This window comes from Mus caroli, unplaced genomic scaffold (assembly GCF_978045245.1).
Source record: "Mus caroli unplaced genomic scaffold, Mus_caroli_1 scaffold_8, whole genome shotgun sequence".
Classification (NCBI taxonomy): domain Eukaryota; kingdom Metazoa; phylum Chordata; class Mammalia; order Rodentia; family Muridae; genus Mus; species Mus caroli.
The window spans coordinates 118,003,972-118,071,472 of NW_028227263.1; the positions used below are offsets into that span (position 1 = coordinate 118,003,972).

The window sequence follows — 67,501 nt, forward strand, 5'->3', positions numbered from 1 at the left end:
CTCTCCCTTTTCCCCTCCCCCATGACTTGAGCTTTTGAAACTTAAAAGCTCACACCCAGTGACACAACTGGGCCAACCAGGTCATCTCCCAACCTACCTAAACTAGTTCCACCTCCTGGGAACCAAACATTCAAATATACTAGCCTATTGGGACCACCTCACTCAAACTACAATCATGAAGTTACAGTTTCAGCCTCGGTCTGTTGATTGCATCCCTGTGAGGTCACTAAACATGCTCTTTGGGCCTCTGTTCCTTGCACGTCTGTTCATGGACTGCTCCTTCTAAGAGGCAGGTCAGGTCAGGTCAGGTAACAGTGATACTAAGAAGCCCTGAAATAAATCTTTTTCCCCCTTCCTGGTTCAGTTACCATAGACATACATTCTTTAGCTCAATTTCTTTGTGAACTGGGCTTGTCAGGGCTACTCCTGAGGCAATTCAGGCCTTCCCTGATATCTACACATATGATCACATATATGATTTTTACACATGCATTTATATGTATGTGTATAAATACATACATAGATATACACACACACACACACATATATATATATATATATATATATATATATATATATATATATATATATAGTGTGGGTGTACATACACACACATGCATGTGATTTGCTGGTGCATGCCTTACCCAGGTCTGGGAAGGCAGAGGCAGGTTGATCTCTTACGAGTTTGAGGCTACATTATAGGTAGTTCGAGGCCAGCCAGGCCTATGCAGTAGTAGATTGGTGTCTCAAGAAAAAAGAGTGGGCTGGAAAGATGGCTCAGCAGTTAAGAGCAGAGCACCAGTAGGTCTTCCAGATGACCTAGGTTTGATTCCTAGCACCTAGCTCTGTAGCTTCCAGATGACCAAGACCCTCTTCTGGCCTTTAAAAATACCAGGCACACATGCAGTACTCAGACATGCATGCAGCAGTTGTTTGCTTTCATTGCTTTCTTTATAGATGAGGGGGTTGAAGCTCATAAGCTAGAATAGCTTAGCTTCTAGTGAGGAAGTAGCCTGTGAATGTGCACAGTGAGCCAGATGGGACAGTGCCTAGCCTGAGGCCAGACATTGAGTGTTTGCTCAGTACCTGGGAACCCTGGCTGTGGCTGCTAATCAAAGAACTGCCTTGTTCTCAGACCTCAGCACAGGAAATTCCAGGGTGGTTTTCTATACTGGCTTCTCTAGCTTGGTCTCTGGAGGGTCCAGGTACCTAAAATGACTTGAAGGTGGAATCAGTCCAGCCTGCCTATCTGGGTCTCTAGTTATACAGGGGGTGACTGCTACTTGGAATTGCCTGGATTGCTTTGGGCCCAAGTAGGCATTTTCTTTGGCCCATAGCCCTTACCCTCTCTCTAAAATGGTACTGGCTGGAGAACAACCTTGGGGAGTGGGTGGGGGTGAAATTTGGTTTGGGGTGGAGACAGGATCGAGAACACAGGTTTCCTTGATATTCAGCCTGGAGGGAGGGCAGGAGGAGCCCAGAGACCTCGTTCTTCACTTGGTCATTCTCAGTCCATGATGGTGTGGTCCCCAGTGCTCCTTGGCATCATCGTCTTGTCTGTTTTTTCAGGGCCTAGCAGGGCTGATCGAGCTATGCCCAAGCTGGCTGACTGGAAGATGTGTGCGGATGAGGAATGCAGCCGTAAGAGTCAGGGAACAAGGGAAGGGGGCTGAAGGCTTGGACTGCTAGTCTGTTTTGCAGTTGCTGTCATTTCTTTCTCCCTCCCCAGATCCTATCTCCATGGCTGTGGCCCTCCAGGACTACGTGGCCCCTGATTGCCGCTTCTTGACTATATATAAGGGCCAAGTGGTGTATGTCTTCTCCAAGTTGAAGGGCCGTGGGCGCCTTTTCTGGGGAGGCAGTGTGAGTCTTCAGAGAGTGATAATGGGAAGGGTGTGGGGTTGGGTTGGGTTGGGTGTAAAGGCTTGTTTTCCATATGAAGGGAAAATTTTGGGGGAGGAAAATCAAGATTTGGGGGAAGGAAGGACATTTTATCACTTATTGCATTTTTTTTCTTTAGAAATTACAGGGAAGCTTAGCGCCAAAGCTCTTTTTCATACCTGGGCTACAACAGTGAACAATTCTAAGGGGTAGAGGCAGGCAACCAGCAAGCCATCAAAAGTGGCAGCAAACATGGCATTGTGAGGATTAGTTATAGTGGCAACATTCTATCCACGAGCAAATGGCATTTAAGCTGAGATTCAAGTAAGAGGGGCGATTGTACACAAGGCGTTCAGCAAGCATAAGTGCGTTTTCCCCAGATGGACTTTTAACTTCTTCTCCAGGTTCAGGGAGATTACTATGGAGACCTGGCAGCCCGCCTGGGCTATTTCCCCAGTAGCATTGTCCGGGAGGACTTGACTCTGAAACCTGGCAAAATTGATATGAAGACAGATGTGAGTGTTTTGGGGGTGGAGGTGGGAGTAGGGTGATCGTTCCTTTATTTTCTTACCTGTTTATGAGAAGTAATTATTTTTGTTGTTGGTATGAGGCCAAGCTGGCCTCAAAAATCACTAGCCTCCAGTTTCAGCCTCCTGAGGGCTGCTGAGTTTACAGGCCCTGCCCAGTGCTGAGTGATCTCTAATTGGGAAATGGCAGAGGGTGCAGTACTGGAAGCTAATGTGTTCATTTCTGGGCGATCAAACCTAGTGCTTGCAGCTATAACTTTGTTAGAACCACTAGGCGCCTTGCAATGTGATCACTGGTTGGTTTTCTATCTACTCTTTTTCAGCAATGGGATTTCTACTGCCAGTGAGCTCAGCCTACCGTTATCCCTGCAGTTACCCTTCCGGCTCTATGCAAATACAGCAGCCAATGGCAAACTGTTTGTCTCTTTGGTTTTTGGGGTTGGGTGGGTATGTGCAAAGAATGTTTCACAGGTTTCTGAATATAGCCAATTAATACCCTGAATGTTGTAACATCAGTGGTTACTAGGCAGAATTTCACTTTGCAAGCCCTTTGCTCCAAGGTAAGGTTTGGGACCCCCAAGCAAGGGGGTAAACAGTACAATATATATACGAAGTTGAATCACTGGTATGAGCCAATAGATCCCGAGAAGCGCATAGATCGCACAGTTTCTTTGTTTTGTTTTTGTTTTGTCTTTGTTTTGAGGGTTTCTCTATGTAGGCCCTGACTGTTCTGAAACTCACTATGTAGACCAGGTTGGCCTCGAACTCAGCGATGCATCTGAGTACTGGGGTTGAAAGCATGCTCGACCCCAGAGCCCGACCAACAGAGGTTTTTCTTGTAGATAGGGATAAATGTGCGCGTGTCCTCAGCTTTTCTCTTTCCGGTCTATCGGGTTAGAAATTACACTCAGCAGCCTGAGATCCATTCTTCCAACTCTGTCCATCCTGCCCTTGCTCCTTCTTGGCATTCGTGTCCCCGCCCCGTGCCTACGTATAACCAATACGGAGTCTCGTCTCTGCTCCCCGATTTTTGACCAAATCCGTTCCACCGCTAGGGCAGTATCTCTGCCTCCGCCCTCTCCCGCTTGCTCCACCAATCGCTCTTCTATGTCACGCCCCTTTCGACTCGGTCCCTCTCGTACCACCAATCCGCGCTGCTTATCCCGCCCACTGCCTCCTGAATCCACCAATCACTGCGTTGGGCGAGCGTGGCCTGGTATCCGCAGCTCCGGAGGCTCGCGCGGGAGGGGGGGGGGGCGGTGAAGGCGGAAGTGGCGGCGCCGGGTCCAGAAGTGGAAAGGAGCTGAGGCTGCAGCCCGAGTGGAGCGGCTGCCAGCCGAGGAACAGGCGCGGCTGCGGCGCCATATTGCGGCCCTCAGCGGTCGCCACTGAGCCATGGCCGAGACCTACGGTGAGGCTGATGGGCCGAAGCAGGGGGGGCTGGGCCCGTAGTGGATGTGGAAGTGGGGCGGGGCTTTCTGGTCGGGTGGGCGGGGTCTGCCCGGATACGGGGCAGGGCTAAGTGGGTCTGGGGCTGAGCTAATCGATTTGGGTGGAGCTTGAAGAGACCGCTGTACGGGTTAAAAAGATCTAGGGCGGGATTTAGTCTTGGTGGATTAGGGTAGGGGGTAGGCCTTGAAGAGGGAAGCAAGCCTTCCTGGGCGGAGCATGAGTGGATAGGGCGGGGCTGACGGTGACCAGCAAGGGTCAGGTTTTATGGACTACAGAGAGAGCCTCACACAGATGCTGTGCACCCTGCACACTCTGTGGGCTGATCTGGTTTGAGAGGGCTGGAGTGATGTTCTTGAGTTATAGATTTGAAACTTAGCGTCAAGAAATGCGGCTTAAGTTTAAGGATAGAGGCCAAGGGTTCTGGACAGAGGATGGGGAGACGAGGTTCAGAGTTAGGCAATCAGTATGGATGTACAGTGTCAGGTGGGTAGAGGTAGGTTGGAAGGCAGTAGAAATCTCTGACAACAATCAGAGACAGCTCCATTCATTGAACACTCATAGAAAAGCCACAGAATCTGGTGCACAGTTACCAGAGGAGGTAACCAGTTTAGGATATAGGCCCAACGTCAGAGGCCTTGACAGAGTGAATGAGTGAGAGGGGGTAGGAGGTGAAGTGAAGAGGAATGGAGGTCAGATTTAATTCTTGTTGAAATGGCTTTTGAAATGCATCAGGTAAGGTCTTGCACTGTGGAGACCTTTAGTTTGGATTTGTAGCTTAGCTGTGCCTAGCTGTGTGGTCTTGCATCCGTCAGTTAACCTCTCTGGCCTTATTTTCCTAGTCTGGAAAGTAGAAGACCTTAGTATAATTCCTTCTTTCCTTTTAAAAAAATATATATTTAATGTATGTGAGTACATTGTAGCTGTCTTCAGAGCCACCAGAAGAGGGCATTGGATCCTATTATAGATGGTTGTCAGCCACCATGAGGTTCCTGGGAATTGAACTCAGGACCTCTGGAAGAGCAGTCATTGCTCTCAACTGCTGAGCCATCTCTTGAGCTGTATAATTTCTTCTTTAGAGCTTTATTTATGATTAAATGAGTCTTTAGGACTGTGATGGGCATGTATATGGTAAACACTATATAAAAATAATTTTGTGTGCTATAGCTATAACCCTCTCATTTGGGAAACTGAGGCAGGAAGACTGCTTCAAGTTAGAGGTCAGCCTGGACTACAGAGTAATACTCTTTTTCTTTTTTTCTTTCTTTTTTTGGTTTTTCAAGACAGGGTTTCTCTGTGCAGTTCTGGCTGTCTTGGAATTCACTCTGTAGACCAGGCTGGCCTCGAACTCAGAAATCTGCCTGCCTCTGCCTCCCAAGTGCTGGGATTAAAGGCGTGCGCCACCACTGCCTGGCCAAAGTAATACTCTTAAAATAAAATAAAAAGAGAAAGAAAGAAAAGTGCAGTGTGCTGGCACTTCCAGCAGTGGGGAGGCTGGGGCAGCAGGATTGGAGTTCAAGACCAGATAGTGAGTCCCTGAGTAGGAAAAGACAGACAGACAGACAGACAGACAGGCAGGAAGGAAGGAAGGAAGACAGCAGAGGATGGCAGCACAGTCTTTTAGAGGCTGAAGCAGGAGGAATGCTTGGAGTTTGAGGACAGCGAGGTCAGTCTGGAATACATAGTGAAACTTTGTTTTGAATATCAATAATAATAATGAAAAAAAAAAGAGTCCTCTTGAGCCCAGTAGTGGTGCACACCTTTAATCCCAGCGCCCAGGAGGGCAGAAGAGGCAGGGGAATCTTTGAGTTTCAGGCCAGCCTGGTCTACAAAGTGAGTTCCAGGACAGCCAGGGCTACACAGAGAAACCCTGTCTCAAAAAAAAAAAAAAATCATCTTGGGCTAGGTTGGCTAGCATGCAGGATGTCCCTAGTTCTATCAACAGCCCTGCAGACTTCTGGATTTTTTTCTTTTTTTAAGTTTTCCTGTTTTTTTTTTTTTTTTTAAATTCATGCTGTATTTATACTTTTGTGTGCGTCTTTCCTTCTAACTTTCTTTTTCTTCTCTTATTCCCTTTGTCTTTCTCTCCCTCTGGATATCTTCGGCGCCATCTGCTCAGACTTCCTCTTCAAATTCCTGGTGATTGGCAGTGCTGGAACTGGCAAATCATGTCTTCTCCATCAGTTTATTGAGAATAAGTGTGAGTTTCTGGCAGGACCCTGGAACTGCGGATGTGGTCATGGTGTGGGTCAGTGGGCAGCAGGTGGGGTAGGTAGCAGGTACCATTGACTAAAGCTAGTACTATAGGCTTGCCTCTAGCTTTGGTGGCTGGTCTTTGCTAAGTTCTCTGCCAACCCAGCAGTGAGAATTGGGGTACAGAAAAGGAGGAAGAGGTCTGCAGGAAGGGGGGATTCCAGGAGCCCCTGCACTGCCTCCCGTTTCCCTCCTACTCTCAGTCAAACAGGACTCCAACCACACTATCGGCGTGGAGTTTGGATCCAGGGTGGTCAACGTTGGGGGGAAGACTGTGAAACTACAGATTTGGGACACTGCTGGCCAGGAGCGGTTTCGGTAGGTAGCCTGGGTCCCCAAGGAGGGGAGAGGGAGGAAGGGGAAGAAAGGTGTGTAGTAAGAAGATGATGATGAAGTAAGAGCAAAGAGATGCTGAGCAGGGCAGGCAGATGGGGGCGGGGGGGGGGAATATTCCGCTCCCGGAGAATCTAGTCTCAGCATATCAGCAGCTTTTAATTAAGTTATGTGTAGATTGAGACTATGTGAGGTATGGAGAACCCAGAGAGAGGGTGAAGGAGAAGACAGGCATGTGACGAGGCCTACATTCACAGTAACTGTATGCATCCCAGAGGGATCCAGATTGGTGACAAAGGGAGTTGGCCTGCCTCAGACATCAGGGAGGGACAAGTAGAGGTTGTATAGCACTTGGTCGGGACAGGCAGATGGGAGATAATCAGAAAATGCTCCCTGAGTGAAGGAATGAAAGAGGGAAGGCAAAAGTGAGCACTGGAGAGGCACAGTAAGAAAGACCGACCGGAAAGGGAAGTATGGGAAATTAAGCTGGTGTGGTAGATGCCTGTAATCTCAGTTCCTCGAAAGGCTAAGGCAGGAGGATTGGAAGTTTATGACAAAGTCTTGTAAGATGGCTCAGTGGGTAAGAGTGCTCACTGCCGTCCTGAGGATCTAAGTTTGAGCTCCTGAACCCATGTGGTGAAAGGAGAGAAGCAATTGCTGTAAGAGTCCCCTGACCTTCACAATGCGCGGTGGAACACGGACACCCACCTACATAAAAGAAACAAAGTGCCAGCTTGCCAAGGATATGTTGGATTGGAGTCCGCCTGGGTGAGATAGCATGACCTTGAATTAAACTAAAATGAAGGGTCAGGGTGTAGCTCAGTGTAGAGCAGTTACCTAACATCTGCCAGGCCCTTGGCTCCAATCTCAAGCACCTATGGGTATGGTGGCTGAGGCAGGGAACCCGAGGCCAGCTTGGACTATAGAGTGAGACTCTCAAAAAGCCAACCTGAATAATAATAATTGAGAAAGACTCTGAGGTCGAGTGTATCTCAAGAACGGAGGTCAGGCTCTAGGGAATGGGCCAACAGTAAAGGGGGCCTCCGAACCACTAGCCTCTCTCCACAGAGGGGGGCAGTCCTGGGGCAGATCCCAGCCTTGGGGATGACTGGGTCCCCCTGGCCTCACAGGTCGGTGACGCGGAGTTATTACCGAGGGGCAGCTGGAGCCCTGCTGGTGTATGACATCACCAGGTGGGTGCAGGGCCTGGGTGGCATGGGAGAGGCTGGGCCTGGGTGGCGTGGGAGAGGCGGGCCTGGGTGGCCCCACTCCTGTGCTGCCTCCCTCTTCTGTCCGCTCTTCACAGCCGGGAGACATACAACTCACTAGCTGCTTGGCTAACTGATGCCCGGACGCTGGCCAGCCCCAACATCGTGGTCATCCTCTGTGGCAACAAGAAGGACCTGGATCCCGAGCGTGAGGTCACTTTCCTAGAGGCTTCCCGTTTTGCTCAGGAGAATGGTGAGGGCTGTGCTGTGGCTCAGATGATGGATGGAGGGAGGGATGGCCAGTTCACTGTGGCCCATGTGCCTCTTAGCTTTGGCTGGAAGGTTGTACTGCAAACATGGAGGCTTCAGCAGGCCTGGTTTGACTCTAAGTGCTGAGTCATGTGACTGCCGTGTCTTGAGGTTCAGCTGGAAGGGGGATGAACAGTCTACTAGCCCGTCACACCCTTAGCTCTTCCTGGTAGCCACTGATAAACTTCCCCCACAATGGGGGAGGCAGCATAAAGCAGTGGTTTAAGGTAGATACCACAAACTCAGGTGGCCATAGGGATGGGTACCTTTGTAAATAAAGGAGATGAACCAGGATGACCCAAGGGCACAGGCACTGATGCTTAGGAGAGGACAGAAACTGACCTACTCTGTCAGAAGTTTTGCAAGCCTGGCTGGGGATGTGCTGTGTGGTAGATCACTTGCTTAGAGTTCGCCAGTGAAGGGCTGGGAGGTGTGGCTCAGCCTAGTGCCAGGGTGCTAGGGTGGAGGTGGAGGCAGGAGCATGAAGAAAAGGATTTTATAAACCCATTTGAAAACCTGGGTTGTCTAGACTGCTCACATCTGCTGACTTGGGATCATTCTATGTCCCATTTTTCTTTCTTTCTCTCCCATTTTTAAGTTTAGCTACCTGTTATTTTTGAGACAGAGCTTTGCGTAGCATAGGCTTGCCTCAAGCTCTTTCTACCTGAGAATGACCTTGAATTCCTAATTCTCCTGCCTCCCTAGTGCTGGGATTGCAGGCATGAGCTACCATGTCCAGGTTACATGGTGTTATGGGTCAGCTAACTATATTTGCAGCTCTTTCTAAAAGTTTGTTATTCATCCATCTGTTTATTTTTTTTGAGGCTAGCTTTATACTTGCTATGTTGCCCAGGCTGACCCAGTGTTGTGTCTCTGCCTCCTTAGGATTACCGAGCGTGCCCAAGCATATCCTACTCATGCCCTCCTCGTTTTCAGACCCCAAGTTTAGAAGAGGTTTTGCTGCTAGGCAGATGTGGATTTGAATTCCTTGTACAACTTGAGCCTCCAGTGTGAGACCTGCCATGTGACCTCTGGCAGGCTTGGAGTTGTGCTCAGTGAGTCTGGGGACCTTGACAAACTCCTGAGGTCCACCAGAGGCAGGGAGGCGAATCCATTTGCTGACAGTGACATCAGAGAGAAGTCTCAGCTAAGACAGGGGAGGCACAGGAGGCTGGTGGAGCCCAGAAGGGCCTCCTGACTCAGGCTGGGCCCTCAGTGGGGGCTTCTGGGGAAGGGCCATAGGAATAGTCTCAGAGGAAGAGCTGGGTGAGTGTGAGGTAGGAAGACAGTGTTCCCTGCAGGGGTATCTTGTGTCATGGCCTAAGGTGAAGGGCCCAGAGTTGGCGTGGAGGGTGGGAACTGATGGAGGCACTGCCCCTCCAGAGCTGATGTTCCTGGAGACCAGCGCTCTCACGGGTGAGAATGTAGAAGAAGCTTTCCTCAAGTGCGCGCGCACCATCCTCAACAAGATCGACTCAGGTGAGGCCCACCTGCTCTCTGAGAGATGGGGGAGTGGGGCGAAAGGCAGGGTCCCGTGGGCTCCGAGGAACATGTCTGGCCTTTCCCCTCCCACAGGTGAACTAGACCCAGAGAGGATGGGTTCAGGCATTCAGTATGGCGACATATCCCTCCGCCAGCTGCGGCAGCCTCGAAGCGCCCAAGCCGTGGCCCCTCAGCCCTGTGGCTGCTGAGATGTGCAGAACCAGGTGGGATGCTAGGGGCTCAGGAGACAAGCGGGCTTCCAGTATCGTGTGGGGTGGGACACAGAACAGCCATCAAGACTTGGAAAATGTGACAAGAGAAACTGACAAAAGACACAAAAGCCCATGAACCAAAGGAGCCATCTTCCCAGCCCCGGGGCACCCCAGACCTCTTCCAGCCTCAGCCTGCACCTGACCCTTTATTCATGGTTATCACTGCTGCAATGAACCTCTGTTGTGTGCTAAGCCCTGGTGAGGCCTCTGGGGAGACAGCAGTAGGTAAAACAGACCAAAACCAACCAAACAAAAATTTCTGTTTGTGTAGTACTACATTGTCTTGGGAGAAGACAGACCACAGATTAAATACTCATGTAAATGACATAGTAGTTGGGGGCGGACTGTGGAGAAAAACAGTCTGATAAGGAGGATAGGATGAGCAATGCCCTTTTAAACAGGGCACCGAAGAAGGTGACATTTGAGCAAAAATGTAGAGCAGGGGAGTCAGAGAAAGCAGATGAAAACAGTGCAGAGACCCTGGCATAGGTCCTGCACGGTGTGGCCAGAGTAGGGTTTGTGTGTGCACTAGGGTACAGCATGAGGTGGGGGACGGAGCAGTCAGTATTGACAGCCCTGGGGCAGTCTCTCATTATACCCTGTATCTATAGTAGTCATAGGGAACTACCAAGCAGGGCAGAAGATGGAGAGGCTCAGACTCTGTGCATCACAGGCTTCCTCTGTCTGGATAGGAGGAGACTGTGGAGCAGGAGGCATTGCTGGGTGCCAGTGAAGGAGCTGCTGGGGACTGCCGGGAGGAGGGGGACTGCTGGGGACTGCCGAGAGGAGGGGGTGGGATACTAGGTATGGCGTTCAGGTGATAGAGTGCTTGCCTAGCATGTGTGCCAGAAGCACAGGCTCCCATACTGAGCACTGGGTAGGCTGGTGGTAATGGTGGTAGTGTGCCTTCAGGAAGTGGCCTTAACTATGGAGTGAGTTGGAGGCCACCCTTTTGGGGATAGGAGAGATAGGCCTACAGCCAGGGCGGAGGTAGAGGTAGGTGCTGCAAAGTGGCTGGTTTCTCTCGTCCCCGTTCTCTTTCTCCAGGCTTGCTCCCTTTAGTGGCAGTCAGTGGCACTGTCTAAAGCTCAGATGTGACCATGGCTCCTGGGGTCCGTGGGGCTGTGCTGAAGCTGCTGAGCCTGGTGTCCTGCTTGGCCCTCTGCAGGGCCTGGGCCCTATCACTGGCTCCACAGGGGCCCTTACACCTTTCCCTACTCCCTTCACTGTTCCAGTCACAGAAAGTTCTGTTTGTTTTCTTCCCCTTTGCCCTGGTAACCTCCTCCCGGAAGCTTTGTCCCCTCCCCACCTCTGTGACTGTAGGTATCCTTGCCAGTTCTCCCCTCCCAGCCACTGGCATGTCCTGGGTGGCTGTGAGGTAAAGTCCTTAGGCTTGGGTCCATCCTGCAGGTAGAGCCAGCATGGTTCTTCTTGGTGGAATGCCTGTGGGATCTAGAAGTGAGAAAAGTCCAGGATGAGCCCGTTAGCCAGTGGCCTCTGCAATTGCTGGTCTGAACCTGTTTCCTCCTCTGTAGAATGGGGTCAGTCATGGTCCCTGATGAGTGTGGAGGTGCGTGAATGAATGAAGTGTAGAGTTTGTAGAGGAGGGCCTAACATTTGATGGAAGTTCCAGCCAAAGTGCTGTCCATTGCTTTCCTTCTTGCCCATCTTAAAGACCCTGGGAGATTACGTGTGCTGGCTCTGTAGCTCTGTGTAGTAGGCCGTTTGCCCCACATGCTGGTAGCCTTCTAAGGTACAGTCCCAGCACCACAAAATACCAAACCAAAGCTAAGGGAACATTTGTCTGTGTGGAAAGAGAAAGGTGTGCACCTTGGAACTTAGCATAGAGTTTTTTTCCAGAGTTTTCCCTCAGTGGGTCACATGCAGCGCTTGTACAGGCTCTATTAACCACTAAGTCATGTTATCTGACATAGTCATATCTATAGAGAAAACTTTTTTTTTTTTTACTTTTTAAAAAAACTCCCTTTGTTTTTGTTTTGTTTTGTTTTGTTTTTTTACTTTTTAAAAAACTCCCTTTGTTTTGTTTTGTTTTGTTTTTTGTTTTGTTTTGTTTTGGGGGGGTTGGTCTTGCTGTGTACCTCAGGCTAATACTGAACTTGCTGTTATAGCCCAGGATAGCTTCAGACTTGCATCCTCTTGCCTTAGCCTTTTAAGTGCTGAGATTATAAGTTTCTACTACCATACCTGGTTACCAACAGGTCTTTTATTATTTTTGAGACAGGTTCTCTCTACATAGCCCTGGCTGTCTGGAACTTGCTCTATTAACGAGGCTGGCATTGAACTCACAGAGATCCACCTGCTTATGCCTTCCTAGTGAAGGGATGAAAGGTGTGTGATCAAGTCCAGCCTGATAATTTCTTTTATTCTAAAAATTTTATAAGAATATCTACCCCTCTGCCCTTCTCTTTTTACTTTTTTCCCAGAGACATGTAGCCCAGACTGGCCTCAGACTTACTATGTAATCACAGGTGACCTTGGATTTCAGATTCTTTTTTTTTTTTCTTTCTTTTTTCGAGACAGGGTTTCTCTGTGTAGCCCTGGCTGTCCTGGAACTCACTCTATAGACCAGGCTGGCCTCGAACTCAGAAATCCGCCAGCCTCTGCCTCCCGAGTGCTGGGATTAAAGGCGTGCGCCACCACGCCTGGCAGTAGTGCATTTATGAGGTGCTGAAGATGGAACCAGGGCCTACACAGGCCAAACAAGCACAATCAACTGAGCCACGATTTCCTTTCCTTTTCATTATCTTCCTTCCTTCCTTCCTTCCTTCCTTCCTTCCTTCCTTCCTTCCTCCCTTCCTCCCTTCCTCCCTTCCTCCCTCCCTCCCCTCCCTCCCTCTCTCCTTCCCTTCCTTCCTTCCTTCCTTCCTTCCTTCCTTCCTTCCTTCCTTCCTTCCTTCCTTCCTTCCTTACTTTCCCTCCCGCTAGACTATGTAGGGCTTGTAACTTGAGGCCCTCCTAAATGCTGGGATTATAGGTGTAAACCACCACGCTTTCTGATTTGCCTTCACTGGGACAGAAAGTTAGTCAGGGCCTACCAACACTTCCCTCTCTGGAAATAGTGCCCATTAGAATAAGTTGGGGAGCTTTACAACATACTGATGCCCAGAATTTACCTTAGGTAATTTCTAGAAACATCTAGGTAATGCTGTGAGCAGTCAAAGCAGTGACCACTCTTCTGTTCTCTCTCTCCTGTTTGAAAAGCATTGGAATGAGGCCTAGTCTGGACCATTAGGGGTGAAAAGGGACACAAATTTACAAACGTGGAGGCATATATTTAGTTACCTCCCCCTCCCCCCATGTTTTGTGCTTTTGAGACAGGATCTCATTTTGGGGGCGGGGGGTTGAGACAGGGTTTCTCTGTGTAGCCCTGGCTGTCCTGGAACTCACTCTGTAGACCAGGCTGGCCTTGAACTCAGAAATCCACCTGCCTCTGCCTCCCGAGTGCTGGGATTAAAGACGTGCGCCACCACTGCCCTGCAGGATCTCACTTTGTAGCTCAGGTTGGTCTTAAATTCACCATCCTGCTGCCTGTACCTCTCCAGTCCTGGAATATCATGTGTGAGTCACCGCCTGGCAAGGGCCATGGTAGTTAGGTACGGAAATGCTCCTTTACAGATGCAAACCAATAGGGCTGTGTTTGGAGAATGAGTCCCCCACATAACCTGCAGAGGGACAACAGAGTCAGACAGTGCACAGTCTGGGAAAAAAAAAAAAAAAAGAGTCCAGGCAGACAAAGGCCAGGAAGACATCTAGAGGCCAGCTTCTGAGTTCAGGACCGGACCCTCCAGGTCACAATGCCCTTCTCTTTCAGCTCACCTGTTCTTCTGGACCAGCCCTGCCCGAAGGCTGGGGCTCAGAACCAGGCCCCAAGAGGCCAGGCCCCAATCTGCCCCAGTCACAGAAAAGTTACTCCATCACCCATCCCCCTTCCCTGGCCTGGTGGGGCCTGGCTTTGGGGCAAGATTGAGCCACAGGGGAAAGGGGACCCCGTACCTGCTGCTGCTTCCTCTGTCTTGGCTAACTCTAGTCCCCCTGAGCCCCTAACCATACCTGAAGAACTCCCAAAGCTTGAGACCAGGGCCGTTTGGCCCCAACTTCCTGCCTGCAAGTCTGTTATTTATTACCTGGAGGCCTGTTCCATCCTGTCCTGGTCCTCCATAAAGCATTGTTTACACCTGTGTTTCGGCCTCTGTCATTCTGAGATGAGGAAACTGAAGTGGTCTCTTACGGAAGTTATGAATGGGCCTTTGCCTGAGGGGGAGCCGTGTTTGTGGGTGGGACTTGGTTTGTGGGACAAGTTGGGGTAGGTACATCCTGGCTCACATACTCATTGAGGACAGAGTTTGTCATTGTACACATGTCCTTGGTTTTTCCTACACACAGCCCCCGTTTTAGACACAGGGCCTTGTTATAGCCCAGACTAACCTGGAATTTGAGGTCTCCCTGCCTCAGCCTCCGGTGAGCTGGGATTACAATGTACCCATGCCCAGTTTGTGTATATGCTTCATGGTAGTGGCAGTACACGATCCATCAAAGGTGGTGTGTGCAGCAGTGACATCCCTGTGTGTAACATGTATGGGGCAGTGTCAGTAGGAACATGTGACACTGGCATGTGAGTAGTCTCTGGCCTGGTGACTGTGTTGGTGAGGCTGCTGTTGTGTGCAATATCAAGACCAAGGACTTGGGAATTTAAGGGGGTCTTGAGTCTGTGCCTGGTTTGACTTAGTGTACACCACTTCATGTCTGCAAACTAGGACGGTGGCTCACTGTGTTCCTAAAAACATGTGCTCCCGAGGTTGGTGTGTGCACTGATGGAGATTTGTTTGTGTGTGTGTGTCTGTGTGCCTGCGAACACGAACATTCTTCTCCATGTGCCACTGTGGTTCTTGTGCGACCTGGACTCCTGGTCATAGTTAATGTACCCTGATGTCTTTCTATGGCCTTCTGGAGACAGGTGCAGCCCCCCCTCAGGACAGCTTCAGCTGCTCTCACAAAATGTCAGCAAGTATCCAAGCCCACTGATTGCCCACTTGGTAGGCCCTGGAGTTGGTGGAAAGGGTGGGGCATTCAAATAACCCTATTCTCACAGCCCTCCTTGGAATAGTGGTATAAATTTTAAGAGTAGCTTAGTGGTAGAGCGCTTGCATGGCGCGTGCAAAGCTCTGGATTCAGTCTCCAGCACTACAGAAACAAAAAATCCTCCTGGGCTACAGAGGAGCTGGGTTTTGCAAATGTCTTTGTGAGTCTGTCCCAGGTTGCTTTAATCTGACTCCCACAGTTGCCCTGAGGGAGCAGCGAGGAGCGGGTCATGCAAATAGTACACATTTGCCCATTTGTTCTACCGGGTTTCGCTTCTCTAAGGACATCCCGTACTCACCGTTATTTTTTTTTTAAGTGCTTATGTAAATTACTGACGTAGGAATTTACATATACTTTCCAACTAACTGCGCAGTCATTTCTCAATATCCTCTTGGGTTGTGTGCAGGAGCGGCCCATGTAAATGAGACATTTGCATAGCAAATGCCAAGTACCCCGCTGATAGCTGTTCACTGACACTTTTGGCTCCGAGGGTGCTCTTTTGTACCCCTCTCCAAGGGGCCGTCTTGAGAAGTCACAGAACGCCTTTTACTGAACCTGCGTGTCTGCTTTCGCGTGGAAGGGGAGGAGCACATAATGCAAATGAGCCTCGCGTCCCAGACCAACTCACTTGTTGGGCAGTGCGTTCTAAGCCTCCTGTCAACGTGCGGTTCGCGCACGCGCAGTCTCCTCGGCCGGGCCGCTGTCACGTGCCCAGCGGGCGAGGCGGGGGCGGGGCGTCGCGGGCGGTGGGGGGCGGGGTATGGCGCGCTGCGAAGCGCAGGGCGGCTGGCACAAACGGCGGCGCCGAGGCCGGAGGAAAAAACTCGGTGAGGAGGTCGCGCGAAGGGAAAGACCCGGGGAGGAGAAGGAGTCGGTGGCCGGGCGCGGGCGACGGGGCCGGAGGCGGGAGGCGGGAGCGCGCGCGGGCGGCAGCGACCCCACGCTAGGGCGTTGGGGGTGGGGAAGGAAGCGCGCGCCCGGCGCGGCGGGGCGGACCATTGGGGGCCACGGGAGCGCGCAATAACCACCAAGGGGAGGGGCCGGGCCGAGGCGGCCCCGCCTCAGTCGCCCGCGGCGTCCCGCGGCCCCTGGGTCCCGGCGGAGGGGGTTGGGAGGAAGGCAGTCGGGTCGGACTCTGCTCTCGGGCTCCCTTCCGTCAGTCCGTCCGTCTGGCAGGACCTCCCTTCCGGCTGGGTGTGTGTCGGGCCCCAGTAGGCTTCCTCCCGTAGGGCACAGGTCGACCCCACCGGCCCTCCCGCTCCCCTGCCGTCTTGTTTTTCTCCCTGTTCTCTTTGTCCCTGGACTCCCGGTTTTCCCCGCCTGCCCTGGCTCGTAACCTTCCACCCAGGCGATTAGGTTCCCGCGAATGTTGCGCGGTGGCATTGCCCGCTGGTTCCCCACAACCCTGACTTTACCCTAGATTCCACATTCCCGTTTTCTGTGTCATCCTCCCTCATCTCTCTGAGTCTCTATAGAAACCTCAGGCAGGTACCTTGTATTTTCCACTTGCATCGTTGCTTTTCGTCCTCAGATATCTCTGTCTCCCTATCGCCTTCCTCTCTGGGCCGTCATGCAACGTTCTCTGCACTTTCTCTCTATTACTCTTTATGCCAGACATTCCCTCTCAAATTCCCAAGTTATATGCCCCATGTTGTCTCCCTGTGTGCGTGTGTGTTTGTTGTGGCCCAGTCTGTCATCTACTTCCTGCTGGTACCATCCCCACCCCTCTCACCTGCTCGTCTCTTGACTCCTTTTAAGTTCTTCCTTTTCTCTTTTCCAGCCACCCCCATCAGTCCCTTCTCAAGCTCCTAGAGACAACTGTGGACTTGGGGACCAGCGAGCACCCCCAGAGCACTAGAGGAGCCCCTGCTGCCTGCCCTGCCTCACCCTGCCCCACACGAGGCCCAGCGGCCCCGGGCTGCATCAAGTGGAGGAGGAGGAGGCGGAGGAGGGTGGCACCATGGGCCCGGGCCGTGCCCTCCATGCCCGGGGGATGAAGACACTGCTGCCATGGACAGCCCGTGCCAGCCGCAGGCCCTGAATCAAGCTCTCCCTAAGTTGCCAGGGTCTGTGTCAGAGTCCTTGGAGTCTAGCCGAGCCAGAATGGGGGTGGAGAGTTACCTGCCCTGCCCTCTGCTCCCGGCCTATCACCGTCCAGGAGCATCTGGGGAGGCCTCGGCTGGCAATGGGACCCCCAGAAGCACAGCCACTGCTACTACGACCACTGCCAGTCCCCTGCGGGAGGGCTTTGGTGGGCAGGATGGTGGTGAGCTTTGGCCACTGCAGAGTGAAGGTGCTGCTGCGTTGGTCACCAAGGAGTGCCAGCGACTGGCGGCCCAGGGTGCCCGGCCTGAGGCCCCCAAACGGAAGTGGGCCAAGGATGGTGGGGATGCCCCTTCACCCAGCAAGAGACCGTGGGCCAGACAAGAGAACCAGGAGGCCAAGGGGGAAAGTGGTATGGGCTGTGACAGCGGTGCCAGCAACAGCAGCAGCAACAGCAACACTACCAATAGCAGTGGCGAGGCAAGTGCTAGGTTGAGGGAGGAAGTCCAGCCATCTGCACCTGAGCGCCTGGCCCTGGACTATATTGTGCCTTGCATGCGGTACTATGGTATCTGTGTCAAGGACAACTTCTTGGGGGCAGTACTGGGTGGCCGTGTGCTGGCTGAGGTGGAAGCCCTGAAGTGGGGCGGGCGTCTCCGTGATGGGCAACTAGTGAGCCAGCGGGCGATCCCACCGCGCAGCATTCGTGGGGACCAGATTGCCTGGGTAGAAGGTCACGAGCCAGGCTGCCGAAGCATTGGTGCCCTCATGGCTCACGTGGACGCAGTAATCCGCCACTGTGCAGGGCGGCTGGGCAACTACGTCATCAATGGGCGCACCAAGGTAAGGCACTTTTCTGGTGCGTGCCTGATGCTGTGGCATGGGGGTCTGGAGACAAGCCTCTGTGGGTTATATAGCAGGGTGTAGGCACCTCCGTCAGAGGGGCTACAGTTACCTCCCTCTAGACTTTGAGTTTTGTACCTGAAATAGTTCAGCCTGGGGTTCTTGACCTTGGAAGACCCAGAGCCCCTGACTGTCCAGACTCTCCTTCGACCACGGGTAGTTAAGCTGGCAAGCAGATGGCAGAACCAGAGGGCGGAGGGAAGGCTGGCAGTGTCGAGTTAGCCTAGGCCGAGGATGGGGTGCTGCCTGTCTAGTTGAGCACGGAGCCTGGCCTCCTTTCTGCCCTGTGAGCCAACTCTTGGAGCCAGGAGACTAGGAGCAGCTTCCCAATGGTGACACTGGGTGACAGTGTGCTGGCCCAGGTAGAGCACTTGTCAGCATCTTTCCCACTCTTCCCCGCCCCAGTCCCTGTTCTCCGTTCTCTGACCGTTTGTCACTTCCTACCTGCATGTCTCTGATCTCTTTCCTTGACCCTCTCTGCCTTTATATTTTTCTCCTCTATGCCTCCTTGTTGCAGAACAGTAGTTCTTAATGGTTTTGAAGTCAAGGCTTTTCGGATAAATCTGCTGAAAGCCATAGACCTTCTTGGGAAAGGTGTACATTTGGTTGGAGTTAGTGGCCAGTTGTCAGGAGCCGACTGGACAGACAGTGACCTCCACGGCCTTTCTAGTCTGTTGACATACTTGTTTTCTTCAATGGAAGGGTGTGTGAGTCTGAGGCTTGGTGTGATCTGAATACAGTCCATTGAGAGAGTGCCTGCTGCAGGCTGGTGGTCTTACGGACTGTGCTCTGCCCTAATGGTGCCCTTCCTTATCTCCACTGTCCTATCTTGGGTTCTGCCTCAGAACAGCTTTCTTTTCCAACTGGAACTGGCTTGGGGACCATGGCCCCTGCCTCCCATCCCCCAGGCTTTCCTCCCTACCCCAGCTGGAACCTGTCCTACTTCCATCTCCCTCCTGTTACTTGATAGCTGAAGAGCCAGAGCTGGCTCCTCCCTGGGTTTGGCTTCTGTGCAGGCAAGATCGGTGTTGCTTCCCCAGCTCAGCAGCTTTGCAGGAGGGAAGTCAGTGGGGACACCAGGAGATCTGAGCACCCAGGGACTGGGACATAGCTTTGTAGCCTCAGAGGATGAGAAAGCTGGTTCAAGTGCCTGGCTACTCAAGCCATTTGGGAAAGCAATTTGAAGGAATAGGTGGGGCCTCCCCCCACCTGTGTTAGTGACAGGACCTGCGCTAGGACTGCAGAGGGCTGAGTCAGGTTCTTTTAAGTGGCTCTTATCCCTCGGGAGGAAATAACAGCTCAGATTGGTGGAAGGACAGAGGGAGCTAGCCCAAGCATTCTACATGGCAACTCCATGCTCTCCCACTTACAAAGGAAGGGCCACATGTAGCCTCCCTTTCTGTGCTCGAGAGTGCGACTGTGGCGTATTGAAGTGATCTGAGGCAGTGGCAGTGAGGACACCGGCCAGAAGTGTGGCCTTGACCAGTAGTAACCTAACCTAGGTCATTGCTGAGCAGAGCTCTTCCTCTGCCTTTCCCTTCCCTTCTTTCCCTGTCTCTTCTCTGTGGACTTGACTGGCATCAGGTTGAGCAGAGGGATTCCCCAGGGAGGGTCCAGCTAGTGTAGTTTGCCCCTTTAATTGTAGCTTGGAGCAGGTCTGCTGTCTGACTGAGTCACTGGCTTCTGATAATGGTGCGTATGGCATGGTAGGGTCCGTGGTACATTATTCCAATAGCGGTGATTCCAGCATCCTGGAGAGTAAATTCCTTTGTCACTCTACTGCTGTCCCTGTGGTTGGAACTTTTCCCGGGGGTGGGGTGGGGGGGTGTTGCTGTTGAGAGCAGCACTTTGATACTGCAGGTAGAACCCAGCGTACTCTGGCTTGGCCCAGAGCTTCTTGACCTAGATGCTGAGTCCTGAGCAGTAGTGTGGTGAGACAAGTCCACCAGAGAACACCACATGGACACTCTTAAAGCCCAAAAGGTTTCATTGCTGCCTGTCAGCTGCGTGCAGAACTTGCCTAGATCATGCAGCCCTGAGCCTTACAGCTGTGTGTCTTTTATGCACAAACAGCATGTTCTGGTTGGCACATTTCAGTTTAGAAAGAAGCAGAACTACAGAAGCCAAGACAGAAGAGCAAGGTTGGTGCATTTAGGATTTTCTTGGAACCATGGGCTACATCTTTGTTCTGTTCTGACAGGTATTGGGGCTCTTATATGCTAGGTTTTGAGGTCAGGACAGTTCCCCTAACATGATGCTAGTTGTGCTAAGGTCTAGGGACCTGTTAAAATAACACAGACAGGATTGCAGGCTTTGAGGTGGGGAGAAGGTAGGTGTGTTGAGGCTTGGAGCAGAGGGAGAGTCAACTTGCAGGACGGTGGTCTTGGCCCTATGGTGGGAAATTGTACTTTTCCAGGTGTGTAGTGCTGTGTGGTGATTGATTAAAGGTAGTAAGTACAGCACTGTCTGCTGTCCCCATCTTCTTCGAAGAACCTGCTTGAGCCCTGATTGGATTTCCAGCTCAAGAGGCCTTGCCCATCTCTAATCAGTGACTCATTGATTCCAAGCCACCAGGCCATAGCCACATGCTTTCCTCCCAGTGAGTGGTTGCCTAGAGGGCCATCCCATCTGCAGAAGTCATGCAGAGAAGACTTGCCCTCCTGAGCTCAGAGGCCAGGTTTTCTCCCTGGGGGCCTTGTCACTTACTGTACCCTGGTAATGGAGCTCATTCCTGCTGTGTAGCCTTACTAAGGCTCTTTCCCAAAGTAGGGTGTGTGCTGGGTCAGGTGTACAGATGGGATGCAGAGAGGACTTGAGTGTGCACAGCGCGGTGAACCCTAGGATTAGTGCGTGGAGGAGTCTTGAGAGGAGGGTGTAGGGCTGAGTGCTGGGGAAGCCTCCTGTTTCAGCAGCACACATTGATGGATCTGATTATGAGTGTGTTTCTATGGTTGTCTTGTTGGGCTAGGTTGGACCCAAAAGTGTAGCTGAGCATTGTCAGGGAACCCCAGCTTGCAGAGTAGTACCTGAGTGGCAGGATCAAGAGAAATGGTTGCTGACTGGGCAAAAGCCAAAGGGTTCTCATGCTAACTACGTCACTTTGCTTACTGTGAACTCTCCCAGTGGAGTTGCACTGGGGTGACTCTGACTTTGTAACGTTTCAGCTTGTGCTTCAGTTCTCTGTCCTGTGGCAGCAGGCGCTGTATCTTTGCAGATGCACACAAGTTAGTTCAGTTCTTAGCATCCTGTCAAGTGGCGTTACCTCAAGTGGGGAACTTAATTTCCTTCCCCAGTGCCACAGCTCATTCGGCTACAGAGACTTGACCCTGCTTATTGGGTCTGCAGAGGTGGCTGGGCCTTGTCTGTTAGCTTCCTGGTAACAAATGTCCTCAGGCCCTGGCTGTCTGGTTGAGAGACAGGGAAATCTGGAGCCCTAAGGCAGACCTGTGCCCACAGAGATGAGACCTGGTGGAGGCCTGCCTCTGAGATGTTGTCAGAGGAGTTAATGGGAGGGAGGTGCTTATCAGCCCCATTTTACAGAGGGGTAGGTGAGGCCTATTGGAGCACTGGGGATGGCAGCAGTGTGCAGCATGCTTGGAGCTGGAGTTCTAGGTCAGGTTCCTGTCCTATATTCATGGGACAGATCCTGTAGCTGGAGAATAGTCAAGTGTAGTCAAGTCAGCATGACTTCACAGTAGAATCACCTGAGAGAACCTTGAAAAAAAAATCTAGGCTGTACCTTCTTCGAACTCTAACAGAACTAACTGGAAGAGGCTCCAGACTCAAGGAGCCTCCATATCTCAAAACTTAGGAGATTCTGTGCTCTCCCTGAGTACTTGAAGCCAGCCTTAAAGCTGCCGTGCTTAGTGCTGGATCACAGGTGTGCACCACACACCACTACACATGGCTAAGGTCAGGATCTCTCTAACAAGCACAAACCATCATTTACATGTTGAGTCCCTCCGGTTCTAGGGTGGGGATGGTCGTGGGAGTGTGGCTTGTTGAGGCGAAAGAGCTTAGATTTCTGTGAACTTGAGGATGGAATCCGGCTGAAAGAGGACAAAGGTCTCTTGGGTTGGAACTCCATAACCTAAGATGATAAAGGAAAGACCTAGGGCAGGAATGGTTAGCCTGCTTCCTCACGGTGTCTCTGCCTGGTCTCAGTAAACCACCTTCCTCCATTTCTACCAGGCCATGGTGGCGTGTTATCCAGGCAATGGGCTCGGGTACGTGAGGCATGTTGACAATCCCCACGGCGATGGGCGCTGCATCACCTGTATCTATTACCTGAATCAGAACTGGGATGTTAAGGTAGGGTTTGGGGTTGGGATGGTATGCTTATGTTCCAGCTGGGATCCTGCCCTCCACTCCTCAGCTCACAGGGCAGTGACATCTGCAGGCTCCTCTTCAGCTGACTGTGGGCCCTCCCTCTTTTCCGGGAATGGTGCCTCTGCTTAGCCCCACCCAGACTTGTACATTCTCCCCCTTTTCCTGTCTTTAGTAGCTTCCTGCCCATCTCCATGGCAATGTAGACTCTGGGCTGTCATTCATTTTAAGGGCCTGAGTGTTGGGAGGGAGTGATGTGTGCTGGCGCTGCGCCCCCTGGTGGGCACATGGGTGCGGTGTAAGACAGGGTACAGGCTTCACCAGTAGACTCATCTGGCCTGCCCCCAGGTGCATGGCGGCCTGCTGCAGATCTTCCCCGAGGGTCGGCCAGTGGTAGCCAACATCGAGCCACTCTTTGACCGGTTGCTCATTTTCTGGTCTGACCGACGGAACCCACATGAGGTGAAGCCAGCCTATGCCACCAGGTATGACCTGTACTTTAGGGATTGTCCAGCTGCTTCCCCTGTGCCAAACATTTCTTAGCTTGTCCCCAGTCCCCAGAGTTGACAGGGGAGTGATGAGATGCTGAGAAGGCCTAAGTGGGACCTGCAAGGGTGGAGGTGGCTCTAGAACGGCAGAAAAGTCATTCTGACTGCCCAATTTTTCAGGTACGCCATCACTGTCTGGTATTTTGATGCCAAGGAACGGGCAGCAGCCAGAGACAAGTATCAGCTAGGTACGTGCTTTCTTCCTTTGTCCTTCCTAGTCCCTGTGTGCTGCCAGGTCCTTAGCCTTTTTTACCCCTTGGGTGCTGAGAGTGGTTCCCAGGGCCTTTGCCACACTAGACCAGCACTGCCGCCAGCCCACTCCTACAGGTCTTTCTCGCCAGTCCCTTTGCCCGGTTCTTGCCTACTTTCCTGGTATCTCCAACCTGAGACCCATTTTTTTTTTTTTTCTGTTAATGCTCTCCCTATCTTCCCAGGTTTCTTTTGGTTTCTTTGTCCCTTCCTAGTGATTCACAATTTCTTGTCTTCCTCTCATCCTCAGCATCGGGACAGAAAGGTGTCCAAGTACCAGTATCACAGCCAACTACACCTACCTAATGGCCAGCCCCAGAGCTGCGTGGACCAGCAGCAGCTCCTGCCTCAGTGCCCGCTCCTTTCCTGCCACTGCTGCTGCTTCTGGCTTGCCTCTGTACTGTGTGGTGTGGAGGGCACTAAGTGTCACTGAGGAGCAACAAGAAGAAACCTCTGCTGCCCTGTGAGCGAGCGGTGCTGGGTTTTGACCTTGGCAGTGGCCAGTGTGGCTGGCGGTCATGTCTGGTGGCCGTGTTTGGTCTGTTGAGTGTAGAGCTGAGAAGAGGCAGGATTTGGGGTTGAGGTGAGTCATGGCCTCTTGCTGGAAAGGTGTGTTGGGGTGGGGGTGTCATCTCACCCTCGTCCCCACTCCTCCGGCCTGGAATGTGAAGTGACTCCCCAGCCCCTTTGGCTGTGGCACTGTATGGACTGGGTGCCACTGTCTGGGCAGAGTAGGGTGCCATGACGAGCATGGGTATGGAGGTTCTGCCAGCCAAGAAATAAAAGTTTACCTCAGAACCGCACACACTTGTATTCCTCTCTGTAAAGAGATTTACACGTATAGTTAGGGCAGGTAAGGATATTAGGGCCACTGAGGTCACTAGTGAAGCCCAAGCTCAGCGGGCCACCAAGCGGAGCTGGAAGGCTGGGGGCACATTGCCCAGACCAGTACACTGTGGGGTAAGGTTGATGTTGGCAGGACTTCCCACGGGGAGCAGGGAGAACTTCTGCAGGATAGCCGTCAGGAAGAGGAAGATCTCGGAGCGGGCTAGGCCAGCACCCAGGCACATCCGCTTTCCTGTGGGTGTGGATGCAGGTGTGGGATGAGCAAGCCCCTGCCAGTCCCCCAAGGCTAGCCACTCAGGTCCCTCCCTCCTACCCCAGACCTAAGGCAAAGGGCATGAAGGCATCACTGTTCTGGAACTCGCCGTTGTCATCCAGGAAATTGGTGGGATTGAAATGGTCAGGGTCCTTGAATTGGGTGGGATCCCGGTGTGCAGACACAAGCAGGGGAATCACAAATGTGCCCTGTGGGTAACACAGTGTTGTTGCTGGCACCTAACACAGGGCCCTGCCGTGCTGGGCAAGTGATCTCACATAGCTACACCCCAGCCCCTAAGGTGGTTGGAAGAGCCTAGGAGGGAGGCCCCGGGGTACTGGTTGTGTTAGCCCTCACTGAACCTAGTCTCTGAATTGTCCCCTTCTCCCCGGCTCCCTGTGCACCTTGTGCAGGAAATGGCTCTTGAGGTTCACGTCTCGGGTGAGGGCCCGGGGCAGCCCCAGTGGTAGCACACTGATGAAACGCTGGATCTCATGCAGCACCGCATTGGTGTAAGGCAGGCGGGCACGGTCCTCTATTCTAGGGGCCCGGGTCCGACCTACAGTGGCGTCCAGCTCCTCTTGCACCTTGGCTGAGGTCATTGGAGGCTTTGAGTTGTGCTTTACTGAGACCCCACCCCAGCCACCCTCTCTTCACTTAGGGGGAGGGGAGGGGTGGACCCAGTTCTCAAACCTGCCACCTCGGGGTACTTGAGCATAATGAGGAGCCCATAACGTAGAGTAGTGCTTGTGGTTTCAGTGCCACCAAAGAAAAGATCGTGAGTAGTCATCACCAGTGTCTCGTCCTGGAAATGGCTTTCCAGGTCCTGCTGCTCCTGGGAATGGACAGAGGTGCTCTAATGCCTGCTGCTTGGCAAGGTGGGTATGGTTAAGGGTAGCAGGGACTGGTACCTTATCCATTTGGTCGAGGAAACAATCTATGAAGTCACGGGGTTCCCCAGTCTGTCGTGACTGCCGGTGCCACTGAATTTGCTCAGAGATGAAGAGTCGGAGCTCTTGGAAGTTTTTAAATATTCGGTGGTGGGGCCCAGGGATCCAGTCCATGAAGGATGGGAACATATTGTATATCTGGAGAGACAGAGTTCTCTCCTTTCCTCTGCTCCTCCCCTCCCCTCCCCTCCCCTCCCCTCCCCTCCCCTCCCCTCCCCTCCCCTCCCTTCCCCTCCTCTCCCCTCCCCTCTTTCTCTCTCTCTCTCTCTCTCTCCCTCCCTCCCTCCCTCCCTCCCTCCCTCCCTCCCTCCCTCCCTCTCTCTCTCTCTCTCTCTCTCTCTCTCTCCCTCCCTCCCTCCCTCTCTCTCTCTCTCTCTCTCTTTCTCTCTCTTTCTTTCTTTCTTTCTTTCTTTCTTTCTTTCTTTCTTTCTTTCTTTCTTTCTTCCTTTCTCACTGTCCTTGGCTAACCTGGAACTTTATATGTAGACCAGGTTGGCCTCAAATTAGAGATCCTCCTGCCTCTGCCTTCCCAGTACTGGGATCAAAGGCATGTGCCATCATACCCTGCTGAAATAGTCTTAATAGGGCCCTGGACAAGGCCATGGTTTCTTAGTGGAAAAATCAAATCAGGACTTCCTGTGTTATAGAACTTTGTCATTAAATCTGTAGCCACTGTAGATAGGGCTATGCCCCTGGAATTTGGCACAGGGCTGCATGTAAAATGAGAAATTGGAGTCCATCCTCTCACCTCACCCCATCGGGAACTCATGATACAGAAATTGTCACTGAAGAGGTTCAGTAGCCTCAGGAACTCTGGGTCCCCATAGTTATAGCGCTTTCCGAAGACCACAGTACAAATGACATTGGATACAGCGTTATCCAGTATCTGCTGGGGGTCAAATGGAGCTCCTGGGGGGTGAGAGCAGCTCTGAGTAATCAAGCTGTGGTCCCCTAAAAGTGACATTTAGTAAGATCTGCAGAGGGGACCCTCATCCTCAAGCCTCTAGCACCCTCACACAGAAGCTGTGTCCCTCCTCCACATAGCTCCCTTGGATTTGCACAGTCCATCAGTCACCCACCCCCCACACCCCCACTTCCCACTCCCCACACCCCCCCCCCCCCCGACCCCAAACCAGGTGGTTATGCTTTCCCTGCCGGACCACACCCATGGTAGCTTGAAATTCATCCAGCACACATGCTGCCTCCTCCAGGATGCGATCCTCAATGGTACTCCTACCCACGCCAAACTCCCTCAACACTCCAAGTGCAAAGTTTCGAAGCGTGTGCCAACGCGGCCCGTTAGAAAACGCAATGCCTACAGTGGGAACCAAAACTCAAGAGTTGGCCACGCTGGGCCTAGTCGCTCGCTTCCTTACCGCTCTAAGGATGACTTCTTACTGCATGGTGCTTCCCAGACCATATGCCAAGCACCTCAGCTGAAACCACGCAGCCTGACCTCATCTTTGCGGGTAGGATCCCTGACCAGCTCTTAGGGCTTAGGAACTTCGGCTGCTATTGGTTACATTGTGAACCTCTACTGGACCCCAGGCCTAATAGTTCATCCTCATTAGCACCATTCTTTATTAGGCATCTCCCATTTTGCTCGGCTTCACTGGTCCTTAGACCAAGTTGAGAGGTCTAGTACTCACTTCCACCCACCCTGGGCCTCACCGTTTCCGCGGGTGAAGCGGTCGAAGACAGCCATGGCCCCGCGGCCAGAGAACGCATCTGCTTGCAGTACTAATGCATCCCGGAGCGCCTCATAGCCGCACAGCACCACTGCAGGGAGCGGGCCCAGCCATACGGTGAACACTGGGCCCCAGTGGCTGGAGAGCTATGGGAAGCACCATGGAGACCTCAGAGCTCTCATCTTCCTTAGACCCCAAAGTTTCCGTCTCATGCCCTCATTCTACAGGTCTAGTTCTAATCCGCCCCACTTTTCAGACCCTTGAGTCTAGGCACCAGCTCTTAGACACAGGGGCCCAGGCCTCACTGTCCTCAGACACAGGGGATCAGACTCCAGCCTTCCTCCCTCAGACACAGGAGGCTCCCAATCCTGTCTCTTCAGTGAACTGGGATTTCTACCCCTCTTCTGGCTGGGGCACAACAGCACCTTCACAAATCCACCTCTCCCAACCCACAGTAGGAGCTACCTCCATGAGCACACGGTCCAAGTTTCCAGACTGTAGCTGTAGCAAGTTCCCCAGCAACGGGAGAGGTGCAGGCCCAGGGGGTAAGTCTTTCTGCATCTGAGCTCGGTGGACCAACCTGCCCCACCAAAGCAACAGCATTAGAATCAGCAGCAGCAGCAGTGCCAAGCAGGTGACCATCCTGTCTAAGATCCTCAATGTGCGGTAGCAGTTGAATTGACAGGGGATTTAAGGGGCAGAGAAGCAGGGCGGAGACTAATGTGGGAGGTGCAAGAGTTTGAGACTTCTCTGTTCCTTGAATGCCTAACCCTACATCCCCACTCAGCTTCTAGCTCTCATATCTATTTTCCCTGAGACTGTGTGTGTGTGTATGTGTGTGTGTGCGTGCGCACATCCCCCCAAGTCCCCTGTACCTGTAAGACCTGTTCTCAGTTCCCCACTGTTTCTGGAGGACTGTTCTGGACAGTACCTTCAAATGCCAGACAGGTCTACCTCCTGCTTCCTGAGTACGCTCCTGACTGACTCTTAAAGACACCACTGACATTGTAACATCACTGGCCTGGCACTCCTGGGCTCTGTGCCTTTGGTTCCTAGGAATTCACACCTGGGACTTTATCACTTCTGTTACTTTTCTTTTTTCTTTTTATAAATAACCTTTATTTTATTGTATAAGTGCTTTGCTTACTTGACTTGTAAATCTCAGCACCACACGTGTTCCTGGTGCCCAGAGAGGCCAGAGGAAGGCATCAGATCCCGTGGAACTGAAGTAACAAATGATGCCAAGCTGCAATGTGGGTATTGGGAGTTGAACCCTGGTCCTCTGGAAGAACAGTCAGTGGTCTGAATCCTGAAGCCACTCTCCAACCCCCCCCCCCCCCCCCACACACACACACCTTTAAAAAGACTGGGTCTTATCAGGTAGTACTGACCCACACCTTCAATCCCAACACTCAGGAGGCAAAGGCAGGAGGGTGGGTCTCTGAGTTCAAGGTCAGCCTGGTCTACAGAGTGAGTTCTAGAACAGCAAGGGCTACTCAGAGAAACCCTGTCTTGGGGAGAAAACAAAGTGTACCCCACCCACCGTGCCTGGCTCTTTCCATTGCTCCCGGAAGCCTGTCTGTTCATGGACCTGGCTTCCCTAGTGTCCCTGCTGCTCCTCCTCAGCTTCCTGGTGCCTGCCGGCCTATGGCTTCTGGATGCTGTCTCACATACATCTCTGCTTACACCTTGCCCCAGACTCAGGTCAACTCTATCCCCCTGGTTTTCATGCCCTGCCAAGGTCCCAGGTCTGTTACTACACCACCTGGTCTCCACAGCCCTCAGGAGGGACAACTATCTGAGACTAGGGCACAGGCTGGAGGGCCCACTCCTGCAACAGCCCCTGGGTGTGGCTGTCAGTTCTTAAGGACAGGCTGTTCGGGAATGTGGGCCACCTTCCTGCCCCCGCCTTGCCTGTTAGATCTAGTTTTCCTGCTTGGCAGGGAGCCCAGACCTGGGGGGCAAGGTAGGGGACCCTGGAAGAGGCTGGGGTTGATTCATTTCTGGAAGTGTCTCAGCATCCCGTCCCTGTCTTTGTTCCTTAGTCTCCCTCTAATCTCTGTGTTCCACTGTTCTCTGTACCTGCTTATTTCTATTACCCTCTACCTCAGTCTTAATTCTCTCTCTTTCTCTCCTTCATCCCCCTTCCCCAACATGACTCTTTCCCTCTCTGTATGTCTCTAGGTCTGTAGTTTTATTTTTTGATTTTGATTTTATTTTATGTGTGTGAGCATTTTGCTTGCATGTGTATCTCTGTGAACCACAGGTGTGCCTGGTGCCCAGGAAGGTCAGAAGAGGTCATCATATCCCATGGAGCTATAGATATGGGTGGTTGTAAGCTACGGTGTGGAAGCCAGGGCCTTGAACCCGAGGTCTATAAGAACAAGTACTCTTAGCTCCTGAATCATGTCTCCAGCACCCACCCGCCCTCCCACCCTCTTTTAAAGACGAGGGCTCAAGTATTCCAGGCTGGTCTGCAACAGCTAATGTAGCCAAGGATCCCTTGGGACTCCTGATCTGCTTCTGCCTCCTAAGTCCTGGGCTTCCAGGCACGTGTCACCAATGCTTTTCAGTCAGTGCAGGCACCTGTGTGCTAGGCAAGGACTGAGTAGCATCCTCAGCCCTCTGCTCTCTGCCGTGCTGTCCTCTCTCAGGTCTCTGCAGCAGCATCCTCTGGGCAGGAACTAGGTGACAGACAGGGCTGAGGGCCAACACCCTTACTCAGGGGCCAACTGCACTGGAGAATGAGATGTTCTTGCCCAGCCCTTCCCGTATGAGTCAGACTGACAGGATCTGGCTCTCTTTCCAACTCCTGGTCCCTCTTTTCATTGTATTGGTCTATACCCTGAAATGTCAGCTTTCCAAACCCAGGACTTTTTAAAAATTTAATTTCATCTTTTTACTTATTTACTTTACATCCTGCTCACTGCCTCCCTCCAGGTCACCCCTTCCCACAATCTCTCCCTCCCTCCCTCCCTCCTTCCCTCCCTCTTCTCCTCTGAGCCGGTAGGGCCCCCTGGGATCCTCCCACCCTGGCACTTTAAGTCTCTTTAAGGCTAGGATCTTTCTCCTTCATTGAGCCCAGACAAAGTAGCCCACCTAGAAGGACATATCTCACATACAGGCAGCAGCTTGTGGGACAGCCCCTGCTCCAGTTGTCTAAGATCCACATGAATGTCAGTCTGCACAGCTGCTACATATGAGCGGGGAAGCCTAGGTCCAGCTCGTGTATGCTCTTTGGCTGATGCTTCAGTCTCTGAGAGCCCAAGGGTCCAGGTTAGTTGACTCTGTTGGACTTCCTGTAGAGTCCCTATCCCCTTCAGGGCCTGCAATCCTTCCTCCTGTTCTTCGGATTTATTTTTTTTAAGCCCTGTTTTGTACTTGAAATCATTCTAATTTCTTTTTTTAATCAAGTTTTTATTAGCACATGTTGTACATAATAACAGGTTTTTGTTGTTGTTGTTGTTTTGTTTTTTTTTTTTGTTTTTTCGAGACAGGGTTTCTCTGTGTAACCCTGGCTGTCCTGGAACTCACTCTGTAGACCAGGCTGGCCTAGAACTCAGAAATCTGCCTGCCTCTGCCTCCTGAGTGCTGGGATTAAAGGCGTGCGCCACCATGCCCGGCCAACAGGTTTCATTATGACATTTTCGTGTACACACACACACACACACACACACACACACACAGAGTACATTTTGGTCACATCCTTTCATTTCTTTACCATCTCTTGTCCAATTCTGGCCCCTCACTCATTCCTATCCTCCCATCCTCTTCCTAGCTAGTCCTCCTACTTTCCTGCCCCACTCCCTTTTTTGGGTCAACAAGGGAGTCTAATTAGAATCTCTTACAGAAGCATGAACAACTTAGCAGAGGCTACACCACTGAAGACTGTGTCTTGTCCTCTCCCAGCAACCATTAGTTTCCTGTAGATCTTCAGGGAGGGGCAAGGCCCTGTGAGCTCCTACTCCTTCAAAAGCAGGGATTTTTTTTTTTCCCCAGCCAATTAAAAAAACGTTGGATGTGTTCATGTGTGTGCTTGTGTGTGAGCATGTGCATGAGTGGAAACTGTGCTTTCCACCTAATTTCTTTTTTGTGTGAGTCTCTCACCTTCCAGACTCAGCTAGATGGGTTGGCTGGTATACTGGCTAGTTTTGTGTCAACTTGACACAGCTGGAGTTATCACAGAGAAAGGAGCTTCAGTTGAGGAAATGCCTCCATGAGATCCAACTGTAAGGCATTTTCTAAATTAGTGATCAAGGGGGAAAGGCCCCTTGGGGGTGGGACCATCTCTGGGCTGGTAGTCTTGGGTTCTATAAGAGAGCAGGCTGAGCAAGCCAGGGGAAGCAAGCCAGTAAGGAACATCCCTCCATGGCCTCTGCATCAGCTCCTGCTTCCTGACCTGCTTGAGTTCCAGTCCTGACTTCCTTGGTGATGAACAGCAGAATGGAAGTGTAAGCCGAATAAACCCTTTCCTCCCCAACTTGCTTCTTGGTCATGATGTTTGTGCAGGAATAGAAACCCTGACTAAGACAGCTGGCAATAGGGATGCCCTGTCTCTGCCTTATTGACACTGGGATTTATAGGCATGTGCCACAGTGCCTAGCTTTCCTTTTTCTTTTTTCAAAAAAAGATTTATTTATTTTATGTATATGAGTACACTGTAGCTGTCTTTAGACACAGAAGAGGGCGTCGGATCCTATTACAGATGGTTGTGAGCCACCATGTGGGTGCTGGGAATTGAACTCAGGACCTCTGGAAGAACAGTCAGTGCTCTTAACCTCTGAGCCATCTCTCCAGCCCATGTGCCTAGCTTTTACATGGGTACTGGAGATGGAATTCATATCCTCATGCTTGGACAGTTAATTTACAGACTGAACCACCTTCCTAGACCTAGTCTTAACCATTTTGGGGCAGGAAGTGAGTTCAAGACAGACTTTTTCTGTGCAACTCTGGCTGTCCTGGAACTTGCTCTGTAGACCAGGCTGGCCTAGAACTCAGAGATCCACTTGCCTCTGCTTCCCAAGTGCTGGGACTAAAGGTGTGTACCACCACTGCCTAGTTTATAGTCTTGACCACTTTTAAAAACATTTTTTTTTTTTTTGAGGTGGGAATCTCACTGTGTAATGTAGCCTGGCCTTCAGTTCTCCATTCTCCTGTTGTAGCCTTTCTAGTGCTGGGATCACAAGTAGGTGCCATTGTGCCAGGTTTGTGTTGTCCATTCCTGTACGTCAACCATCTAAAAGAGTGCCCCATGCAAAGTAAGCCTCTTGTATCATGTGAGCCAGTTCACAGTTGTTTCTCAGCTTCCTTCTGCTCTCCTGCTCTTCTGCTCTCTGTTCCTTCTCCTCTCCCTCCAAGTCTCCATCTGTGTCAGTTACTTTTCTGTTTCTGTGATATACCATGACAGAAGGGTTTACTGGGGCTTAGAGTTCTAAAAGGGCAAGAACCCATCTCTGCAGGGAAGCGTGGCAGCAGGCGGCCACATGGCATCTGGAGCAGTGCTGAGAGGGCATGGCTTGAACTGCAAGCAACTACAAGCAGGAATTAGAGAGCTCACTGGGACTGGTGCCAGTCTTTGAATACTTGAAGTTCACCCCCAGTGGCATACTTACTCCAGCAAGGCCCACACCCCCTAAACTTTGTCCACTACCACCACCAGTGGAGGATGCCACCAAACACACAGATGCCCAAGACCATGGGGAACATCTCATTCAAACCACCACACCATCCCCTGGTCCTCAGAAACTGCTCTCTGCTTACAATGACTATGACTCCCCTCTCCATGGCGACCCCCGTCTTCTTTTTTTCTCAGCACCTTTCTTTCTTTCTTTCTTTTTTTTTTTTTTTTTTAAGATTTATTTATTTATTATATGTAAGTACACTGTAGCTGTCTTCAGACACTCCAGAAGAGGGCATCAGATTTCGTTAGGGATGGTTGTGAGCCACCATGTGGTTGCTGGGATTTGAACTTCAGACCTTTGGAAGAGCAGTTGGGTGCTCTTACCCACTGAGCCATCTCACCAGCCCACCTTTCTTTTTTAGAATGTTTTTAAAAAAGATTTATGTATTTATTTTATGCATGTGAGTACATTGTAGCTGTTGTACAGATGGTTGTGAGCCTTTGTACTGGCTAGTTTTGTGTCAACCTGACACAGCTGGAGTTATCACAGAGAAAGGAGCTTCAGTTGGGGAAATGCCTCCATGAGATCCAACTGTAAGGATCTCTGTAAGGATCCAGTTGTAAGCATTTTCTCAAGTGGTGATCAAGGAGAAAGGCCCCTTGTGGGTGGTGCCAACTCTGGGCTGGTAGTCTTGGGTTCTATAAGAGAGCAGGCTGAGCAAGCCAGGGGAAGCAAGCCAGTAAGGAACATCCCTCCATGGCCTCTGCATCAGCTCCTGCTTCCTGACCTGCTTGAGTTCCAGTCCTGACTTCTTTCAGTGATGAACAGCAATGTGGAAATGTAAGCTGAATAAACCCTTTCCTCCCCAACTTGCTTCTTGGTCATGATGTTTGTGCAGGAATAGAAACCCTGACTAAGACAGCCTTCATGTGGTTGTTGGGAATTGAATTTTTAGGACCTCTGCTCGCTCCGGTGAACCCCGCTCGCTCAGTCCCTGCTTGCTCTGACCCAAAGATTTATTTATTATAAAATAAAACATTTATTATGCACCAGAAGAGAGTGTCAGATCTCATTATGGATGGCTGTAAGCCACCACATGGTTGCTGAGATTGCTGGGTTACTCAGGACCTTCGGAAGAGCAGTCACTGCTCTTACCCGCTGAGCCATCTCTCCAGACCCTCTCAGCACTTTCTTTGTCCTCTGGCTGCCCTTTCTCCTCAGCTCCCACCCAGTGTAACAGGGCAGCTGTGTTGGGGTGTGTTTTTGGCAGAGTCCTGCAAGGTTGTTGCTCCTCACTAAGCCCTTTGCTGAAGGGGAAGCCAACCTAGATGTTTAAGATATTAACTGCTAAATCTTCAGATCTTTAGATTTACTAAACCCAGAATGTCTTGTACCCTTCATAACCCTTTGTAATAATCCTTAGTGTTTTCTTCCCGTACTGAGGACACAGCCTTGGGCTCTGTACCCTCCCCCACCTCCAAGCTTCATGGGGCTGGAGATGTGGCTCATTGGTTATAAGAGCCCTCCTACTCTTGCAAAAGCACCCACGTTTGGTTCCCCGTATCCACCTGGAGGCTCACAACTGCCTGTAACTCTGGTTTCAGGGGATCTGACTCCCTCTTCTCCCCTCGGTAGGCACCAGATATGCACATGGTACACATAACTACATGCAGACAAAATAGTCATAACGCATTAAAATAAGTCTTTTTTTTTTAAATGTTGAACCAGAAATTTAATCATCTGGAGTCATATGCTATCTCTGAGTTATTTACTCTATCCAACAATTGCGTGTGTCTTCCAGACATGTTTAGCTGGATTTTATAAAATAAGTTTTAAGAGCATTTATTTATTTATTTATTTATTTCCGAGACAGGGTTTCTCTGTATAGATAGCCCTGGCTGTCCTCGAACTCACTTTGTAGACCAGGCTGGCCTTGAACTCAGAAATCCTCCTGCCTCTGCCTCCCGAGTGCTGGGATCAAAGGTGTGCGCCACCACACCTGGCTAAGAGTATTTATTTTTATTATTTTAAAATTATGTGTGTGTGTTCATGTGTGTGCAGGTGACGAGAGAGCTCAAAAGAGGGCGCCAGACCCCCAGAACTGGAGTTACAGGCAGTTTTGAGCCACCCAACATGATGCTGGGAAAGAAACTGAGGTCTTTTGAAAAAGCAGCACGCACTTTTAATCTTCAAGCCTCCTCTCCCGCCTGCACCTCATGCTTTCTAAGCAATGCTCTCTCTCATGGTTGTATTTTAGGCGAGTGCTATCCCACCAAACTGCACCTGCAGATCTTGGTGGTGTATTCTGCACATTTTTTTTTTTTTAAAAACACTGATCCATAACCCCCACCCTTCTAATTAGTTTTCTTTCATTGCTGTGACCAGATACCTCACATGAAGTAATGTAAGAAAGAAAGGCCAGAAATGGGTGTAGGAGCAGATCCTTGGAGCTGGAATTACAGGAGGTCGTGAGCCATCTGATGTGGGTGCTGGGAACCAAACTTAGTCCTCTGTAAGCAAGGCAAGCACTCTTAACTGTTGACCCATCTCTCCAGCCCCCAGGCACATCTTTGTTTTTGTTTTTGTTTTTTGTTTTTCGAGACAGGGTTTCTCTGTAGCCCTGGTTGTCCTGGAACTCACTCTGTAGACCAGGCTGGCCTTGAACTCAGAAATCCACCTGCCTCTGCCTCCTGAGTGCTGGGATTAAAGGTGTGCGTGACCACGCCCGGCCCAGACACATCTTTAAGTCAGAATGTTCTACATCTGGTCCCTGACATCTCCTCTTTACCTCACATGTAAAATACATTTAGTTCACCCCCTAAAGTCCCTATAACCTCAGCAGCTTTAAAACTGTTCCAAAGTTCATTTCCTTCTCCTTTGTTTTGGGATGGATTCTCTCCTTTGCTGACCTGGAATTTACAGAAATCCGCCTGTCTCTGCCTCAGGAGAGCTGGGATTAAAGGTGTGCACTGCAGTGGCTGAGATTCAGTCTTTAACGTAAGCACCTATAAAATAAAAATTTAAAAAGCTGGAGCTGGGGTGTGTGTGTGTGGTGTTTAGAATCTGGACCCTCCAGGACCCACATAGATGCTTGGTGGATGTGGGGGCCCATGTGTAACTCAGTGCTCAGAAGGTGGAGATGAGGACCACAGAGCAAGCTGGCTAGCCAGACTGACCCACTAGCTCTAGGGTAAACTGAGAGAGCCTGCGGCAATGAACAAAGTGGTCCGTGGTTGAAGAGAACTCCCATTTTCCACACTCATGCATACACATAGGTGAAAACATGCATGCACATACATGCACAGCACACACAGAGATGCATGCCAAAATTTTTTTTTTTTAAAACTCAAGTTATATACGTTTAATATACAAGGCATATATTAGACATTCACCATTTAGGGTAGGGAAATGAGGGCATTAGTGAGAGGAGACTGAACCAAAGCAACACCAGAACCGATCGGGAAACGCACTAAACCCTGAAGGCTCATGGTCAGCCTCTGGAGCAGTGATTCTCAACCTGTGGGTTGTGACCCACACAGGGCTTACGCATCAGAGATTTACATTATGATTGGTACAGTAAAAATATAGTTATGAAGTAGCGATGAAGTAATTTTATGACTGGGGTGGGTCACTACAACGTGAGGAACGGCGTTAAAGGGTCACAGTATTAGGAAGGCTGAGAACCGCTGGTCTAGAGCTGTGGCGGGCTCATATGGAGTTTGGTAGTCTTGTTCCTCGTTCTGTTCCCTGCTGCAGCTTTCCTCACTGCGTCCTGTGCACCGTCAGCATCCCCAGGGTGCCACAGCCACTTAGGATCCACCTTTTTTAGCCTCACACCGTGTCTCTTGGGGCCCCTTAGTTGATACTCCCCAAGTTCTACTGTCAGATCCAGATACTGTTTTAGGGTCTCCATTGCTGCGATAAAGCACCATGACTGAAAGCAAAGCAACCTGGGGAGGAAAGGGTTTATTTCAGCTTAGAACTCTCAGCTGTCATAGAGGCCACAGAGGAATACTGCTTCCTGGCTTGCCCTCCATGCTCAGCCTGGCTGCTTATACACCCCAGGACCACCGGCTGGGCTCTCTCACATCAGTCACTAATTAAGAAAATACCTGCTCCCGTGCCAGAGAAGCTCCTGATGACGGCCGGTATAGATGACTGCTACACTTCAGCCAGAGGATGCACTGGACAACTGTGCCAAGGCCACCTTTGATGCCATCTCCAAGACGTACAGCTACCTGACCCCCAACCTCTGGAAAGAGACTGTGCTCACCAAGTCTCCTTATCAGGAACTCACTGATCATCTTGTGAAAACCCACACCAGAGTCTCTGTTCAGAGGACCAGGGCTCCAGCTGTGGCTACCACATAAGAAAAATAAATGAATTAAGAAAAGAAAAGAAGATGCCCACAGGCCAGTCTGATGGAGGCAGTCCCTCAGTCAAGCTCCTCCTTTCCTAGGTTTAAGTCTAGCTTGTGTCAAGTTGATAAGGTACTACCCACCCTTCCCAATAGCTGTCATGGCTTGTGTGTGCCTGGGAATCCGGACCTGGCAAAAGACTGGTCCAGTGGTTGTTACAGGCAGGGAACCCTTTGAATGGCTTTCTCAGTACTTGGCCTCTCTCCTTTCAAATGAATGAATATTTTCTCAAATCGGAGCCTTCAGTGGGCGGAGTTTTGCATTCAGGGCACTGTTAGGAAGTCCATGAGGCAAAGAGTGTGGGGATTTTACTTTTCTTTTTTAAAAAATAATTTATTTTTATTTTATGTGCATTGGTGTTTGTCTGTGTGAGGGTAGCTTTCAGGTCCCCTGGAACTGGAGTTACAGACAGTTGCCAGCTGCTATGTAGGTGCCAGGAATTGAACCAGGTCATCTGGAAGAGTAGTCAGTGCTCTTAACCACTGAGCCATCTCCCTAGCCTTGAGAAATTGATAACTCTAATCTCTTTAAGAATCACCGATCTTTGTCTGCACCCTCCTTGTTGGGGACTATAAACTCCTTCATTCTTTTCTTCTGCCAAACTGCACATTTCCCCACATATTTTAGTTCTTCCCATTGTAGATATGAGTAAATGCAGTCATTACACCACAGCTGAATGTTAATGCTGTCTTAGCATTTCCTTCACTATGTATTACTTTAAAAAAAAATAGATACTTTCACTCATTTGTTTGTTTTGAAACAAGGTCTTACTGTGTAGACCACACTGGCCTTGAATTTAGAGACCACCTGCCTCAGCTTCCTGACTGCTGAGATTAAAGGCATGAGACACTGGGCTGTTTTTATTTTAATTTATGGGTATGTTTGTATGTCTGTGAGCATGTATGTCATGTGTGTGCAGTGCCTGATGTGGCCAGGAGGGGGCATCAGAACCCCTGCAGCTGGAGCCACAGGAGGGTGTCAGCTGTCTGACATGGGTGTTGGGAACTGAACTTGGGTCCTCTGCAGGATCCACTGAGCCCAAGTCTCCAGCCCAAGTCAATTACTTTTCAATTCAGCCTCATTCAAAATGTTAAGGTCTGGGTAGAATCCAGTTAGATTATTTCACGGAATGGATCTTAGGCATATTATGGCTGTGATGAAACACTATGACCAAAAGCAACCTGGGAAGGAAAGGGTTTTTTTGGCTTACGTATCCAGAGTCACAGTCCATTGAGGGGAAGCCAGGCAGGAACTCAAACTGAATGGGAGCCTGGAAGCAGGAGCTGATGCAGAGGCCATGGAGGGGCGCTGCTTACTGGCTTGCGTATTATGGCTTGCTCAGCCTGCTTTCTTATAGAACCCAGGGCCGCTTGCCCAGGCATGGCAACACACACTATGGGTTGGGCCTTCCTCCGTCATTCACCAGTTAAGGAAATGCCCTACAGGCTTGCCTATAGCCAAACCTTATGGAGACATTTTCTCAATAGAGGCTCCCTCTTCTCAGATGACTTTAGCCTGAGTCAAGTTTTAACATAAAACTACCAGGCGCAAAATGTAACAAATTGTTCCTAACCCAATGCTCAGCAAATCCCCCGTTCCCCTCCAAAACAAAAGCAGACGGTTAGACACTGCTTTCACTCCAGCGCACCTACCCTTCAGCTTGGCCTTCAAGGTAAGCAGCATGGGAACTTGGCCTCGCTGCCTTCGTGTCTGTCAAAAACAAAAAGATGTTGTCTTCTTTCCTCGTGAGTCAACTTGGCATCTGTGCCACACAGATCACCCTTCAGGTGACAGTGATTATTCCTGAGGGTGAGGCTGCACCTGGAATTGGCATGATCATTTTGAAGGCCTCAGAGCCCTCCTATCAAGGATGACAGATAGAGACTTCTTTTGAACCGCCTCGCAGAGAGAGAACTGAGGCTGCCATGGTCTAGACCACACCCTGGCCTCATTAATTGTGCTGATTGAGACAATATTTTGTACCCTTCACTTTTCTTTTCCTATTTAAACCTGAACCTAATGTCAGTACCCCAATGATGGGGGACGGGCTTAGGGAACACTTGATGCCTCTATTTGTTCTTTTTGCCAAATGTGGCCACACTAAATAAACCTGTCACGTCTACTATTATCTCTTCAATTGACCTATTGTAGAAGAGTGGCTGAGCCTAGCTCTCTCTCTCTCTCCTATTGGATATTTTATTTATTTACATTTCAAATGTTATTCCCTTTCCCAGTTTCCCATCACAAACCCTCTATCCCATTCCCCCAGCCTCTATGAGGGTGCTCCCCCACCCACCCACCCACCCACCCACTTCCACCTCACCACCTTGGCATTTCCTTACACTGGGGCATCAAGCCTTTACAGGACCAATGGACTCCCATTGATGCCAGATAAGTCCATCTTCTGCTACATATGCAGCCAGAGCTATGAGTCCCTCCATGTGTACTCTTTGGTTGGTAGTTTAGTTCCTGGGAGCTCTGGGAGTCTGGCTGGTTGATATTGTTGTTCTTCCTATGGGGTTGCAACTCCCTTCAGCTCCTTCAGTCCTTTCTCTACCTCCTGCACTGGGGTCCCTGTGCTCAGTCTGATGGTTGGCTGCAAGCATCTGCATCTGTATTGGTCAGGCTTTGGCACAACCTCTCAGGAGATCACTATCTCAGGCTCCTGTCAGCAAGCACTTCCTGGCATGCTCAATAGTGTCTGGGTTTGGTGACTGCATATGGGATGGATCTCCAGGTGGGGCAGTCTCTGGATGGCCTTTCCTTCAGTCTCTGCTCCACATTTTGTCCCTGTATTTCCTTTAGATAGGAGTCATTCTGGATTAAAAATTTGGAGATGAGTGGGTGACCCCATCCCACAACCGGGGGGAGCCTAGCTTTTGTTGTTGTTTGTTCATTTGTTTGTTTGAGACAGGGTCTCTCTATGTAGACTAGGCTGGACTCATTGGAGATCCACTTGCACCTGTCTTCCGAGCGCTGGAATTAAAGGTTTGTGCCTTTCATAGGTCCCCACCACCCACGTGGCAGCTGACAACCATCCGTGACTCTAGATCCAGTGGATCTGATGGTCTTTCCTGACTTCCCTGGGAACCAGGCACACATGTGGTACACAGGCGCACGAAGGAGAGACCCTCATACATAAAACACAATAAATATAATAAAAGCAAAGCAAGCAACCCAAACCAAACTTTGTGAGCCCAGCATCCATCACATTTTTTTTTTTTTAGCATTTTGGTCTTCCAAACTCTCTCCAAGATGGCCCACCTCCACATTTCCACAGCCTGTTCACGGGGCTTTGGAACCACATATCCTTGAGTCACAATGTTGGCCGTGTCCATATGACTCACCTTCTGAGTTATGTTTCTTGTTCCTGGGACCAAACATCTGGGAGAAGCAGGTTTAGGAAGGAAGGGCATTGCCCCGGATAGAATGACAAGCAAGTATGGAGAAAACCGGACCCAGACAAGTCTCAAGTCTTTTTTTTTTTTTTTTTTCCTTTGAGACAGGGTTTCTCTGTATAGACCTGGCTGTCCTGAAACTCACTTTGTAGACCAGGCTGGCCTTGAACTCATAAATCCGTCTGGCTCTGGCTCCCGAGTGCTGGGATTAAAGGTGTGCGCCACCATGCCCGGCTAAGCCTCAAGTCTTAAAGAAACAGCACAAGCCTGGTGGTGGTGGCAGTTGGGGTACACCTTTAATCCCAGTACTCGGGAGAAAGAGGAAGCAGAGGCAGGTGGATCTCTGAGTTTGAGGCCAGCGAGCTCCAGTGTGGTCTATAGAGTGAGTTCTAGGACTGGCAGGGCTACACAGAGAAAACAATAACAACAACAAACCAAAAAACCAAACCAAAACCAAAAGATCATTTCCTCTTGCTTTTAGGGAGGGGGATGGCTGTTGGGCAGATCTTTTTCCTCTGTCCTGAGTTTGCCCATGGCCCAAATGATCTTAGAACAGAATGCATTTCTTTCTCAGCCCAGGTTGTTGGCAGCTGGGCTTGGTCCACAGTTGGAGGGATGCAGCCCATCATGGTGGTGGGAGCATGATGTAAGCCGTCTCGTTGCATTCACAGGAACATGAATGCTGGTGCCCTGTTCATGTTATTTCCCCCAGTATTCAGTGCAGGACCTCAGCCTATGGGGCGCTCCTCACATTTAGGAGGAGCCTCAGTTAATCCTCTCTGGAAACACCCAGACGTGTGTCTCCTGGGTGATTATCAATCTCATCAAGTTGGCAATCGAGGTTTGAATGTGAAATGCCCCTCCTGGGCTTAAGTATTTGAATGTTTAGCCTCCAGTTGGTGATGCTGTGTGGGAAGGTGGTGGAGCCTTACTGGAAGAAGGGGGCCACTGGGGAAGGCCTTGAGGTTTTATAGCCTGGCCCCGTATTCTGGCTTTTTTTATTTTTTCTTCTTGACTGAAGATGCATTATCAATAGCTGCACCTCCACTCTAGCCACCATGCCTTTCCACCGTGATGGAACGCATCCCCTCAAACTGGGAGCCGGAAGAGACCCTCTCTCCCTTTAGCTGCTTCCTAGTGACTAACACCACAGCTAAGATTTGGTGATGATGACTACATCAGAGCCAGTCTTGGTGGCACACGCTTTTTACCCCAGCACCCAGGAGGCAGAGGCAGTCAGATATCTGTGAGTTTAAGGCCAGCCAGGGCTACCCAGTGAAACCTTTTCTCAAAAACAAACAAACAAACAAACAAACAAACACCCAAAATAACTAAATACAAATTACAAATGTTAGCTATTATATATCCCCTAGTCTTCTGTCGTGTGAGTATGTCTGTCTGAAAGAGGGGCAGGGACAGCCCTGTGCAACAGCCTGTTCTTTTTTTTTTTTTTTTTTTTGGTTTTTCGAGACAGGGTTTCTCTGTGTAGCCCTGGCTGTCCTGGCACTCACTTTGTAGACCAGGCTGGCCTCGAACTCAGAAATCCGCCTGCCTCTGCCTCCCGAGTGCTGGGATTAAAGGCGTGCGCCACCACGCCCAGCTCCAGCCTGTTCTTATGGAGAAGGAAAATAGAGACCTGGGTTCTGGATGACTAAGACTTGGCTCAGTAACATCGTCTACCTTTTGCACCTCCCTACCCTTCTACAAAACCTTTTGTGTCCTCGAGCTCCTCAAGATGGAGCTTTGAGGTGGCCTCTTCACTTCTTCTCGATATTGCTGGCCCTTGAATAAACTTGTCTCCTACCACTAACTTTCTCCTCCTGAAGCGTTGGTATGGTAGGCAGTCAGATTTCTATCTCCTGGAGATAGCAGACTTTGGCAACCACGGTCTCTCTCTGCTGCTCCTGTGACTTCTTCTTCTTCTTCTTCTTCTTCTTCTTCTTCTTCTTCTTCTTCTTCTTCTTCTTCTTTTTTTTTTTTTTTAAGATTTATTTATTTATTATATTTAAGTACACTGTAGCTGTCCTCAGATACTCCAGAAGAGGGCATCAGATTTCGTTACAGATGGTTGTGAGCCACCATGTGGTTGCTGGGATTTGAGCTCAGGACCTTCGGAAGAGCAGTCGGCACTCTTAACCACTGAGCAATCTTGCCAGCCCTGCTCCTGTGACTTCTTGTCTCCATCTTTTTAGTGTCCCCCACTCCCAGGTGAGGTGGGACTTCCTGGTTTCTTTGGAGACTCTGTTGCATCATGGGATGTTTCTCTGTAAGCTGTCTTATGAGAGGATGTGTTGCTGAGGCAGCCACTTGATGGGGAGCATGGTGTTTAGAAAGAATATAAATCTAACCTCATGGAGAGTGAGGTGACACTCCTGCATTGTGTTGACTTGCAATGCTTGGCGAGTCTTTTCTCTGATCTTCGCTCGTCATGATTCTGTAGTGAGAAACAGCTGGAGAACTTCTCGTTGTGTTCCGGCTGCCGCATGCCAGTTCTGAAAGATCCTGACAGAATGTAAAAGGTCACAGAAGCCCTGAAATTGGCAAAATAGATTTCACTGTTAGCAGAACTAGCTTCACTGATTTAGAAAAATAGAGGTGCACAATGCTCTGGCTGCTCCTTGAACCCCTGTGTCTGCCAATGTTCTGACCGTTCCTTGAACCCAGGTGTGTGCCCACTGCTGCACCTCACTGCCAGGTGTTTGTGATATTGGTTGCTGGGATAGACTCGGAAAATCTCCCCAGCAATCTCAGTTGGGGCCAATCCGGAGTTACTGTACCTTCATTAGACTCTTCTTGTTTCCCTCCCATACCCATTTCTTGAGAAATCAACCATTTTAGAATAGACATTGTTTAGATTTGGAATTCCCCTACTCCCTCCTTCTCCTTTCCCCCTTGAAGACCTATTAAAACTGGACCCCTTTCCCCTCGGAGTCGACTCCTCTACCCCTGCGTGGGATATGAGTTGTCCCCAGAGCTCTGGCTTTCCCCGAATAAAGCCTCATGTGGTTTGCATCAAGTTTGGTCTCTTGTGAGTTCTTGGGGGTCCGCTATTATCCTGAGACTTGAGTGAGGGTCTCTCTTTGGAGGTCTTTCATTGGGGGCTTGTCCGGGATTGGCGCGACCACCCACGTCTCCGAAGACCCACTTGGAGGTGAGATTTCTTGTCTAAAAATATTTCTGTGAGCTGGCGAGGTTTGGTGCTGAAATTTGCAGCCACTACGTTTCATGAGAAACGGAGACCCGCACCTCAGGGTGAGGGGCAGAGTGTGAACAGCAGCCATGCTGGAATCACTGGTTGCTTGCTCTGGGGGATGCCTCGGAGCGAGGGGAGGGACTTCAGGAGTCCATCTGGGGTGGGGAGTGAAGAGTCAGTAGTCTTCCTAGATTGGAGGACTTACTCACTTCCCTGACCTTTTGCATTTCTGAGTTGGTTTTGTCTGTCCATTAGAAGATGGGCATTTGTCAGTGTGTGTGTGTGTTTTCTGTGTTTGTTTCATGTTTTACGTGGTGTAGACGATGGGGCAGACTGTAACGACCCCCCTAAGTTTGACTTTAGACCACTGGACTGAAGTTAGGTCAAGGGCCCATAATCTTTCAGTAGAAATTAAGAAAGGACCTTGGCAGACTTTTTTTTGCCTCCGAGTGGTTTTTGATGTAGGATGGCCACCTGAGGGGACTTTTGATTTGATTCTTATTTTTGAAGTTAAAGCTATTGTTTTTCAGAGCGGACCTGGGTCCCACCCAGATCAACAGCCTTACATTACTGTCTGGCAGGACCTTGTCCAGAATCCTCTGTCTTGGATCAAACCATGGATTCCCCAGTGTAGGTCAGGCTCCCGAGCCCTGACTCTTATGAAACAAAAATAAAACCAAAGGCTCCACCTGAAATGGAGTCTTCTCTTCAACCCACAGCTCCCCCTAAGATCTATCCTGAAATTGAAGGGCCTCCTGAGTGGCCAGAGTCTCCTTTCCCTCCGCTCTAGCTTCTGCCCCCGCCAGGTCCCACTCCTCCGAAGGTCCCTGCACCCAGCTCTGGGATCGCTGGCAGTGCAGTTGGAGGACCGGCGGCTGGGACCTGGAGCTGCCAAGCCCAGAGTCCCCCAGCAGATGGAGCTCCTGACACCACTTCTGCTTTTCCTTTGCAAGCTGTGGGTGACCCGCCCACAGACCCACAATCTCTGCAGACCTTCCAATGTTGTGAGTTCTTGAGGGCCTTTCTCATCGGCTGATCTGTACAGTTAGAAAGCTAACCATGCCTCCTTTTCTGAGAATCCGGCCAGCCTGATGGGGCTGGTGGAGTCTCTTATGTTTTCTCATCAATCCACTTGGGCTGACTGTCAGCAGCTCCTCCAGGTTCTGTTTACTACTGAAGAAAAAGAGCGCATTCTCCTGGAGGCTCGGAAAAACGTTCCTGGAGTGAATGGAGTCCAAACCAACCTACCTAATGAGATTAACGCTGGGTTCCCTCTGGACCAGCCAGATTGGAACTACAACACAGCTGAAGGTAGGGAGAGGTTGTCAGTTTACCACCAGGCTCTGGTCGCAGGTCTAAAGGGAGTGGTGAGACGCCCCACCAATTTGGCTAAGGTAAGAGAGGTGATGCAGGGCCCTACCGAGTCCCCGTCTGTTTTTCTGGAAAGATTGATGGAAGCTTATAGACGCTATACTCCTTTTGACCTGACCTCTGAGAGTCAACAAGCTTCGGTAGCTACAGCTTTTACAGCTACAGCAGGGCAGTCAGCATCAGATATTAAGAGGAAGTTACAGAGACTAGAAGGATTAAATGACATGGCTTTACAAGATTTAGTCAAGGAGGCAGAAAATGTGTATCACAAGAGAGAAACAGAGGAAGAGAAGAGTGACAACCCACACCAGCCTATGACTCTCACTTGGCAAGTGTTATCCCAATCGGGGGAAATAGTATTTGCCACCTCAAACTTAGAACCTCTGGGGGCATGGCGGCTAACCCTGTATTTTTGCCTCTGCCAAATTATCCCTGTGGCTGGGAGTACTCCCCCTAAAGAGGTCTGAAGCTATGGGTTCTATAGCTGCCCCAAGCACCTTAAGAGTCCCTGGTGTGGGGGGCCTAGGTGGTACTTTTGCAGTCAGTGGAGTTGTGTTACCTAAAATGATGGACATTGGAAATGGGCCATTGAGCCCTCCGGGGATGGGTTAGTTTTCTTTTCAAAATAAGGGGCCAGGGAAACATGCGGTAATGGGGTTATACAGAAATCAGAAATGCAAGTCTACAGACTTAGATCGTGTGAAACTGCAGTTCACAGACATGGGAAAAAATTATGCCCTTGCCCAGTGGATTGGAGGCATGACCTGGGGAGTCATGTTCTACAATTATGGTAGTAGACCTGGATCATTGCTCCATGTCCATCTAAACATTGAAAGTCCCCTGGCCCTACCAGTAGGCCCTAATAAGGTGCTCCCTGAGCCAAACCGACCCCTTCTCCCAAGGCCGGCCCTGACCTTATCCCCCACTCAAAAGACTCCCCAAATGTCTTCCCCACAGAAAAACTTTTTGAGTCCTGTTCTTCACTCTGTAGCCCCAGTGCAAGTTGGGCCACCACCCACCCGACAAAGACTGTTTGGCCTCCTCCAAGGAGCTTTTTCTGTGTTAAATGGTACCAATCCCAATGCCACCAAGTCTTGTTGGCTGTTCCTAACATCTGGACCTCCCTATTACGAGGGGATGGCAGTAATGGGAACTTATAATAATACCACCAGTCATGATCACTGCAGTTGGGGACGTAGCCACACACTCACCCTCACTGAAGTGTCTGGCACAGGCACATACATAGGAAAAGTGCCTCTGAGTCATCGACATCTGTGTAATGTTACCTATAAGAGCCCCTGAACCAAATTGACTTATTATTTGTCACTGGTCCCAATAAGTGGTGGGCTTGTAGCACTGGAATGACCCCCTGTGTATCGACATCAGTGTTCAACAACACTAGAGACTATTGCATCCTGGTGCAGTTAGTGCCCAGAGTCATCTACCATCCCTCAGAAACTTCTGTCGATGAGTTTGACAGACGGCCGACTCACCTTCACAGGGAGCCTGTGACTATGACTTTGGCTGTGCTCTTAGGGGTAGGAGGAATAGCAGAAAGGATTGGAACTGGAGCTGCAGCCCTAGATAGGGTGCCCTGCTATTATAGTCAGTTAAGAGAAGCTATGGACACCGATATCGCAGCCCTATCACTAGGTTAAAAGAATACTTAACATCCCTGTCAGAGGTAGTTCTCCAGAATCGTAGTGGGTTAGACCTGCTTTTCCTTAAAGAGGGAGGATTGTGTGCTGCCTTAAAAGAAGAATGTTGCTTCTATGTAGACCATTCTGGAGTCATAGAAGACTCCATGAGCAAGTTAAGAGACAGACTAGAAAAGAGAAAATGAGGCTGAGAAGCACAGACCAGATGGTTTGAAGGACTTTTTAATAAATCCCCTTGGTTGACCAACCTCATTTCTACTCTGATGGGCCCTCTAATAATTTTGCTCTTACTGCTGATGTGTGGCCCGCTAATTCTTAATAAACTGGTGACCTTTGTTAGAGAAAGGATTGGTGCCGTCCAGCTGTTAGTACTAAGACAACAATACCAGTCTCTGCAGAACCTTGAAGAAGAGATTGCAGTTTAGTTCTAAGATTAGAACTAGTAACTAGAAGAAGTGGGGGAATGAAAGATCCTGACAGAATGTAAAAGGTCACAGAAGCCCTGAAATTGGCAAAATAGATTTCATTGTTAGCAGAACTAGCTTCACTGATTTAGAAAAATAGAGGTGCACAATGCTCTGGCTGCTCCTTGAACCCGTGTGTCTGCCAATGTTCTGACCGTTCCTTGAACCCAGGTGTGTGCCCACTGCTGCACCTCACTGCCAGGTGTTTGTGATATTGGTTGCTGGGATAGAGTCGGAAAATCTCCCCAACAACCACAGTCGGGGCTAATCCGGAGTTACTGCACCTTCATTAGACTCCTTGTTTCCCTCCCATATCCATTCCTTGAGAAATCAATCATTTTAAAATAGACATTGTTTTTTTTTGTTTTTGTTTTTGGTTTTTTTTTTTTTTGTAGAAGCTTTTTAGTTTATTTGTCCTCTCAGAAATCTGCACATCACAGCAAAACATCAAGTCACCGCAGATCTACTCCTTTGGCTTTTTGCCAGCACCAACATTGGCCTTCGCCGTGCCCCTGACCTTCTTCATTCTGTTCTTGCGTTCCTTTTTTTTTGCTGTTTTCGGGAGGTCTTTTTCTTTTCATAAAGGCCATGTCTTGCGAGTCTGTGTTTAGGCTCATTCTTCTTAGCATAGTCTAAAGAATCATAGATCATGCCAAAGCCAGTGGTCTTGCCACCACCGAAGTGGGTTCTGAATCCAAATACAAAGATGACATCTGGTGTGGTTTTGTACATTTTGGCCAGCTTTTCCCGAATTTCTGTCTTTGGTACTGTTGCCTTCCCAGGATGAAGGACATCAATGACCATCTGTTTCCTCTGAAGCAGACGGTTGGTCATGAACTTCCTGGTCCGGATGGTTACTGTGTCATTCATGATGGCTACGGCGCCGGAGCTGGAGAGGAGGAAAAGAGGACCGCTCACTGCCGACCAATCATATCCTAGAATAGACATTGTTTAGATCTGAAAATCCTCTACTCCCTCCTTCACCTTCCCCACTTGAGGACCTATAAAAACTGGGACCCCTTTCCCCTCGGGGTCGACTCCTCTACCCCTGCATGGGATACAAGTCGCCCCCAGAGCTCCGGATTTCCCCAAATAAAGCCTTGTGTGGTTTGCATCGTTTGGTCTCTCGTGAGTTCTTGGGGGTCCGCTATTATCCCGAGGCTTGAGTGAGGGGCTCCCTTCAGGGTCTTTCAGTTCCAAGGCCTCATGCCCATTGGAGGAACTGTGTGTCAAGCCACTGTTATTGTTAGTGCTTGGTGTTTTGGACTGGACTGCTGATATCTTGACAATGAAGATTGGTATTGCCCTAAAGAACTACTTCTAAACAGGCCCACATTCCCCAACTCCCGTTTCCTCGCAACCTTTCTTCCCCCTTACCTCTGATAGGTGGGCTAGAAGGGAGGTTGAAGTGTTTCAGTACCCTTATTAAAGTAGGTTTTGAAAACTCTAAGCCTACACTCAGAGGTACTAGGCATTGAACCTGAAGCCTGCATAAGCTAGACAAATGCAGTATTACTTAGTTACCCCCAGCTCCTCATCGGTAAACTCCAGGCAAGTGCTTTAGCACAGAGTCATGCCTGGGTCACTCACTGGTAAATTTTAGGTAAGTACTCTTCCACTGAGCCACACCCCAGCCCTTCCCTGGAGGGGATTCTAGGCAGGGGCTCTACCACTGAGCCATGCCCCCAGACCCTCCCTGGGGGATTCTAGGCAGGGGCTCTACCACTGAGCCACGCCCCCAGCCCCTCACTGGAGGATTCTAGGCAGGGGCTCTACCACTGAGCCACGCCCCTAGCCCCTCACTGGGAGATTCTAGGTAGAGGCTCTTCCACTGAGCCACGCCCCCAGCCCCTCCCTGGGGGATTCTAGGCAGGGGCTCTACCACTGAGCCACGCCCCCAGCCCCTCACTGGGGGATTCTAGGCAGGGGCTCTACCACTGAGCCACGCCCCCAGCCCCTCACTGGGGGATTCTAGGCAGGGGGCTGTACCACTGAGCCACGCCCCCAGCCCCTCACTGGGGGATTCTAGGCAGGGGCTCCACCACTGAGCCACGCCCCCAGCCCCTCACTGGGGGATTCTAGGCAGGGGCTCTACCACTGAACCACGCCCCCAGCCCCTCACTGGGGGATTCTAGGCAGGGCTCTACCACTGAGCCACGCCCCCAGCCCCTCACTGGGGGATTCTAGGCAGGGGCTCTACCACTGAGCCACACCCCCAGCCCCTCACTGGGGGATTCTAGCCAGATGCTTAGTTTGTTTGTTTGCTTTTGCTTTTTGTTTTGAGATAAGATCTCACTAAGTTGCCCAGTCTGGCCATGGACTTACTGTGACGGTGCCTCAGCCTTCCAAATATCTGGGACTATAGGTCTTCACCAACAGATCTGGCTTCTGAGACTGAGCCTCTCTCCCTTCTGTAGCCCATGCTGATCTTGAGCTCAGAATCACTTGCTTCTGCCTCCCAGGCGCTGAGATCTTGCATCTGTGTCACCACACCTCATTTTCTTTTAAGTATCCCCGTATATTTCTCTTTGTCATCTCTCCCTGGGCCTCTTCATGCCTGTTCAGGTTCTGAAGTAGACCCTGTGATCTCCCTGTAGGGATTAGGAACTCAATACCCCATGTCAGGATTATCTATAGCCCTGGCCTAGGCTGGCGTCAGGCTCTGCAGAGCATGTCCCAACTTCTAAAGGCTTTGGGGAGACTCTTTTCAAGGTAGGTCTCTCCATTTCAGTGCTGTCTGTGGCTAGGAGCCAGACGCACCGTGCCTGCAGCTTGGGAGGAAAAGCTATCATCAGCACAATGCCAAGATGTTAGGGTCGGCACTAAGCTTTGAAGCTTCGTGCTCGTGACTGTATCCCCACACCACAGGGAGGGACTGCAGAGCAAAGCCCGCAGGGGTGGAAGGACTTTCACCACCTCTACACATGGCTCTTTCTTTTCTTCTTTTTATTCTCTCACCCATTATATCCGGTCTGCAGTGTCCCCTTCCTCAACTCCTCTCAGTCCTTTCCCCACGACCCGCCCCGCCCATCCACATCTCCTCCATTTTCCTTTAAAACACAGAGCAGGTCTTCCACGGATATCACGCGAGCACAGCATACAATAGGACTAGATGCAAACACTCATGTCAAGGCTGGACGAGGCAACCCAGTAGAATAAAAAGGGTCCCCAGCACAGGCAAAGCAGTCAGAGATAGCCTCCCCTCCTCAACTCCCAAAGTTGACGGTCTCACAAGAACACCAGGCTACTCAACCACAACATATGTGCATGCGGAGGACCTAGCTCAGACCCATGCAGGGTTTGTGTCACTTCAGTTTTCACACATGATTCTTTTCTTTTCTCTTTCACTGTCTTCTTGTTGTTGCTGTTGTCTCCAGTACTAGGACTTGAACTCAGAGCATTGCATGTGCTAGGCAGGGGCTCTACCACTGAGCCACACCCCCAGCACCTCACTGGGGGATTCTAGGCAGGTGCTCTACCCCTGAGTCATGTCCCGAACCCCCTATTGGTGGATTATCAGCAAGCTCTGTACTGTTGAACAACACTTCAAGCCTCCCCTCGGACCCAAGTCTAGGGGTGGGGGCCAGGATCTAATTATGCAGCCTTGGTTGGTTTGGAACTCACTATGTAGAGTATGCTGGTCTTGAACTCATCTGCCTGTGTCTGCCTTGCAAACTCTGGGATTAAAAATATGTGGGCCAGCACACCGAGCTTCCAAGTCCTTTTCCTTTTTGGGACAAGATCTCACTAAGCTGTCCAGGGTGGCTTTTGAACTCACTCTGTAGCAGAGCAGCTTTTGAATTAGTGATCCTTCTGCCCCAGTCTCTGGAATAACTGAGATTGCAGACCTGACTTTCTTGGTGAAGGGCCTTCAACAGGACCAAGTGTGGCAAACACGGCTCTGGTAGGCCTTGCTTGCCTTTCTCCTCCATTCCCTCTGCCTTGCTAAAAACCATTGGATTACATTCCTAAAGCTACTCACCAAGACCTTATTTGTCCACTTTTTTCTCCTGGGGCTGACCACCAAGGTCCAGCTATCAAAGTATTAGTCCAGCAAGCAAAAGTTCCCGTTGAATGTCCTAAGTAACCTGTCCAAGCGAAATTAACATCTCATCCTAACACAGGGTTTCCCCCTTTACCTTTATAAACCACCATTTTTCTATGTGCTGTTACCTCTTTCCAGCCTAGCAAGGCTGGCTGTGACCATCCGCAGCTTAAGCGGAGCCACCTGCTGGGCTGCTCCTTTGATGTGCCACTACCTGCCTGAGGCCCAACCTGCCTGAGGCCGAGAACGGGTTCCCTTCCAAGAATTTTCCCGAGTTGACACTAAAAGGTTGATCTGTCTACTTCAAAAGAACTTTACATGCCTAGGGATGGACCTCCCCTCTTCTTTATAAAGCGTGCTTGCTGACATTAAAATTGAACCTTGAGCAGAGCCTTGTCTTGGTTCCGTCTTTATCTCGCGCTGCCTAGTCCCCTCTTTTCTTCCAGGTTTCTAAGATGCCTTTCCAGACTAGAACCCAGACATGTGAGCCGCTGGCCAGACACAACGATGAGCCACGCCTGTCTTCTCTCTATCCAGAGGCAAGTCCCTTGTGCTTGAGGAGGGATACCCCTTCTGCCTCTCCCTAATTCCCTTCCCCATCTCCCTCATTCCTTTCTCCTTCTTCCTCATCTTTTATCTCCTGTCTTTGCATCTTACTCCCCATCCTTGTCTTTCTGGGGCAAATAAATCTTCTTTGTGCTGAGAACTTGGCCTTGGGTGGGTGTCCTGAGCCAATACTGGTCTTTTGCCAGGCCTAGTTTTCTTTTTCTTTGCTTGTGTTTCCTTTCTACCCCCCTTTGGTTCTCTCTCTCTCTCTCTCTCTCTCTCTCTCTCTCTCTCTCTCTCTCTCTCTCTCTCCCTCTTTCTCTCTCTCTCATATTTCTCTTTCTTGTCTTATCTGCATTCATGTCTGTGTTGCACATGTATTGCTAGTGCCTGTGGTGGCCAGAAGAGGTGTCAGATCCCCTGGAACTAGAGTGAATCATTGTGAGCTATCATATGGGGGACTTGAACCAGGGTCCTTTGGAATAGCAGGAAGTGCTCTTAACTGCCGAGCCGGCTCCCCGCCTTTTTTTTTCTTTATCTCTACTCTCTTCTGTCTCTGACAATGTTTTCTTCTGTCCCTCTGCAGCCTCTGGTTTATTAAAGGGTAGTGGTTAGAGCTGCAGTGTCTGTGGTGAGCGCTCCAGTGTGATCTTGGGCAAATCACTGCATCTTTCTTAGTCTCAGTTTGGTCTGTAACATGGGGTAGCAATCCTTCTTTGTTCTAGAGGTGTCATTGAGAGCTCTTTCCTTGGGAAGCATACTTTAGTCTTTTGTAATTGTTTCTCTCAGGCTCTTCAGCTTCCATCCCACGGGCCCTGTACTTGGTATCTCCCCTGGTGACCTTTCCCTCCTCGGTCTTGGTTTCTCTGCCTCTCTGTCTTTAGGCCCCCACATTCTTTTCTTTCCAGCTGGTTTCCAGAAAACGTTAGCTCCCTTCCCCCTTGGTTTGCAGTACTGGAGACTGGACCACGGGAGTCATACATGTTTGCAAGAACTCTATCAGCAAACTATATCTTCAGTACTTTCAAAAATTAACTTTGAGACAATTAAGTTGACTTTGAGCTCATTCAGTAGCCTAGACAAGTCTTTGACTTTGCATCTGGTAACTATAGGAGAGCCTTGGGATGGGCATGTCTTCATTCCCTCTGCACCAGACCTTCTACTTCCTCACCATAACACAGTGGTTCTCAATCTTCCTAATGCTGTGGCCCCCAATAATTCCTCAAGTTGTGGTGATCCTACACATAAAATTATTTTTGTTGCTACTTTATACCTGTAATTTTGCTGTTGTGAATCATAATGTAAATATCTGATCCCAGATTGTCTTAGATGACTCTTGTGGAAAGGGGATTCGATCCACTGCTCTTCAACTGCTGCCATCACGGGTTGATCTCTTCCACTAATTCAGCCAAGTCAGAGATACATCAGTTATTAAGATATTTACTAGGAAATGATACAAACAGCCAGGAAAAGGGTACATCATAGAATAGGTTCTGTGCGTATAAGACGGGTATTTCCCCTTTGTCAAGTCATTCTTTCTATGAAGACGGGCTTAAGATAGGCCGGGTAAAGTACCGATACGTGGCAGGCCCAGGGTTTAGGGAAGATCATGTGAGATATCAATGGAGGCCTATGACAGTGAACCCCAACTGGAAGAAGGACAGGGGTCCCTGGGCGCAGTACTCAGCGAATGTGCATACACAGCTGGAAAGGCCTTGGCAAATTGCCCAGCCCTGAGCTGAGCGGGGTCAGGTCGATGTCCTCAGGATCCACCAGCGGCTGCAACGTGAAGTTCTGCAGAATGGAGGTGAAGTATATGAAGAGCTCCATGCGCGCCAGTGGCTCTCCCAGACACAGCCGACGTCCTGTGTGGGCAGGAGGGCCGAGAGCAGAGGTTAGGTAAGAGAGCATGGGCTGCATCCCATATTCTTAGAGGAAAATGTGTGGGTTTGAAGATCATGATCGGGGATATCGCTGACACAGGAAGGAATGAAGCCGAGGAAGCTGCCGATATAAATGCAACTGTCTGGGTTCAAATCTTGTATCAGAACGTTACAACAGCTGGGACAGAACTGGGGTGCAATCCACTGTGATCTGGCTACGGAGCCCAACTCTCAGCCATTGCCCCTTCTCAGAGACAGCATCGGGCACACAAAAGGCAATTTATCTGACATTAGTCCTCATTTCTTCCTTCCTGTACGGAGTAATTAGAATTCCCGCCTCCTTCGCTTCCCAGTCCCCTTCCCCCAGCTCCACGCCCCCACCCCCCGCCCCCGCTGCAAGGTAGAGTTAAGAAAAACCAGAGCCAGCAGCGCCACCTAGTGGGAGTTTAATAATCATTCTTAAGTGGCTTTTACCTTGGTGTTAAGGAACCAAATTGGAAAAGGGAAATTTCTGTATGCTAAACCAAGGATGGGATGGTTTGAAGAGTAGGGTTCACTCCATCTCTTACCAGCCGAAAATGGCATGAAGGCGGGGCTCTTTTTGAAAGATTGATTGGCGTCCAGAAAATGTTCAGGATTGAACTCCCGAGGCGTCTTGAACTGGTCGGAGTCGTAGTGCACAGTGTTAAGGAGTGTGATGACATCTGTGCCCTGTGTGGGCAAAGAGACAGTCAGTGACGTACTCTCACTGAGGATTAACAAAACTTTATTTTATATGTCTAAGTGTTTGCCCGTGCGCCATATAGGTGTAAAGTTTCCTGGAACTGGTGGTTGTGAATTGCTATGTGGATGCTAGGAATCCAACCTGGGTCCTTTGGACGTGCTCTTAACTGCTGAGACATCTTTACATTCTGAAAATGGGTTTATTATTATTTTTTTCCCCCAAGATCGAGTTTCTGTGCTGCAAAGATGGAGCACTAGGGACTTGAAAAGGTGGGACTCTACCTAGGTCCCCTAGAGATAGGTGCTAGCCGCTGTTGCTGAGGTCTGAGAAATGGATGTCGGCCACCCTTGGTCCTGAGCTTTGTAGAAGCAGATGCGGGATTTCTGAGTGGAGGTGTGCTGGGGTGCAAAGTGGGGTGGGGTGGGAGTTGGGGTGGAGTGTTTGGAGAGGGTGTCCTCCAAGAATGGTATTTTGGCCTCAGGAGATGTTGAGATAAAATTCCAGACCCCAGTAGTTCTGGAAAGGGGTCTGAGGAAGGGGCTTGAGATAGGAAGGTGTATGGAGTTCCAATCTCTTCTGATATGAAGGAACTCTGTTTTAAAGCATCTAAAATGTCTAAGCCAGGGGTGGTAGAATTCCAATACACTGGAGGAGGAGGCAGGAGCATCAGGAGTTCAAGTCCAACCTCAGTCACCTAGGGAGTTCAAGGCCAACCTGGGCTATAAGGGACTCACCCTCCCCCCCCAAAAGACTGGGGAGATGGTATTAAGGGCACTGGCTACTCTTGCAGAGAACCTGTGTTCAATTCCCAGCACCCTCTTGATGCCTCCCAACCATCTGTAAATTCAGTTCCAGAGGCCACAGCGCCCTCTTTCGACCTTCTTGGGCACTGCATGCATATGGTACACAGACATTTAGGTGAAACACCATACATGTAAAAAACAAAATTAAATATTGGAAAAAAATATTTGCAACTTCCCACCTCTGCTGCTTGGTACCCTGGGTGCCGATTGCTAGGGTCTAGGGTACCTCTTAGCCAATTACAAAAGCTTGAGATACCTCTTCCTAGGTTACCCCTATGTCGTTTTAGGAGCCCAGCACACCTTGGGTATCAGGAAGCCCTGGAAAGGTGTGTCCCGAGTGACGCGGTGAGGCAGGTTCATGGGGATGATGTCAGCAAAGCGTTGCACTTCGTGGATCACTGCATCCGTGTAAGGCATGGATGTACGGTCTTCCAGCGTCGGCATCCGCGAGCGCCCCACCACACGGTCAATCTCTTCCTGCACGCGGGCTGGAGGTAGAAGGGGAAGGTAGTGGATGATGGTCTCTGAGGAACCGCTGGGACTGGGACAGGTTTGTGGGAGTTCATGGGACAGGATCAAGTAGGAGCTTTCCTAGTTGTAGGAAATCATTGCACGCAGGAAGCTGAGGCAGGAAGATAGCTGCGAGTTCTGGTTAGTCTGGGTTTCAAAGCATTTGTTTTCGAGAGGGAAAAATGTTGATTGTTGCGTGGGTTTCTGGGTGTGAGTTTGTGTAGGTGGGCTTTAGGGCTGTTTGGATCCTAGGACCCTCATTTGATTTCTGGAAGGGCTTTGAGGCTCATAGACCTAGTGTGTGGGCTGTGCAGCTATCTCCCGCAAAGCCAGGAAGACACCCAGGAGGCGGAGCCTGGGGAAGGGGAGGCTGATGTGCTGGAGGGAGTCATGTTATTCAGAAGAGTTCAAGGTTCTTAGCAGACCTTGTGACTGGGGCTCAGGGGCAGGGTTTTGAGATGACAGAGGAAGAAGGATTCAGAGGCCAGACGGACAGTTGCATGTGTTGTGGGCAGGGCCAATAGTACTCAGGTCTGGTCGGGAATGGCACTGTGTGGACCCTGAAGGCCTCTTGGTTTGGCTTGTATGAGAGGGTTGTTAATCGAGGGCTCTCCTAGGCCCTCTGGACAGGATAGGGTGGGGGTGGAGGGTAGGAGAAGGGAGGAGGTAATGTAGAGAGGACACTGCTGCCCGTGTACCTTGCACTTTGGGGTACTTCATAAGAATAAGGAAGGCGTGACGCAGTGTGGTGCCCACGGTCTCCGTGCCACCGAAGAGCAGGTTGTGTGTGGTCATCAGCAGGGTATCCATATTGAAGTGGCTCAGTGGGTCTTGCTTCTCCTGTGGTCGAAGGATGGTACTATGAGTCAGGGACTGGGAGAAGCTTATACTTCAGAGCCTCTGTGATCCGCTCAGCTGCTCACTAGTCGCTGTCTCTGTCCCTCTCTCGAGCTAACTTTTTTTTTTTTTTTTTTGTGGGAGCCGGGTAGTGTGAAGGAAGAGAGAAAAAGTGACAAGGCGCAAGGTGAACAATTTGGCCAACCACAACAACGGCTTAATGATTTGTTAATTGGTAGTCGCTTGGACTCTACCCAAACTGAGATCTGTGCAGGTTTGAGGCAGGGTGGGGTGGGGGTGGGGCGGGAGGAGGCAGCAGGAGGGCTTCACACCAGTCCAGAGGGAGAATTTTCATCCTACAGCTACCTGTGCCATCTTTGTGAGGAAGCAGTCGATGAAGTCCCGGGGAGAGTTGGGGTCCAGGGTATCCTGGTGTTCGCGGACGCTGCGGGCAATGAGATCTTTCATACCTCCAAAGTTCCGGAACACGCGTTTGTGTGGCCCAGGTATCCAATCGAGAACATTTGGGAAGATGTTGTACATCTGGGGACCAGAGTTGGAGAGGCTTCGTGAAGCAAGCTTGGGGGTTGATGGATAGGCTAAGCAAAGCTTAAATCAACTCTGACCTGGTCTTGTCATGGGCAGCCAAGTTCTGCAAGGGTGGAACGAGAGTGGGAGGGAGGGGGGCAGGACAGAGGAGGATGGGTGCACCGTGTAACTGGGGGTGGGGTTTTAAGGAGGAGTTCTTTCTATTGTGTCTAGCTTGGTCAGGAACTTGTGGCAATCCTCTCCCCTCGGCCTCCTTAGTATGGGGTTTATAGGCATGTATCACCTCACCGGCCCCTGGTACATTTTTGGACCCTGTGGACCCATGTCCCCAACTGGTTGACCTCAGAGTGCTTACCTCGCCCCAAGGGCTGCTCATAATCTTGAAGTTGTCATTGATAAAGTGGATGATGGTGAGCAGACGCTCATCGTCATAGTCGAAGCGACTTCCGAAGAGGACAGAGCAGATAATGTTGGACACAGAGCGGCTCAGGATAAACACGGGGTCAAAGGGCTTGCCTGAGGTGGAGAGATGAAGTAGGTCAGTGTGAAGCTCTGCCAATACAACATGTGTCAGATGGAGTGCTCCCACGATTCCTGCTTGCTCAGAATTCACCCACCCGTGAGACAGCATCTCACAGTCCAGAATGCTCTCACGAGGCCACGCAATGTGCAATATGACAGGCCACGTAATGTGCGATATGACAACACTCCTAAATAATTTGGCAATGTCATGTACAACAAAACTCACCTTATCTTGCAGAACAAGAATACATTACACTGCCCACAGCACAGCACACAGGTATCATAGCCAACAGCTGCCCACAAAATCACCAGTGAGTACAGCCAAAGAGTCCTAAGGGTGGTTAGCACCTGTAACCCCAGATGAGGGGCTGAGGCAGGATGGGTGCCTCAAGTTTGAGGTCAGCCTGGGTTATAAGGCTCAAAACTGTCTCAAAATCAGACAGCTAGGGACCAGAGGGCTTCCTCAGGTTATTAATGATTGCCTATAACACCAGGAGGTCTGACCTTCCTTCTGACCTTGGCAGGCACCCCTGAACACTCTGCACACATTAACACAAACACATATGCATACAAGTAAACCCTAAATTAATAAAAAAAATAGAATTTGTTTATAGTGGTTGACCTTTGCAATCTCAGCACTTGGGAGGCAGAGGTAGGGATCAGGAGTTCCAGGTTATCCTTGGTTGTATAGAGAGTTTGGGACCACCCACGGCTATGAGAGACTGTCTCAATGAAAGAAACCAAACCAAACCAAACCTCATAAACCAACCAAGCACAAAATATGCTAGTACAGACAGCCCAGGGACATCCCAAGGCGCAGTTGCAATGTACCACCTCATGATGTCGGTATACGCCAACATCCGGCTGCCCAGCATACAGCAGTAACTCACAGCAGCTCATGGGATAGTGCAGAACACACTGTGGTATCCTGGGACACATAGCCAGGCAGCAGAAGAGGTGATGCATAGTAAGTTAACATTGGGGTGCAGCAGACTCACAGTGAAGTGACACACAATGCCAGAGGACAACTTTACCTCAGGATAGACCACAAACATATTGTCTAACCTCTTATCATCCAACAGCCAAACACACTATAGGATACAATAAAAGCAACAAATGCTAGGTCGGGTGGTGCTGGCCTGTAATCCCAGCACTTGGGAGACGGAGGCAGAAGGCTCCTTGTGAGTTCCAGGCCAGCCTGGGCTACAGAGTTTCTGTTATGAAAACGAACAAACAAACAAAACTCACATTTCAACACAACATAAGGTGTAAGAGCAGAAAGTCCAGAAAACAGTTTCTGGAGGTAGGACTTTGCTTTGATTCTAGTGTGGGCTCTTAGTCTCCACGCTTTTTTTTTTTTTTTTTAATCTGAACCTCAGTTCCCATCCATAAAATGGGCATGGTGATAGTCTCCTCCTCATGGAGCTCTTAGAAAGAGTCAGGGAAATTCATAACTGAGACATGATCCATCATGGGGCTGCCACAAAGCAAACTGCTGTGGAAGGTGGAACACTGGACATCACGAGAGTCCATCTTCCCACCCCAGGATCTTACCTTAGATGTGATGTTGTTCAGAGTTTTGTAATATGGGGCTGGAGAAATGGCTCAGTGGTTAGGAATATGGACTGCTCTTGCAGATCACATGGGTTTGGTATTCAGTACCTACACTGGGCAGCTCACAATTGTCTATACCTCAACTCTAGGCGGACCCAATGCCTCTGGTCTCTTCAGGCAGCTGCACTCATGCGCACACACCTCCCCCAGACACACAATTTAAAAAGATCTTAAAATCTCAAAAATAAATTTGATAATGAGAACTATTCTGAATTACCTGGGTGGACCTTAGTAAGGTCCTTATAAAGAAGAGTTAAGTGCGTATAAAACAAAGTGTGTTAGCTGGGTTGGTGGCGGTGCACACCTTTAAGCCCAGCACTCAGGAGGCAGAGGCAGGCAGATCTCTGAGTTTGAGGCCAGCTTGGTCTACAGACAAGTTCCAGGACAGCCAGGGCTACAGAGAGAAATCCTATCTTGAAAAAAAAAGTGTGTTGGTGGGGAAAATGAGGAAGACGGGGAGAGAGAGAGGGAGGGAGAGGGAGAGAGAGAGAGAGAGAGAGAGAGAGAGAGAGAGAGAGAGAGAGAGCGCATTCTATTGACTCCCTTAGTACTTTGAATCTATAAAATCATGAAAGATAATGAATCTGTCTGGGTGTGGTATCTTGCACCTGTAATTGAAGCACATGGGAGAGAGGCAGGAGAATTGCTATGAGCTTGGGCTACAGAGTGACAACCTAGGTAAAACAAGCAAATGAACAATTTGTGCTATATTAATATAATGTATTTGTGCCAATTGAAAAAATAAATTTTTATGTATTTGGTGTGTGAATGTGAGTGCGTGCATGTGTGTGTGTGTGTGTGTGTGTGTGTGTGCACGAGGACATGAAAATGGAGGTCAGAGGACATGCTCTCTCCTTCCACTGTGTTGGCCAGGATTGGCACCAAGTTGTACCTTTGTCTGCTGAGACATCCCACTAGCCGCATTTGTGGGAATGTATCAGAGCGTTAAGAAGCTAACATAAGCAGCTATGACCATACTTACGTCACACGGAATCCCAATTTTTTCTCCCAAATCCAGTAAGGTTTGGAGAGCAGGGAAGGGTTGTTGTGGTTGGTTTTTGTTTTGTTTTGTTTTTTTTTTTTGGTTTTGTTTGTGTTTTTTCCTGCATTTTAGTTTCTTCTGTAAAATGGGGGCAGATTCTGAGACTCCATCGGTTTCTGTAATTTTCTTTTCTTGTTCAGGATCTTGATGTACTGTGAAGACTGGCCTTGAACTCATGATCCTCTTGTCTCAACCTTCTGAGTGCTAATGAATTTTTACAGAGATGAGCATACCCAAGGGTCTTGGAACTGTAGAAAACTGTGATTTTGTTTGAACTTTGTATTGCTGACGTGGAACTGAGGTCTTATGCACACTAGGCAAGAACTTTGCCCCTGAGCCACGCCCCCAGTCCCTCACTGGGGGATTCTAGGCAGAGGCTCTACCACTGAGCCACGCCCCCATCCCCTCATTGGGGGATTCTAGGCAGAGGCTCTACTATTGAACTATGCCCCTAACCACCTCCTGTGGAATTCTAGGAAAGTGTTCTACCTTCTTAATTATAAATCCCATAAGAAATAAAATGATCAACCCCAAAGATATTTAGTTTTAATTATGTGTGTGGATGCCCACGGAAGCCAGAGGGTGTTGGATCCTCTGAAGGTGGAGTAACAGGAAATTGTGAACTACGACGTGGGTTCTGGGAACTGAACCGAAATCCTCTGCAGGAGCAAGAAGTGCTCTTAATCACAGAGCCATCTCTCTAGTCCACTTTCCCCTTGCCCCCTGACAGTTTTTTATTTTTTATTTTTGAAACAAGGCCTCATGTAACATAGGCTTGTTTCAAACTCACTATTTATCCAAGAATGATCTTGAAGTCTTGACCCTCCTGCCTCCACCTCCTGAATTCTGGAATTACAGGTATGCACTACCACATCCAGGTCCAGCTGTGATAGATTCCCCTGAACATTTTAAATTAGGTTTATTCACTTAAGTTTGTGTGTGCGTGTTTTGCCTGAGTGTGTGTGTGCACCCTAGGCGTACTTGGTACCTGTGGAGGTCAGAAGAAGGCGCTGGACTCCCTGGGATGGGAACTATAGAACCACCATATGCATATGCTAGGAACTGAGCTGGTGCATTTCAGTTGGCCAGCTGTGTGGTGTTTGAGGACGCCATCATTATCCCCACTAGGAACAGACAAGTTGGGACAGCACACCAGAGCTGTGATCACTGGGCAAGCCTCAGGGGCCCTCACACCCACCAACCCCCAGGAGGATAGTTCACACCATAGGCAGTGTGAGAGGCCTCCAGGAGTTTCTGCTCACATCCAGGTTCTGGAGCCCACTTAGTGGGATGGATGCTATTCCCAGGGTGTGGCCTGACCTTCCATTTTCCTCAGCACCTCCAGCAGGAAGCTGCCTTCTTCCAGGATCCGCTCCTCGATGCTTCTTTTTCCCATGCCAAAGTTCCGCAGGATTTGGACAGAGAACCTTCGGAGGATCTTCCAGCGTTCTCCATTAGAGAAGGCGATGCCTGGGGAGAGGAAAAAGAACGGCAAATCCAACTGGCAACCATTCCCAAACCACAGCCACTGAGTCACCTCTTCCTGCTCCATCAGGAGGGGGATTCTAAACTGAATCCTCAGTTCTTCCAGCAAATCCTTCCCGACTCTTGGGACTGGACCAGGTGCCCTCTTTGGGCTCTACAGGACTCTGGGCTTTCCGCTCATCACACTGCCTCTGTATTCCCTTGTGACGACCTGTCACTTTGAGGTGTCAGAAGGCAGAGTAAAGACACATTTTGTGTCAAAATGACCTTTGAATTGTCATCAGAGGTAAATAAGAAAAATAAATATTGGGACACTGGAAACTTGTCCTAGGACAAGGACGGTCTCTGACCCTTTGTACAACCTTTCATGGAAGTGAGTCTCTTCCCCACTTCCTTTCTTTGCTTTTCTTTCTTTCTTTCTTTCTTTCTTTCTTTCTTTCTTTCTTTCTTTCTTTCTTTCTTTCTTTCTTTCTTTCTGAGGGAAAATAAACATTTAATTTAAATTTTGAGAAAACATCCCATTTCTAAGCATCAATTTACCTATTTTGATTCATTTCTACATTTTCTCCAAAAGGCCTTTGTTGGTTAACCTCATTGGGAATGTCTGTGAAGAGAGAAGCTCAAAGGAGAAACTGCTTCCAGTTAATAGGCCCGTGGTTGTTGTCTGTCAGGGCATTTCTTAATTGCTAATTGGTATAGGAGAGCCCAGCCCACGGTGCGCAGTACTATCTCTAGGTAGGTTCTTCTCCACTTTCTAAATCGTTTGGTACTAGGATTGATTGAACCAAGGGCCACATAAACACAAAGGCAAGGACTCTATCACAGAACCACCTTTCAAAAAAATCATAACTAAACCAAACCAAACCAAACCCTTTTGCTTTTGTTCTTGACAGTGCCTTCAGGCTGGCCTGAAATTCATTCTGCAGACCAGGCTGGCCTTGAACTTGCAAAGATTCCTGTGGTTCTGCCCACCAAATGCTGTGATTACAAGTGTGTGCTCTCATACCGGACTCGCTTTTCACTTTTATTAATAGTATAAGATTGTTACATTTATTTATTGGATGTGTGTGTGTATACACATGTGCCACAAATATGTGAAGGTCAGAGTGTAACTAGCAGCAATCAGTTTTCTCTTTTTACCAGGTGGGTTACAGGAATTGAACTCAGGAGGCTGGAGAGATGACTCAGTGGTTAAGAGCACTGACTGCTTTTCCAAAGGTCCCGAGTTCAATTCCCAGCAACCACGTGGTGGCTCACAACCATCTGTAATGGGATCTGACACCCTCTTCTGGTGTGACTGAAGACAGTGACAGTATACTCATAGACAATAAATAAACAAATCTTAAAAAAAAGAAAGAAAGGAAAAGAAAAAAGGAATTGGACTCAGGTAGTCAGTCTTGTCAGCAACACCCTTACCTCTTGAGCCATGTCACTGGCCCTACATTTTATTATTTGTATTGATACCAGCTGTCTTCCTCAGTCACTCTCCACAGCTGTTTTATTAAGGCAATGCCTTTCACGTGAGTCCAGAGCCTGCCAATCCAGCTAGTCTAGTTACCCAGCTCTGGTGATCCTTTGTCTCTGACTTGTGTGTGTGTGCTGGGATTACAGGCAGCCACTGTGCCCACCTGGCATTTATGTGAGGGCTGGAGCTCTGAACTCCCAACCTCACACCTCTGCAGCAAGTGCTTCACCCTCTGAGCCATCTTCCTAGGCCCTGAACTCTTTCACTCTGTCTTGACCTGACTGGTCATCTTCATCTTTCAGGACCTCTGGGGCAGGAATTCCTTCCTGCCTGGGTCAGGTATGTCCTTTGGGTTCCTGCAGCTCCTCAACACAGTTCTGACCATGCCGGGATGTCACAGTCTCATGATGGCCTCTGTTTTAGGAATCATGGGATAAAGTCTTGTGTGTTATATTTTTTCTTTTTTTAAAAAAAATTTTTTTTTATGTGCATTGGTTTCTTGCCTGCACATATTTCTGTGTGAGGGCGTCAGATCCCCTGAAACTGGGGTTACAGACAGTTGTGAGTTGCCATGTGGGTGCTGGGATTTGAACTCAGGACCTCTGGAAGAGCAGTCAGTGCTCTTAACCACTGAGCCATCTCTCCAGCCCCAAGTGTTGGATTCTTAAATTTAAAAAAAATTTCTTTTGTTATAGTAAAGACTTAGCTGTCGAAAAAGAAAGAAGATGAAGGAGATGGTTCAGTGGGTGAGGTGCTTGCTGTGCACGCGCGAGGACCTGAGTTCTATTCCCACCACCCGTGTTTTGCTAGGCGTGACCATGACTATTCTGGTGCAGTGGTGTGAAGACAGGTGGAGACAGACTCTGTCACAAACAACGTGCAAACAAACACCCTCTCCCCAAATGAGATGGGATTTGAAAGGGGGGAACACTGATGTAGGCCTGAAAGAGATTGGTGAGACAAAGGCTAAAATAACTTGGCTACTTGATTGAGTGGGAATTTGATGATGTGGTTGAGATAGAGTAAGGATGGGGTGAACGTAGGGTTCAACTGAGTGGATGTGGAGGTTGGTCTGGTTGCTCAGTTCGAGGTGCTGGAGGTGAGGTAGATCCTACCCTCCTTTCAGCATTGCTTGTCTGCATCCTTCATGAGGTCATTAGTGAGATCTGCAGCTCTGAGTGGACACCTTCTCACCCTTATTCCCTACTGAGATATGCAAAAGGCTAGAGGCTGGAGGAGGTGAGGGTAGGCTTACCATTGCCCTTGGTGAAGTTGAAAAAGACGGGGTATGAGCCTCGGCCACTGAACTCCTCCCCTTTGTCCACAAGAGCCTCCTTCACAGTTTGGTATCCGCTGAGGATTATCACAGGCCTGGACCCCAGGTACACCGTGAACACGGACCCATACTCCTTGCTAAGCTGGAGGTAGAAGAGAGAGTTTACAGGGGGCTTAGTGGCTGTGGCAACCCTTCCTGGCTCCATTGCCCTTTGCCCTTGCCAAGTCCCCTGCACCTTGGTGAGGGAGGTCAGCAAGTCTTGGGAGCGAAGCTGCAGCAGGTTTCCCACGATTGGGAGAGGTTTGGGTCCTGGAGGCAGCTGGCCCTTGCCCCGTGAGATGAAGGTCAGGGACAGAGAGATGACAGCCAGGAGGAGAAGCAAGATGGCTGTGCTCACACCATCCATAGTGAAGGCAGCTGCAGTGCCTGGAGGGACAAAGAGGGAGAAGTCAAGTGTATTGACTTCCCCCTACTTAGTTCTTCGGGAACTTTCCCCCTTTGAACCCAGGCAATGGGACTGTGGAGGGAAGGGGAGGTGGAGTGATGTCAGAGTGTTAAGAGGGAGAGGGGGGAGAAGGAAGAGTGTGTGTGAACACAGACAAATTGTCAAAACATAAACGTGAAAAAGGAATGCAGAGATAGGTGGAGACAAACAGCTACAGAAACCCAAAGCAACAGTCACAACATCGGAAACAGTGGAATCTATGTCTTTTCTGTTTACGTAGCTGTATTATCTATCAGCTACCAATATATTGTCCATTAACCATCTATCTACTGATTGTCTATCATCTATCAATAATCCATCTAACATCTATCTATCTATCTATCAATCATTTTTCATTTATCTCTCATCTTTCTATCTTAAACCATCTACCAAAACACTGGCTCTCACCAAAAGAAATAACAAAATATAGAGAGACACGCAGAGATGGATACGGACAGAGAAAATCACAGGGGAGAGACAGACAGACAGAGGGAGAAAGACACAGAGAGAGAGAAAGGGAAGGAGAGGGAGAGAGAGAGGGAGAGGGAGAGGGAGAGAGAGAGAGGGAGAGAGAGAGAGAGAGAGAGAGGGAGGGAGGGAGGGAGCGAGCGAGAGAGAGAGGAGAGAGAGGAGAGAGAGAGAGGAGAGAGAGAGAGAGAGAGAGAGAGAGAGAGAGAGAGAGAGAGAGAGAGAGAGAGAGAGAGAGAGAGAGAGAGAGAGAGAGATGATTTCAGAGAAAGAGAAAGAAGAGTGGTGGCGTTGAAGAGACAGATGCACACTTTTTTCCCTGGTCTATTAAGACAGGGTCTCACGTGGCAGGCCATGCTGGCTTCAGATTAATCCCAGCTGCAGCCTCTTGAGTGCCAGGATTATAGGTATTCACTGTACCTAGCTCAGAGACGCACACCAAGAAACAGAGTCAGACCAGTTACAATGTTGCACACCTGCAACCCCGCATGGGGGAGGCAGAGGCAGGAAGATATTAAAGGTTTGAGGTTAGCCTTATCTATATAGTCGGTTTCTAGCCAGTCCAGGGCCATGCATCACAATCTTGTCGCAGGAAGCAAAACAACAAAACAAAACAAAAAACCCCTTCAAATAAAACAATAAAACCCCAAACAAATGAGCTCAAAGCCAAACAAACAACAACAGAGACGCCAGACCAGAAAACTATGAAACCATCCAGAGATAGACACTGTTCAAAACAAAGGATCTTAAAAGACATGTATTAAAATAACACCCATGATATTGCTGCTTGTCAAGTTAAAAAGAAGAAAATAAATTAAGGAATAAAGGGTGCGGGGATGTGGGGAGATGGATGGGAGACAGAGAGGGGAGAAGGGAGAGAGAGAGAAAGAGAGAGAGAGAGAGAGAGAGAGAGAGAGAGAGAGAGAGAGAGAGAGAGAGAGAGAGAGAGAGAGAGATATCCTTTTAAAAGGGCCTGGAGATGGTCCACAAGCTGAGACAGACATACAAGTCCCAGAATTGATTCGCAGAGACAGTGACAGAGACAGACAGAGACAGAGACAGAGACCTCTCTTGGGATCCACCCCTCACCTGTACCAGTATTCTGTAGCAATGTTCTGGAGTTCTTGTGTGTGCTGCAGTGTATGTGTGTGTGTGTGTGTGTGGGGGGGGGCAGGGCATGCTCTTAAGTTGTTTCTCCATGCTCCTCCTCTGGCCCGCCTTCTTTCCTGGTTCTTCCAGTGATTTTAATCTCCTCCTACCAGCCCAGCATACCTTGTCTGTAGACCTTGGGCTCTTAGCCAGCTGGCATGGTGGGGTAAATGTGGCCACACCTCTAGAACCCTCTGTCACTTGACTGGGTCTTCCTGGTTTGAAGGCCGACCTTAAAGCCCTCTTGTGTGGACAGTACTTGCTATCTGCCTTAGAACAGAGCAAAGGCTTCTCGACTCTGGGCCCGGTTCTTGAGGAGAAGGTGGGGTTATGGGGTGTTGGCTAAAAGAATTAACGGGCCAGGGAGGGAGTATTGTGGATCTAGTACTGGATCCAGTCCTAGTTTGAGCTCTTTTGTTCTGTGTTTATGGGTTCAAGTCCAGTTTTGCTTCCCCAGCTAGGAGGCCTTGTGTAAGGCTCATTCCCTCTCCATTGAGTCCTCATTTCTGGGCATCTCTCTCAGTGGATTCTTCTTGCAGCCTTGCAGTTTATCTCTGAAATTCTTTATGACTCACATTCTGTCTCTCTCAGTCTGGCAATACAATATCCTAAGAGACACGTATTAACACACATATGATATTGCTGCTTGTCAAGTTAAAAAAAAAAAAAGAAGAAGAGAAAGAAGGAAATAGAGACTAAAAGGGAAGGAAAGGTGGATATGTTGTAGCCAAGGGTCTGGCAGACCCTTAGAAGTGTATCCATCTTTGCTGTCCTTCTGGAGGGTAGGAGATGAGGCACTTGGAGCTATCCTTTCTCTTTAAGATGATTTTAAAATGTTAACTATGTGCATGGATCTGGTATGTGCATGTGAGTGCAGTTGCCCATAGAAGTCTGAGTCGGATCTCCCGGATTTGGGATTGTAGGCTGTTGTGAGCATTGCAGGAACCAAACTTGGAGCCTCTGTAAGAGTGGTGCAGGCTCTTAACCACCCAACCATCTCGCTAGTCTGGTCTTGTGTGACCCTGAATGTCTTAGAACTGGCTATGTAGCTAAGGGTGACCTTGAACTCTGGAACTTTCAGCTTCACCCCTGGAACGATGGCACTATGGGCATGTGCATCCGCACCTGGTTTTGGTAGCTGGCGAGGATGAAATGCAGGGCTTCATGCATGGCAGACAGACCTCCCTGGCCCTTCCTTTCTTTCTCTCTGCGTTTCTCCCGTTCTTATCTCCCAGTAAGTTCTTGTAGGTTGTATCTCTTCTATACTATTGGCGTCTATGGCTCATGCTTCTGTGACTGTGAATACAGTGGGCTTAGCCTGAAGGACGGCTAAGGAGAAAGGCAGGGCCACAGAAA

General features: G+C 49.8%; 5 protein-coding genes and 1 pseudogene across 10 annotated transcripts; 3 read left to right on the forward strand and 3 right to left on the reverse strand.

The window, feature by feature from the left end:
• Positions 1–1,343: 1,343 nt before the first annotated feature.
• On the forward strand, positions 1,344–3,556 carry Mia (MIA SH3 domain containing). The gene is made up of 4 exons (XM_021169167.2): positions 1,344–1,641; positions 1,730–1,863; positions 2,286–2,396; positions 2,732–3,556. The coding sequence occupies exons 1-4, from the start codon at positions 1,515–1,517 to the stop codon at positions 2,753–2,755; spliced, it is 396 nt and encodes a 131-aa protein (XP_021024826.1). The 5' UTR covers positions 1,344–1,514; the 3' UTR covers positions 2,756–3,556.
• Positions 3,557–3,652: 96 nt separating this feature from the next.
• On the forward strand, positions 3,653–13,915 carry Rab4b (RAB4B, member RAS oncogene family). The gene is made up of 8 exons (XM_021169166.3): positions 3,653–3,819; positions 5,977–6,057; positions 6,314–6,428; positions 7,574–7,636; positions 7,750–7,904; positions 9,344–9,439; positions 9,536–9,666; positions 13,547–13,915. The coding sequence occupies exons 1-7, from the start codon at positions 3,804–3,806 to the stop codon at positions 9,649–9,651; spliced, it is 642 nt and encodes a 213-aa protein (XP_021024825.1). The 5' UTR covers positions 3,653–3,803; the 3' UTR covers positions 9,652–9,666; positions 13,547–13,915.
• A 1,646-nt stretch (positions 13,916–15,561) lies between these two features.
• On the forward strand, positions 15,562–23,686 carry Egln2 (egl-9 family hypoxia inducible factor 2). 5 transcript variants are annotated; one of them, XM_085842003.1, is made up of 8 exons: positions 15,562–15,641; positions 16,595–17,700; positions 20,729–20,882; positions 20,937–20,947; positions 21,952–22,071; positions 22,435–22,571; positions 22,755–22,822; positions 23,134–23,686. In XM_085842003.1, the coding sequence occupies exons 2-8, from the start codon at positions 16,825–16,827 to the stop codon at positions 23,187–23,189; spliced, it is 1,422 nt and encodes a 473-aa protein (XP_085698129.1). In that variant the 5' UTR covers positions 15,562–15,641; positions 16,595–16,824; the 3' UTR covers positions 23,190–23,686. The 5 variants fall into 5 exon arrangements, with proteins under 5 accessions (XP_085698129.1, XP_021024823.1, XP_029335360.1 ...); XM_021169164.3 differs by lacking the exons at positions 20,729–20,882; positions 20,937–20,947; XM_029479500.1 differs by lacking the exons at positions 20,729–20,882; positions 20,937–20,947 and having other exon boundaries at positions 16,595–17,337.
• A 93-nt stretch (positions 23,687–23,779) lies between these two features.
• Positions 23,780–28,182, reverse strand: LOC110299395 (cytochrome P450 2F3-like). Its single transcript, XM_021169065.1, has 10 exons — positions 28,164–28,182; positions 27,086–27,267; positions 26,604–26,766; positions 26,098–26,247; positions 25,681–25,841; positions 24,894–25,070; positions 24,676–24,817; positions 24,387–24,574; positions 24,050–24,191; positions 23,780–23,961 (listed from the first exon to the last, which is right to left on the reverse strand). The coding sequence occupies exons 1-10, from the start codon at positions 28,180–28,182 to the stop codon at positions 23,780–23,782; spliced, it is 1,506 nt and encodes a 501-aa protein (XP_021024724.1).
• An 18,944-nt stretch (positions 28,183–47,126) lies between these two features.
• LOC110298676 (small ribosomal subunit protein eS24 pseudogene) lies at positions 47,127–47,669 on the reverse strand (annotated as a pseudogene).
• A 5,089-nt stretch (positions 47,670–52,758) lies between these two features.
• Positions 52,759–66,190, reverse strand: Cyp2f1 (cytochrome P450 family 2 subfamily F member 1). Of its 2 annotated transcripts, none has more exons than XM_021166791.3 (10): positions 66,086–66,190; positions 64,280–64,470; positions 64,024–64,186; positions 61,139–61,288; positions 56,996–57,156; positions 56,458–56,634; positions 55,953–56,094; positions 55,045–55,232; positions 53,787–53,928; positions 52,759–53,199 (listed from the first exon to the last, which is right to left on the reverse strand). In XM_021166791.3, the coding sequence occupies exons 2-10, from the start codon at positions 64,448–64,450 to the stop codon at positions 53,018–53,020; spliced, it is 1,476 nt and encodes a 491-aa protein (XP_021022450.1). In that variant the 5' UTR covers positions 64,451–64,470; positions 66,086–66,190; the 3' UTR covers positions 52,759–53,017. The 2 variants fall into 2 exon arrangements, with proteins under 2 accessions (XP_021022450.1, XP_021022451.1); XM_021166792.3 differs by having other exon boundaries at positions 66,092–66,163.
• Positions 66,191–67,501: the final 1,311 nt, after the last annotated feature.

Excerpts from the sequence above, each read along its gene's own strand:
- Mia (XM_021169167.2), top strand. The coding sequence starts at position 1,515 with ATGATGGTGTGGTCCCCAGTGCTCCTTGGCATCATCGTCTTGTCTGTT. Across the intron at positions 1,642-1,729 it reads TGCGGATGAGGAATGCAGCC|ATCCTATCTCCATGGCTGTG; the intron begins GTAAGAGTCAGG and ends CTCCCTCCCCAG. Across the intron at positions 1,864-2,285 it reads GCCTTTTCTGGGGAGGCAGT|GTTCAGGGAGATTACTATGG; the intron begins GTGAGTCTTCAG and ends CTTCTTCTCCAG.
- Rab4b (XM_021169166.3), top strand. Across the intron at positions 6,058-6,313 it reads TCAGTTTATTGAGAATAAGT|TCAAACAGGACTCCAACCAC; the intron begins GTGAGTTTCTGG and ends TCCTACTCTCAG. Across the intron at positions 6,429-7,573 it reads GCTGGCCAGGAGCGGTTTCG|GTCGGTGACGCGGAGTTATT; the intron begins GTAGGTAGCCTG and ends CTGGCCTCACAG.
- Egln2 (XM_085842003.1), top strand. The coding sequence starts at position 16,825 with ATGGACAGCCCGTGCCAGCCGCAGGCCCTGAATCAAGCTCTCCCTAAG. Across the intron at positions 22,572-22,754 it reads AAGCCAGCCTATGCCACCAG|GTACGCCATCACTGTCTGGT; the intron begins GTATGACCTGTA and ends CCAATTTTTCAG. Across the intron at positions 22,823-23,133 it reads CAGAGACAAGTATCAGCTAG|CATCGGGACAGAAAGGTGTC; the intron begins GTACGTGCTTTC and ends TCTCATCCTCAG.
- LOC110299395 (XM_021169065.1), bottom strand. Across the intron at positions 26,767-27,085 it reads TGGACCGTGTGCTCATGGAG|CTCTCCAGCCACTGGGGCCC; the intron begins GTAGCTCCTACT and ends TGCTTCCCATAG. Across the intron at positions 24,192-24,386 it reads AGAGCCATTTCCTGCACAAG|GGCACATTTGTGATTCCCCT; the intron begins GTGCACAGGGAG and ends TGTTACCCACAG.
- Cyp2f1 (XM_021166791.3), bottom strand. The coding sequence starts at position 64,450 with ATGGATGGTGTGAGCACAGCCATCTTGCTTCTCCTCCTGGCTGTCATC. Across the intron at positions 61,289-64,023 it reads CAACTTCACCAAGGGCAATG|GCATCGCCTTCTCTAATGGA; the intron begins GTAAGCCTACCC and ends TCCTCTCCCCAG. Across the intron at positions 57,157-61,138 it reads GGTGCTGAGGAAAATGGAAG|GCAAGCCCTTTGACCCCGTG; the intron begins GTCAGGCCACAC and ends TCTCCACCTCAG.